Here is a 72,089-nt window from a genome sequence, read left to right as displayed (position 1 = left end):
AGTCAGGACAATGTCCCCAAACTGCCAACATTTTTGAGCTCATGGTGAGGAACCAGAGCCTGGAAATGAGGCTTCTGCAAGTGTCTGTCAAGGTGAGGGGAAATCCTAGAGGTTGTGGTGTCATGGGTGCCAAGAAAAAGAATTGGGTTCAAGCAAAACAGGGAAGTAGGCTGTTGACTGCTGCTGAAAAGACAATGGAGGTCAGGGTGAGCCCTCAGTGCAGCGGAGTGGGGGAGGCCTAGAGCAGAACAGGTCAGGGAGCGCTGATGGGGGAGGGGCTGAGGAGTGAGGAGATGTGGCAGCTACTGCAGGCAACACTGTCTGGAAGTTATGCTGAGAAGGGGCAGAGGAATGAAGGGGTTGCTTCAGCAGAAGAGTGGAGTCAAGTGACAGATTATTTTCTTTTTAAAGTTGGAGCCACAAGAGCAGAGTATATTACAAATGGGAAAGATCCAGAAGAGAGGGAGAAATGGATGATGCTGGAAAAGGAGGCAGCAATAGCAGGAGCAAAATCCCCACAAAGATCAGAGTTTTCTGGGCAGATTATTGACTTGTGCAATTAAGATGATCAAGAAGCAGCCACTATTAGGCAAAAGATTGAATACAGAAGCGTGGGAGAAAAAAAAAAACAGCTGTATTTTGTAAAGCCAGGTATTAAAGAACATTGCAAAATGTAAAACAATGCTGCCCCTCTCACTTTAATAAAATACACATTTTCCCCTGGCTGGATAGGTAGCTCAGCTGGTTAGAGCATCATCCTAATACACCAACGTTGTGGGTTCGAGCCCTGACGAGGGCACATGCAGGAATCAAGTAGCGAGTGGATAGATAAGTGGAACAACAAATCCATCTCTCTCTCTTTACTCCCTCCTTTTTTCTAAGATATAAATAAAAACTTTTTAATTTTAAAATTAAAAAATGCGTATTTAGAAAAATGTGTTATGTTAATGTGTAATGGATTTATTGTTACTTTAAATAAATTAAATTTTTAAAAATTTAAAAAAAAAGAAGTAGTCACTATTAAAAGACACTAAAGTAAAAGAGAAAGAGGGTGTAACCTCAAATTAAACTGGAAGCAAGGTTTTTCAAGCAAATGATGTTTAGAAGGCCTTGGTGATTGAGTCTGTGCATATCCAGCCTTGCCGAGGGGAAAGGTACTGAATCCAGTCCAGTCTAGAACATTCCAGGCACCAAACAGTTTTGCTCTTCAGTAAGCTGTGGTGTTTTTCCAGTCTCCCTTAAAACCTGGGTGAAATTTTCCTGAGGACTGTCCAACTCCATTTGCCTGAGAGACAAGCCCTAAGTACTGCTCTGGTTACTGACCTGGTCCCTGGGACAGTGATATCAGGTGAGAGGCAGCTCAGAACAGAGTTTCCGTTACACCAGAGAAAAGTGTGGGGCTGCCTGAGTCCTAGAATTACAGTGGCTCCTGCTGACAACATGAAGAGAGGTCCCTTCTAGAGTGTGGCCCACTTGCTGTCCTCTCCCTAGCCACCCCACCCTCTTATCTGTTCCCTAAGGAACTAGAGGGGATAGCTCTGGGTACGCATTTTACCCCTTACCTTTCCATCTCTGTTAATGCTACTCACGCTTCAAAGTCTAACTTGTTTCTCCTCAATTCAATACACATCAATCAATTGCTCTGTTTGGTCCTGTGCTTTTATGTATCCTTAATATAATTGAATCCACACAAAACACTTTAAGGTGGGTATTACTTATTGTTCCCATTAACAAATGAAGAAAGGGTGGCTCAGAGAGGCTAGGTTACTTCCTCTAAATCACACAGCTTGCAAGTGGTGGAAATGGGATTAAAAATCCAGGACTGTGGCCCTTCCAACAGGAAGCTCTGCCTGCCTGCAAATGTTTCTAGGATACAGGCTGTGAAGTCTAGCAGAAGTCTGAAAGCATTAGACAAAGAGGCAAATTACAATAACACAAGATATGCCACCACTACAGAAACAATGTCATTACAAGCAAATTGAGGTAAGAGAACGTACAAATTGCTATGGACTTCAAGAGGGGGCCAGAAAATGCTCCTTGGAGGAGGCGACATGTGCAATGGGCCCTGAGGGTCGGACAGGACTAGCAGGGCTGAGGCAGTGGGAATGCGTGCGAAGACAAAGGAGCAGCCTTTCCTGACTGACCCTAGCCCCCGCCATACCTCAGCCCCGCGTGGCCCCCTCCCCCTCCCCTGCACAGCCCTCCCCAGCTCTCACATTTCCTTTATCCCTACATCCCCAGAGCAGTTGTGAAACATTTACCAGCTCCTGGCACTCGCTGGCTCCACTCCAATCTCAAATCAGCCTGTGCACATCTTAGGGACGGGGCAGAGAGATGCGTGGGAGCGGGGCTCTCAGGGCAGCCAGTCCATGGAGTTCTTTTGAAATCATTCTGCTCTGGGATTCGGAGTCAACCAGGCTGGAGGCACAATCCTCTGTGCTTAGGTCCACACTGACCTTGCTTAGGGTGGGGGAGTCTAGTTCCAATGTATGGCAGTGACACAGTTTCCTTTTCAAACAAAATTTTCTAAAGTACAGAAAAGAGTCATTTAAAAAAAATAACACAAAGTAAATGATAATACAGGGTGGGGCAAAAGTAGGTTTATAGTTGTATGTAAAACAGAGTTTATTCTTGTATTATTAATTATTGTATTATTTTCCACGAGAACAACTGCAAACTCCTTTTGCCCCACCCTGTAAACAGAAGTGGCAGTCTGCAACAGTGGCCCGCAATGCCGACACTTTGGGGAACACTGCTCAGTGATGAAAAGCTAGGCTCTGAAGACGCTCGCCTGGACTCAAATTCAGACACCCCTGATGAACTCTGGACTTTCGAGCTGACGGCCCCAGTGTGCTCATCCAGGCCACAGGCACAGACTCCTCAGGGTTCCCGCCCGTGAGATCAAGGGAGGGGGTTGGGCACAAACCGGCCTGACCAAAGAGGGAACCTGGGGAGGAGCCTGGCCTGGGCCGGGCCTGTTCCTCCACCCTAACCGGCAACGCCTTCCACTTCCTCTGATGGGAGTAACGTAAATATTCACAACACACAGCACTTTCTTCGGTAATCACCCCACCACAGCAGCCGGCACCCTGCTGCCCATTACTCAGCATCCCCTTAGGCTCTCTCCACTGGAGGAGCTGGTGCCTTCCAAGGCCAGGCTGCCACCCTGACAGGGAGGAATAAACATCCCGCTGCCAGTTGATTATATAAGCTTTGGGTTTTGGGTTTTTTTTTTTTTACTTCCCTGGGTAGGTTGGGGAGGCGTGGGGAGAAGCTGAAAGGGCACTTTTAGAGTAGGTAACATAAACTAGTAGATACGTACCATGAACAATGGTTGAAGGGTCCTCATCTTTCTGTACTGGCTTTACAACGATCAAACAGCTTTCGGTTTAAATAAAAAGACCCCCCAAAATTTAAAATAAAATATGAAATATAATAAAATAAAATGCCAGTGTGGCGGAGAGGTAGAAGAGGGTATGGAGGGATAAATGGTGATTGATGGAAGAAGACTTGATTGGGGTGGTAAACCGGTGATGGGAGAAACTCCCAGAAACCTGGTTCTTCTCACCGATGCAACAAAGACTTAGAGATCAGTGAATCTAGCAGTGTGCAAGCAGGGTTTATAGGTGACCCGTTCTCAGGGAAGGGAACGGGCCTAGTTAAGGTGGGGTCGGGGCCTGAAAGGCATAGATAGGTTCAGGGTGAAGCAGGGTCTGGGCGGCCAAAGGCTGACATGGCAAACACAGGGGTGATGAGGGCTGGGGTAGCAGGCACATGCGGCCAGAGAGCCCAGAGCACAAAGCCCCCAGGTCCTTTGTCCTGAGGACTTACAGAATTGGCAGGATGGGAGAGGGTGAAGGGGTTACGTATTGATTGACAGGTAAAGGTGGTGCTGGCTTTCCTGGACTGGGGCCTGAATAACCAAAGCTACTAATGGGCTTCTTCCTTCAGGCACTATGGGCCCTTTTCAGCCTTTCAGGCCCTGGGATGAAAGCACAGTTTCCAAGGCTTTCTTTCCCAGATAATGGAAAAGATACACAGAGTTTCAAGGACTGCTGAGTCAGTGGGCGGGACACGTCTCCCTCCTCCTCCCTGCCTTGGTTTGCTATCTATCCTACCTAACACTCTGTGCCCTCTGATTGCCGTCCTCTGTGTGGGGCTGTTTTGCTGGCAGGAATGGAAATTAGTGACGTCCTCGGGTGACAGGCAGCAGCCATATTAATGGGCATCTGTGCTGGGAAGGCACTGGCTGCCTGACCTCCCCACCCTTCGACATCCACTCTGGGCCTGGCAGGCTGACTTCTGTGTTTTACATCCACCTAACTGCCTTGCCCTTTGGCCTCCAACTGGACTGGTCTCTGGGGGATATGGGCAGGAGGTCAGAGCTTGGGGGTATGTATGCCCTCCGCTCCTGCCCTGTAGGGTGTCAGATAATTGCCCCTCCCCACACCCTGTCAGGCCCAGGGACAGTAAAGAGTCAAGGCTCCCAGGGGTACTAGCTCTGGGGTGTTCCACTGTCCCCTGCCGGTGTCCCTGCAGCTTACCTACACCTCTGTACAAGGTCCCTCACATTCTCCTCAGTCATTACACTGAGCGTCTTGCCCAGGCCCAGGCCCAGGCCCAGCCTGCTACCTAGCGATAGCATGCTTAGTAGATCCCAGGCTCTTCTCTAAATTTATATCCATTAAGTCATTCGGTCACCACAACAACTCTCTGAGGTAGACAGCAGTATTGCCCAGTTTACAAATGAGGAAACTAGCACAGGGGTCAATTACTTGCCCAACTTCATACCATAGTAAGTGCAGCAGAACCAGTGTTCAAACCCAGGCAGCGGAACTCCTAACACTGTTCTGCCTTAGGCTAGGTAAGGGGACAGGGAAGTGTGTGTCTAGTTTTGCTCCTGGGAGTACAGGTCCAGCCATATACATAGGCTTCTGAAGTCTGGAATGCAGTTCAGAAACAGAAAGATCCCACAGGTCCCTCTGAGGATGTCTCACAGCTCGTGGTTCTGCCGCATCACTGCGACACAGCCACGTCCTCTCTGCCCATCCTGTCACCAGCACCCTGCTTCTATCTGGTCTTCTCCCATCCTTGCTGCTCCTGCCCAGTGCCTTTAACCTGTACCCTCCACCACGGCTACTGACCAACGGGCCCAAGAGAGGATCTGCTTGAGAGCCAACCACCAGTCAGTCTGCCCCACTCTAAAAGTCACTGACCTGTCCCTGGTTCAGGAGCTACATGGTTGCCACAAGGAGATGGGAGTCAGTGGAAAGACAGCAAGAGCCCCACGGCAGGATTGCTTCATGGTGAAGAAAACAAGAACACACAGGAGCAGAAGGCAGCACAGCTGCTCTGGGGCAGAGATGCAGGCATTCTTGTAGGAGGCAGGGTGAAGGATAGACATTCTCACTCCTCCCAACTGTCCCAGAGACCCTGGTTGCATCCTGGCTGTCCCTGAGAGCAAGAAACTGATGCAAAATAACTCTGATCCAGTTCTGAGAGGTTAGCTGAGGCCAGACACATGTCTCAGGAGCATCCACAGCACCCTCGGGCCTCAGGCCTGTACCAAGTCCATTTCTGCAGACGTCCACCCCTGCTCAGCAGCTTCAGCTGGTCGGGGGGAGGGGCACAGGGACAGGCTACCTAGAAGAGGACAGAACCAGGCCAGCAACAATGTGAAGCCCCTTCCCCAGCCCCTGGGAGAGTGGCAAGTACCCAGATTTTGACAGGTTCCTCTATGCACATTCCTTAGGCACCTTCCTCTCCATCACCCTGAACTTCCCAGTTTCCATGCTCGTGACCGTCTGTCTCTGCCCCAGCCCCTCCCATGGCCCAGAAAGTCTTTCTCCACTTTCTTCCAGCAAATTACCTTCCACTTGAGGAAACCTTCCCAGACACCCCAAACCGGCTGGTCACTTGTCCTGTCACCTGAGTCCCCCCTTCTTGGTTCATTGGAATGGCCTTTACCATGTCCCACTTCCAGTTCTCAGCTGTCTTTCTCCTCCACTGAACCATGAGCTCCTCAAGAGCAAGGGCTGGATCTGATTCCCTCTTATATTCTAGGGCCCTACCCTAGACCAGGAACATACTAGATAGTCCTCAAGTGAGTATTAAAGAAATGCCTAGATGAAGAGCACAGGACATAATCAGAATAGGACAGTGACTGTTGTTCCCCCCTGGCAAGCGGAGCCTGAGAAGAGGCTTAGACCGAATATATATGAGAAAGTGACACCAAGGAACAGGGGGGACATGCCAGGGAGAGGGGAAGAGGCAAGAAGGGAAATCTATCACAAGGGTGTGTCTTCAGCTGGTCACAGCTGTGGAGATCTGCAGCTCAAGGCTGCTGGGGCCTCTGAGGAACTGTGTAGAAGGACCTCACAACTGTCTACCTCTCAGACAAAAGACGGGGGGTCTTCATTCTATAGTTCCCACCCCTCCCCATTCATCAACTGTTGCCCACAGCATGCTAAGTCCCTTGCATGTCGAAAACACAACCAGGAGACAAGTGTGCCCTCTGTTCCACATCACAGGGTCAGGGAGATGTCAGGCAGAAAGTGAGCCATTCTCCACATAGCTGAAGCAACAGGTGACAGTCCCATGTGCATGAAGCTGGTTGCCACAGCAGTGGCTAGAGTGGTAGCTGGGCCAAGAGGAGGTAGAGCAGGCACACAGGTTTAAGGAGAAGGGGATACTAAGGCTGGAAAAGCAGGGAGAAGGTTATATCACAGGGGGCCTTGAATATCAGCCCCAAGCATTACGGCTTCTTGGTAGGCTACCAAGAGCCACTGCACGTTTCTGTGCAGTGCAGTGCTGTAAATGCCAGCACCAGGGGGTGGCTTGAGTTCCTTCTCGTCCCCTCCCTTCACAAACAATCAGCCCTTCCCCAAGACTTCTCCAAACAAACACATAATCCTGGCAGAAGCCAGTGCCAGTCCTGTGCTCCCACTGCCATCAATCAACAGCCATGCCGCAGCCCCTCTAGGTAGAAATAAGAAACCCCATTTGGGGGCTGCTGTCTCTATCCTCCTGAAGAACTCTCTATAAATATATTAAAATCTATTTACATTTTGAAATGTTTAGTTCTTCCTTGTGTATATCTTTAAGATCTAAAGAAAAAGGAACTTGGGAAACTTTAAAAAAGAAACCAGTCAAGAGGGACTTAACTTCTTGCAACCCATAAGGAGTCTTCAGATATTGGGGAGCAGTCAATTCCATTCTGATTTCCAAAAATGCTTAGAAACATGATGGGTGAAAGAAAGACACAGACACACAAAACAAAAAGCACCTTCAAGGGAGGCCCCTGGAGAGGACATGGGGCACAATGTCATGACTCCCCGGTCACACGCAGCGGGAGCTGCTTTGGGAGCACCGGCACCTGCTCTGCAGTGTCCCCGGCTCCAACCATGTGGGATGTCGTTGCCTTGCCTCCTCACGCTGGGGGCACACATATGTAAATATCCTCCACGGTTGTTTTCTTTGTCTTTTTGAGGTAACACAGATTTTCCTGAACTGTCCAAGGTTAAAGGCAAGATGAGAGATTAAGATTTATTTTCTTGTATGAGTCATAGCCCGGAACACCAAACACAGAGTTCGCCAAATGTTTTGAGTAGTGACGACACTATGAGACAAGGTTATGGAATTCTGGTGTGATGTTCAATTAAAACTGTTCATCGGATCAAGGGCACTGTCACTGTCGGTGACAATGTATAAGTTACCCATCACCCCAAAAGTCAGCTTCTGGGAATGCATCCTAAGGAGCGAATAAAGAATGTGGGGTGAGAGTCAGTTATGAGGATACTAACTGCTGCTCTTTAAAGAGCAAAAATTTTGAAACAGTATAAGTTCCCAAAAGAGGAAGATTAAAGATAATACCATTATACAGTGGAATACTATATTCCACACTGCCATTAATGTAAACACCACATATAATACATATTTTTATTATATATACACATATAAATGGGATTGTGAGTGTTTTAGATGTCCTTTTATTTACTCTCTTCATTATGAGTGGGAACTGCTTTTGCAATATAGAAAAAAAATAATGAAAGAATAGTCCCACTGAGAGGATTCCCATTTGCTGGTGCCCAAGGTAATCATAATTTACCCCTTTTTCTAGCTTCAGCTCAAGGAGCAGGTTAATTTTTCCAGCTTTACCAGGGCATGCCACATGCTGCAAACTTCTGGGGACACAGCTGTGAAGTGAGGTACAGTCCCTGGCCTTTAGGAAATCATGTCAAGTGGTACACACAGACCTTAACGGAAACTCATCAGCAATCTCAGGGAAGCCTAGCACGTGACACACAGCTGGGCCTCCAAGAACCAGATACTACGTTAAAGTGCTCGGAAAGGCAACGCTACACTAACGCAGGCTCTCAAACACCACGCTTCACAGGTACTAGCTCACAAGAAAAGCTGAGCTCAGTTGTCACAGAACTGGTATAGTGTGTACAGCAGGGGAGGGAGTGGTCATAGGTCCTCTCTGTAGCAAGCTCCCGCGTGTATGTAGAATCTGAGTAATGCAGCCATCCGTTCAAAAGCACCCAGTGATATAATAATACTTACTTCCTATAGAAGAATACTAAAAGACACGATTTTAAAGGAAGACATTTCACTTTCCTTGACATTTTATATCTTCTCAAATTTTCAAGTGTGTCGATTTTACGGTAATCACAATTGCATGTTGCCCCCTAGTGCTCATCTGTATTAGCGTACCCTGTTGTGACGGCAAGGGTGGAGTGGAGGAGGCAGGTCTGTTGGAGCCCCTCGATTACCCAGAAGGGGAAAAATAAATGCATTGAATATGTAATAGAACTTTCAAAACTATACAAATAGTCACCTAAATTACAAAGGATAAGCTATGGCTCTATTTTTCTATAACAATATAAAATTTGCTAATTTGTGTTCAGTGTAATAATAGGTAATATTTAATGTATATTTAACCATGTGCAAGGCACAATGCTAAGTGCATTGCATGTATTAACTCATTTAATTCTCAAAACAATCCTAAGAGGGGAGAACTATTAGTTGGTCTGAGCTTGTGCAGTGCCTCACCATTCAAAAGAGGGGATAGATATAAAATGTCACATGAAAACAAAGCAAAGGGGACCGTGATGTGCGGACAGGGGAGCAGTGAAATGAAGGACCACACTCAAGGCCAGTGCTCCATAGTATTGCCACACTAGTTGTTGTTGTATCTGGGTGAAGTGCTTTTAGGTTACCTGCAAAATTAAGCCATCTTCTTTTTTTAACTTCTTTATTGAGATATAACTTACATATCATACAATTCACCCACTTGAAGGCTATAATTCAATGGCTGTCAGTAGGTTCACAGAGATGTGTAACAACATCACAACCAATTTGAGATCATTTTCGTCATCCCTAAAGGAAACCGCGTGCCCATTAGCAGTTACTCCTCATCTCCAATGATCCTAGATGACCACTAACCTACTGTCTCCATAGATTTGCCTCCTTTGCCTACTCTGCAGTTCATAAAAATGGAATCACACAGTACATGGTCCTGCATGACTGGCTTCTTTAACTCAGCGCGTTTTCAAGGTTCATCCATGTGGTAGCATGCTTCATTTCTTTTTATTGCCAAATAATAGTTCATTGTATGCATATACCACATTTTAATTACTCATGTATCATCTTATAAATGTTTGGGTATTTCCACTTTTTGACTTATGAATAGTGTCAATATGGACATTTATATACAACTTTTTGTGTGAACATATATTTTCATTTCTCTTGGGTGTATTCCTAGGAGTGGAATTGCTGGGTCACGTGGTGATTAACATCAAGGACCTGCCAGGCTGTTTTCCAAAGTGGCTGCACCATTTTACATTCCCAATGGCAGTAAATGAGTGTTCCAATTTCTCCACATTCTTCCCAACACACGTCTTAATGAGTGTGATGTAGTATCTCCTGTGGTTTTGTTTTGTATGTATCCAGTGAGTAATGATGTTGAGGGTATAAAAGCACTTACTTTTGATACTGGTAATACAGGAGCCGCACAGCCCCAAGTAAAATAATCTAGTCTTACTTTTATTAACCATCTCTAGGCCACACTGGAAGAAGAAGAGTTGTCTTGGGCCACACATTAAATACATTGTGACACATAATGACAAAAAAAATCTCATAATGTTTTCAGTAAATTCACGATTTTGTGTTGGGCCGCATTCATAGCCATCCTGGGCTGCATGCAGCCATGGAGCCTAAACATATCAGATAAAACACGATAAACCACCAAACGAGATGGAATTGAAAGTTCTGAAGATGGCAAGTCATTATTCATTCATTTATTCGAGACCCTGTTAGATGCAAAAGACTGTTCTTGGTGCTGGGAGAAAGGTGGACAGACACACAGGGCCAGTTTCTGCCCTCACAGAGCTTAATATTCTGTTAGAGGACACTGGTTAAGCAACTACTCACACAATGAAATAATTTCTGTCATGAAAAACTCTGTGAAAGGGAAGTAGTGGAGGCTCTGAGACCTGTAACAGAGGGTCATGACTTGATGTGAGGGCCCATGGAAAGCCTTAGAAGGATGGTTCACTGTCAGAACAGGGGGAGGCGGCATGAAGTGGTGTGTGTTATGTGGGATGGGGTGCTGAACAGGTGTGAGGGACTGAAGGTTGGCGGGTATGGCTGCAGTGTAGGCACCAAGGAAAGGAGACTGGAGATACAAGCCAGGTCACACGAGGTATGACCATTTGTGACCAAAATGGAGGTATTACCATTTGTGTTCAGGGTTTTGACGTGTCCACAAGAACGATAAGAAGCTATTGTTGAAAGGGGTTTAAATATTTAAAGCTGGGTAATTTAGCTGTAGGCATCCTAATTAACCTAAAGATTAGGTAACCTACTTCTAGGGTGGAGAGAAATTTTGAAGAAACTTGGCGAAGGATTTAATTTGGGAGCTAGGAAATGAAAGATGTCAAGGATGACTCTGCAAATAGGTAATAGTGGCATAAGCTTACTAAGGGGAACCCCAGGGAAGGAACAAGTTGGGGACTGGGGACATCATGACTTCATTCCTGAGAAAGTAAATTTCAGTGCCCAGAAAATACCATGTGGAGCGTGGAGTGGGCAGTTTGCTACACAAGTTGGGAACTCAGAGGAACATTCCAAGCTGGAGGCACACGTGTGGGATGCCCAGGGTGTGGATGACAAATATGACCCTGTGTGGACAAGAGCCCCTCTGTGTGGGGAAGGTGTGGAACCAGAAGAGAAGGAAGCCCAGGGGCAAGGCATGAGTCACTACAATATTGGAAGGCCACAGAGAAGAGAACTGGCCAGCCGAGGAAGCTGACGAGAGAGTAAAGGGGTAAGATGAGAACTGGGAAGGCATTCAAGTCAAGAGATAAAAGAGTTTAGAGGAGAGAGTGATCAGCGTGATTGGAAACTGCCAAGAGGCGTACAACATGATGACCACTGGATTTAACAACAGAGGGGTGACATTGGTGACCTTAGGGAAGGGGCTCCGAATGGGCCTCCCAAAGATGCAACTCTGGCATGTGAGTTATTTTGAGCCGGAGGCACTTGAGACCCTGCAGGCTCACAGGAAACATTTACCTCTTCCTTAAAGAATTTAAGTTTGGGGCATTGCCCATGATAAGAGCCCTTACCAGAGATAACATTTTCTGACTTTTCTGTAGGGCAGGGACATTACTGAACATCTGCTCTTCTTACCATCCTTTTGAGGAGCCTTACCTCTTTACCCTGAGCTCAGAAAGCCACATCTACCTCATTTCAACTTTTTGTCTCGGATCCTCTCATGCCTTGGGCTCTCTGACTCTTTCATGTACATGGGGTTCCCATACATGTACATGCAATTAAATTGGGTCATTTTTCCTTGCTAATCTGTGTCATGTTGATTTGATTATTAGACCAGCCAGGAGAACCCAGGCAGGAAGAGAAAAGTTTCTTCCTCCCCCACATGTGGTTGAGGGGTAGGGGCTGAGGTCTGGCTGGAGTGAGGGGAAGTGAGGAAACTGACGATGTGAGCAGGCAACTCCTTCAAGAAGTGTGAAGGTAAAGGGCAAGGAAGGGGGCAGGGAGTAGCTGCAAGATGTGTGGCCAAGGGGTGGTTGAGTGTAAGCTGGCAAGATGAGGTGGGTTTAAAGGCAGATGAGAAGGACCCACCGTACTGGCAGAGACAAGAGGATGAAGACACAAGGAGTGACCACAGAACGCTGCAGATGACTCGTTGACACACGAGAAAAACACACACAGGGACAACCAGGTCCTGTGGGGAAGTAGGGACAGAACGGCCACTCTCTCTAGTGGGGAGTGCCATGGCCACCCTCCCCATGGGAGAGCACCCTTAAGGGAGAGCGCCCCATTCTCCCACCCAAGCAGGCTTTTATTGGGTTTGTTTATACTGGAATTCAGGTAAAGCTCATTACTCATTGCCAGGAAGTAAGGATAAAATAACAAGGAACTCTGAGGGCCTATTTTGAGTCAGGGTCAGATAGCTAAAGAGCTGTAAAACACCTTAAGGAACAAACTTACTTCTTGTTTGGACCCTTATCAGTTAATTGAGAGCATTCTAAACAAAGCAGGTTTCACAGGATTTTACATATTCTTTCTTAGGCCTGATCACCTGGGGAACCCAACCTTTTCAGCACAGAGCTGCACCACCCTCTGTCATGGCTTCAGGCTTAGGTGGAGCAAGGGAAGTAAGGCAGCCAAGAGATTAGATTTTCTCACAGACAATGAGGACTCAGGCTATGTCAAAGCCGAGGAGCGAGGGTCCATCACTCCCTTTTGCTGTAGCCCCTAAAGTCCTTCCTTGGGGGCCTCCCACGTGATCGTGCTTGTCTGTGGTTGTTCCCCCCTTGGGGAATCTTGCCCATCATTGGTTAACCGACCAAGCATTGGGGGCCAGGCAGGGTGAAGTAAAAGGAGCAGAAGTGGCACTCCTGTCAGGGAGATAAGCTTTGTCTCCTTGCTGGCTTATGGTCCAAGGTCATTCCCTCAGCCTTAGCCTTGGTGGGGGTTACAGCTTCTGATACCAGGCAGGGTGGTTCCCAACAGAGTGACAGAAAGCTTGGTTTTTGGGGTCAGACCACTTGAGTTCAATTCTGGCTCCTCTGCCTGCTACCCACCTGGCTTTGGGTGGGGTAATTGGCCTCTCTATGTCCCAGTTTCTTCCACTGTAAAATGGAGAAAAATGAAACTACTGTGAAAAGGGATAAAGAAGATAATGTATGGAAGAGGCTGAGGCTTGGATAGAGTTATTTTAACAATTCAGGATTCCTAACGCACACTGATCACCATCACCATCACTCCCACCTGGGCTCTGCCCTTAGAGATTGCTCCCTTTTAAATCCTCACAGCAACTCCCAGACAATTCCTGACTCAAAGGGAATGTTGGTGATGGTACACTATTTACACTATTTCTACTATCAAAACTAAAGTACCAACAGAATGTAAATATATGCTCACCAAAAGTCATAAGCTAAAAAGTTCATAGCAGCATGACTCACAATAGCCCCACATTGGAAGCTACTCAAATACTCATCAAGAGAAAAGAATCAATAAAAAACTGGAAAACGCAGAAACAAGAATGCATAATCCACCACGACACATGACAGTAAGCCCAAAACAGCCAGACACCAAAGAGCACACACTGTATGACTGCATTTCTATGAAAGACAAAAGCAGACAAAACTAATTGATACCGTTAGAGATGAGGACAGGGATTCTTTCCCCTTGAAGGAGGGCAGTGGATGGAAGGCAAGGAGGGCTGGACAAAGGGGCAGTTTCCCAGGAGGCTGCTTGTGTGTGCAGCTGACCCACGAACAACATGGGTTCCTTCCTTCCTTCTTTCTTTCCTTCCTTCCTTCCTTCCTTCCTTCCTTCCTTCCCTCCTTCCTTTCTTCCTTCTTTCTTTCCTGCCTTCCTTCTCCCTCTCCTCCACAGACCTCAGACCTGCAATACAACTTCAAGAGCACAGCTACAGGTGTTGCCCCCATCTTGGCATTTACTTTTTGGAGAACCCAAGCTAACAAAGATCTCAAAGGATAGAGAGTCTGCTGCTCAGTCATTGAAAACGTTCTTATAAACATCAATAACTCAGTCACCAAGGTTCAGTAGTCTTTTCTTGGGCCTTGGCACGATTCCTGTTTCAATGGCTCACTTGAAACCTTGGCCCCTTTGCTTTCCTCAAAGTGGGTGTTGTGGATGGTATCCCCCAAAATCCAAATGTAGAAGCCCTAACCCCAAGGGTGGTTGTATTCAGAGATGGGGCCTCTAAGTAAGTAAGGTGAAATGAGGTTATGAGGGAGGGGCCCTAATCAGAAAGGACTAGTGTATTTATAAAAGAGACCCTAGAGAGTAAGTACTCCCATTTTCTCTCCCTTCCTACCTCTTTCCCTCTCTTCCCTTCTTTCCTCCCTCTCCTTCTCCCTCCTCTCCCCACCCCCCTACTGTGCTCACACAGAAAAAAAAGCCAGTTGAGGACACAATGAGAAGGTAGCCATCTGCAAGACAGGAAAAGGGGCTCACCAGAAACTAAATACACTGGCATCTTGATCATGGACTTCCAACCTCCACAACAGTGAGAAAATAAACTTGTTATTTAAGCCACCTGGTCTGTGATATTTTGTTAAAACAGCTGTAGCTGACTAATACAGTGGGTTAGCTGGGTCCTTCGCCTGTCCCCTACTCCTTTGTCAGTTCTCCTTTCTCCTTCCTTCCATGGTCAGAAGTCTGAAATGAGTCTGTGGGGCTAAAGTTGACATGTTGTCAGGGTTGGTTGCTTCTGGATGCTCTGTGGGAGAATTTGAAAAGAATAAAAGAGTGATGTAGTGTCATAGAGGCTGGGGGAGGGAGTGTTCCCTACAGGGAGGTGACATGTGATTTAAGAACTGAACGAGGGAACCAGTCATGCAAAGAGCTAACAAAAAAGCCAGAGCAAGAACCCCCAAGTACAAATGATCTTAGTGTGTTGGTTTTCTGTTGCTACTGTAATAAGTTGCCACAAAGTTAGTTCCTTAAAATACCAAAAATTTATTATCTTACAGATAGAATAATTTATTTGTTTATTTCCTTCTTTAATACCTTAGTTTAATTACTTCTAGAATCTGAAGTGATGGGACTTGTCTTATTCCCTTATTCTCAGCTGCATCCTCAGAATATAAAGCCATGAGATCAAAATGTTTTTCACATCAGCCTCGTTGGTATAGCTTAGTGGATTGAGTGCAGGCTGCGAACCAGAGGGTCGCAGCTTCGATCCGCAGTCAGGGCACATGCCTGGGTTATAGGTCAGGTCCTTAGTGGAGGCCACTTGAGAGGCAACCACACATTGATGTTTGTCTACCTCTCTTTCTCCCTCCCTGCCCCTCTCTCTAAAAAAATAAATAAAATCTAAAAAAAAATGTTCACATCAAAAAATTGTAACAATTTTTTAATATATGAAACTTCCAAAAAATCATCTAGAAGTAAGATTGCATTTAAGTTTGGTTAGATAAATTACATTATCTAAGGGTTTCCCATAAAGTATAACCCATTCAGTACAATTAATTCTACAACTGAAGTCTTTCAGAAGATCACATTTCTTTTTCTTTTTAATTTTATTTTTTTAATTTTCCATTACAGTTCACAATATATTAGTTTCAGGTATATAGCACAGTGGTTAGACATAACTTACAAAGTGATTCCCCTGATAAGTCTAATATTCACCCGGTACTGTACATAGTTGTTACACTATTATTGAATACATTCACTACGCTGTACTTTATATCCCCATGACTATTTTGTAGCCAATTTGTACTTCTTAATTCCTTTTTCACCAAGCCCCATAACAACCCTCCCATCTTGCAACCATGAGTTTTTTCTCAATATCTATGAATTTGTTTCTGCTTTGTCTATTTATTTTGTTTTTTAGATTCCACATATAAGTGAAATCATATGGCATTTATCTTTTTCTGCCTGACTTATTTCACTTTCTATAATGCCTGCAAGGTCCGTCCATGTTGTAGCAAAATATTTTATTCTTTTTTATGTCTGTGTATAGTTGTACATAGTTGTATATATATTATATATATAATGAAATTATATATATATATACCACTTCTTTTGTATCCAATTATCTATCAATGGACACTTAGATTGCTGCCATATCTTGGCTATTGTATATGAAATGTCTTTTGTCTCTTTCTATAGCCTTTATTTTAAAGTCTATTTTGCCTGATATAAGTATTGCTACCCCAGCTTTTTTCTTTTCATTTCTTTTGGCATGAAATACCTTTATCCATCCTGTTATTTTCAGTCTGTGTGTCTTTCAATCTGAAGTGAGTATCTTGTGTGTAGCATATGTATGGGTCTTGTTTTCTTCTTCTTTCAGCCACCCTACGACTTTTGATTGAACATTTAATTTATTTACATTTAAAGTCATTATTGATAGGTAGGTAGTTATTGCCCTTTTGTTACATATTTCATTTATTTTCTTCTTCTTCTTAAAGATTTCCCTTTAACATTTCTTGTAGTACTGGTTTGGTGATGATGAACTTCTTTAGCTTTTTCTTGTCTGGGAAGCTCTCTATCTGTACTTTGATTCTAAATGATAGCCTTGCTGAGTAGAGCAATCTTGGTTTTAGGTCCTTGATTTTCATCACTTTGAATATTTCTTGCCAATCCCTTCTGTCCTGCAAAGTTTCTGTTGAGAAGTCAACTTTCTCAACTTTGAGAAGTCAAAGTTTCTGTTGAGACATTCTAATGGGAGCTCCCTTTTACATAACTGATTTTTTCTTGTTACTTTGAAGATTTTCTCTTTGTCTTTAACCTTTGGCATTTCACTTATGATGTGTCTTGGTGTGGGCTTCTTTGGATTCCTCTTATTTCAGAGTCTATATACTTCCTAGATTTGCATGTCTGTTTCTTTTGTCATAGTTTAAGTCATTATTTCTTCAAATAGGTTTTTAATCCCTTGCTCTCTTTCTCTGCCCCTTCTGATACCCCTATGATAAGAGTGTCATCCTGCTTGCTGTTGTTGCAGAGGTCCCCTAAACTACTCTTATTTTTTTTTCTTTTTCTTTTTAGCTGTTTTCATTGGGTGTTTTTTGCTACCTTGTCTACCAAATCACCGATTCAATGCTCTGCTTCATCTTAACTGCTGTTGATTCCATCTAGGATTGTCTTCATTTCAGCTATTGTATTCTTCATTTCTGACTGGTTCTTTTTATGTTTCTATATCTTTGTATAAGTTCTCACTGACTTCATCTATTCTTCCCTTAAGTTCATTGAACATCCTTATAAACAGTGTTTTGAACTCTGTATCTAGTAGATTGTTTGCCTCCATTTTGTTTAGGTTTGTTTTTTTTCAGGAGTTTTGTCCTGTAATTTTATTTGGGACACATTTCTTTGTTTTTTTAAAAAATATTTTCTGCCCCTCTTTTGTTTGTTTCTAAGAATTAGATAGATCTACTATGTTTCCATGTCTTGGCAGAGTAGCCTTATGTATTGGGTTGGCCAAATTTCCTGTTTAGTTTTTTCCATTAAATAAAATATACATTTTCCATTTTCACCAATAACGTTATTGATTTGGGTATTTTGAGTATGTTGGCTATCTCATGCTATTGGCTTCTAGTGGGTAGAGGTCAGAGGTGCTGTTAAACATCTTCCAATGCATAAGACAGCCCCACAGCAAAAGATTTATTTGGCCAAAATATCAATAGTACCAAGAAACTTCACAAACCACATTTAACACATTTGATTGGTCACAGCATCCTTCTCCATACACTGCACACATCTTTTTTTGTGTTTCAGTTGTGTTTTTACCTTTGTTAAAATAATAAAGCATAATATGCCAAAAATGAAGCATATCTTCTTTCATCTTCAATATTAAAATGGCTGTACAAAAATTCACCAATTTTGGTAAGTTTTTTTAATGTACACTGATATGACAGTTGTCACAATATAATCTAACAAAATTGTTTTGAATGAAGTTAAACACCACTAAGTACTATTACAGCCATTTTACAGAAAAAAAACTAAACAAACTTTTTAGCCAGCCCAATAGTAGGTGTTCTGTGGGGCCCAGTGGTACAGACTCCTTAGTCATCTAAGCTAGGTGCTCCAAGGGTATCTCTTGTGTGGACTATGTGTGTCCTTCTGTTGTAGTCGAGCCTTGATTGCTATTGGCACATTAGTGGTTAGAACTGACCCTCATGCTGATTCACTGTGAGGATGGGCCATGACTACAGTGGAGGAGCTGACCCCATGGAGCAGGATCCCCTTTTAGTGGGGCTCTTCTGCCTGCCCAGTCCATCCTTTGGGTATGTTGTGTGTGGAGCTAACTGGATGGTACTTTGGTGTGGTCTGAAGCCAGCCTCTGGGTATTGGTTCTGGGGTCTCTTGGGAAGGGCTTCAGTGCAGATACAAGTCTGCCATTGTGTGTGTCCAGCCTAGGGCCACTGTTAGGAGATACAAAGTGATGTGTGGTTGGTAGCAGTCTATGCTGGACTTGGAGGCAGCTGGGAGAAGCTATGCTGTGAACCAAGGTTGATTGATACTACTGTTGTACTGGGGGCTGTTTTAGCAAGTGATACAGGGTACATCAAGGCCAGAAGCTGTTTGTTTGGGCTTTGTAGAATTTTGAGAGCTACTAAGAAAGTCCAAATCATGGGCTTAGGCTGGCAGCTTGTGGGGAACAGCTGCTGAAAAAAGATCACGCTGGTGCTCGTGTTGGGTGAGGCAGGGTCTCAGGGAATCACCAGGGTGAGTGGTATGAAGCAAGTTGATGGAGACTCAGATATGGTACTCCCAGTATGGGAGGAAGGGCTCAGCAAAGGACCAATATCATCTGCTAGCAGTTTTGTCTGGGAGAGAGCTGCCTTCCAGTCCTCATCCTGAAGCCAGACAATTCAATCCTCCTCATATGTTCCTGGCATTTTTTTTCCAAATTATAAGAGCAAGTTTATTGAGAAAGTTACAGAGGTAATAGAAGTGAGCCAGCTGGGCTGTGTGAGCTTCAGGAAACAAGCTGCAGAAGTAGAAGGGCCCTTGGAGCTCAAGAAAAAGAAAAGCAAAGGTAACACACCTGGGGTGCAGAAGAAGAGGGTGAAGGGAAAGGTATGGGTGTGCTCCCAAGAGGGAGAGTATGCTATCCCTTCAGTGGAGTTTATAAGGCAATTGTTAGTGAGTACATCTGTGTTTGGGCCCTTTGAGAGAATGTCTGAATCTGCAGGAGCACTCCATCTCACCCAAACTGAGTTTCTGATGATTTTCACGGCCAGCTGTTGTGAGGACTCCTCTTACTAGCACTGGTGCTTTGGGCTGGGGAGCCTGGTGGGGCTGGGACCCACGATTCCTTGGTGGAGACCTCTGCAGCTGAGATATCCCAGTTCTTAACTGTCACAGGTAGGTCTGGGGCCAGCCCCACCTCCAGAGATTTGCATCTCCACCTCTCCTACCAAGTTTCACCTGGCTTCTTCTTTATGTCCTTAGTTATGGGAGATCTGTTCAGCTAGACTTCAGGTGGTTCTCAAAGATGGTTGTTCTATTTAGTTGTGATTCTGATGTGATCATGGGAGAAAGTGAGTACAGCATTTACTTACTCTGCCACCTTGACTGAAAGCGATACTGAATATCCTTTTGATAATTCTCTAATTAAATGCAAAAACAAGTGAATTAACTGAGGTATAGCTACTTGATGTGATACAAAAATTAATGAGAATGTTTATAATGTCATGCTAAATTTTAAAAAGCATGATACAAAATTGTACATATGAGACATAAAATAAATATCCAGGCATACCTTGTTTTTTTGTGCCTTGCTTTATTGCATTTCACACTGTCAGTTGTAGGCAGTCATTTAACATTCATTGATATCCACAAAAATCTGAGGGATAAGTCCTATTATTCCCCTTTATAATGTCAACCAAAGAAGAGATTCTGGCCTTAATAAAGAACAAAAAGCATTTATTGGAGCAAAGGATTGCAATCCAACAAATGCAGACTCAGGTAGCAACCCAAACTGTGCTCTGGAGAGAACAAAGAAAGGCACGGTGTATAAAGATAAAAACCACAAAATGTAATTCTTTTATGCAAATGGAGAATTGCTGGCTAGGTTAACAGGGATTGGTTAATTCCAATATGCAAACAAGGTGGGGTGGAAACTACAAGGAGGAGGTCAAGTCCACAGGTGTTCATGTAACAGTTGTTTCAGGACGTTTATAGCAAGTTTGATGGAGGAACTCAAGAGTTGCAAACTTTTAGTTTTTGGTAATAGTTAATAAATCTAGTAGTTAAAACATGTAGAAAGCTATTGTTTCAAAAACTGAAAGTATGGCCTACTCTGACTCCAGGAGACCACAAGCAATTCGACCTTTGTGCTCCAGAAGAGACCATAAGCAGTCAAGGTGGTATCTGAGCCATTGTGTTCCAGGGAGAGACATTCCTCTGCCCAGGACACAGATAAAGAAAATCACCCAGAACATAGGACACAGGACCCAGGTAAAGAATCACAGGTCAACGGGTGAAAGGATGTTAAGGAAATTGCTGGACTTCAGCTTTTATTTGATTAACCTCTTCCTGAATTCCAAATCCCTTACCTTCATCTTTTTTCCTCCTTATAAAAAAGGCTAGCTTGAAAGGAAATATAAGATGGTCTCTTAGAGTCCATAACTTGCCATCTTCTCAAATCACTGGCCATCTAAATAAAGTGCTCCTAAAGATTCAATCCTGTCTCTATTTATTGGGTTTGGTGATGACAGGCAGCTCAAATGCTGGCTTTCCCAGGTTCCAGTTTAGCAACAGGTGTAGTAACTTAATAGCATATCAGAACTGAAGCACAAGATCTGCAGAGGCCCCACTTCCCTAATAGCCACTTGGCTCTTATTTTAAGTATTCTCTTACGAATGCTTATTCCAGTTTTTTCCCATTATCAATACCCAGGGAAACTGAGGCTGAAAGAGGCTAGGTGATTCAATAGAGATCATGCAAAGGTACTTAAGTGCCTAATGCTAGTCACTTAATGTAAGGGTCAACACCCAGATGTCCTTTGTCATGTAGAATCTTTTGTTTGCTTCCTTTTTCTTTGCAATGACGTCAAGCCTCAGAAACAAAATCCCTCCCACCAGATACATTTCTGTCTTGAAAAGTTTTTAAAAGAAAGCTGAATTCTACAATGAAAGTGTATGCTCCAACCTGGGTAGTAGGTGAACAGGTGTACATTATATCTGCATACCTATTTGTATGTACAAAAGTATCTTGCAAAATTTTAGTATTATGAACTCAAAACAAAGCCCCAGAAAGACATAGGGGTGCTTAGGTGGCCAGATGCCTCAAGCTTTTTCCACCTCCTGGATGAATGGATGGAACCAGCAATAAAGAAGACCCCAGTCCCACTAAGCAAGATAATATTTAAGGCAATGTTTTAAAAACTCAAAATCAGTCCTGGCTGGTGTAGCTCAGTGGATTGAGCACAGGCTGCAAACCAAAGAGGTGCCAGTTTGATTCCCAGTCAGGGCACATGCCTGGGTTGCAGGCCAGGTCCCCAGCAGGGGCCATGGTGACACACAACCATACATTGATGTCTTTCTCTTTCCCTTCCCCTCTAAGAAAAATAAAATATTTTTAAAATAAAAATAAAAATTCAAATCAGCAAAGTAGGACCTAAGGGCTGGTGGTTTTTCTTACAAAGTTTTGTCTAAGTTTCAGCAAGCACCGGTCTACCTACACACACACACACACACACACACTCCAGCATACACAATAACAAGCGGCCTTATGGGTGTCCATCGCTGGTAGCCACTACCCCCTCAAAAAATAATAATAAAAAGACTTGTTCCAAAGGAGCTGACAGAGGAAAGGGAAATCATCTCGCAGAAGCCTGCTGGGGGGTCGAGGGGCGCTCTGAGACCATGGAGAGCAGGTGCAAAAGATGTCTGCAGCGGCCCCAGCTCCCCTTAGCAGCTCCTGGCCTGACCACCACTCTCTAGGCACTGCCATGCCAACTGGCTAAGGGTGTTCTGTGGCTTTAAATCCCCGAAGTTCTGCCCTGCCTCAGGCAGTTGCCCAGGGAGACGGACACACAACAGGGCACGTGACCCAGGCCTGGACCGGTCCCTGCGGCCACTGTCCCTGTGCAAGGCTAGCTGTGATCCTGCTTCCCATCAGCAATGGCCAGTTGGCACTCGCATCGTAGATTCAGGAAGCTGGAGGAGGACCAGGAGGAGGAAGAAGAAGAGGTGGAGATAGGAGTGGAGAAGGAAGTGGAGAAGGCAGATGCAGAGGAGGAGAAGGCGGCAAAGGAGGAGGAGAAGGGGGTGGAGGACTATGAGACTTTGGGCAATGAGTACTTCTGGAAAATTATGGACATCGATGACGGCAATTATGACGACCTCCAGGGCTTTCGCCCCCGCTTAACCAGCATCTCAAGCCCCAGCCTGAGCCCCACGCCGACGTCCAGCGAGCCTGAGGCGATGTACAGCGAGCCTGAGACTTCGCTCAGGCAGATTTCATCGAGCACACGCAGAACACCCAGCAGGAGCTCGAGCTCCTACAGCAGCGTCTCCTCTCAGAAAAGTACCGCCCCTGCGCCCCGTTTTGTGGAAGGCTTCCCTGGCCCTAGGGGGCAGCAGACCCAAAGATTCCAGGGCCTTCTTCCACCTGGGTATCCTTAGGAGATACAGGCACCACTACACACACACTCCAGTCTACCTCAGTCCCTTCTGTCAAAGGCACTGAAATCTTGGCTGAGTGGAACTTACACAATATAGGATATAGGTGAACGCCTTGTAAAACTGGCAATTTAGGCAGAGCCATAGGTAGTGCTACTTCTGCGTGCATACACAATGATAGTATTATCTCTCACTCTTGATTTCTCCCTCTCTCTCACACACAAGCACGTGCCACTCCTGGAGGAGTAGTGCCTTAAGGGTGCTGTATTACTAAAAACAGTCCTGCAAAAAACAAGTTACCTTTGTGTTTAACTTCATGTACTGAAACCACTCCAGTCACTTCCTTTAAAACATTTTGGTCTGGATGATTCTTCATTGGGGCAGGATTAGGGGACAGGGCTGTCCTCTGCAATTTAGGATGTTTAGCAGCGCCGCTGGCCTCTAGCCCTGGCTATGCCATTAGCACTAACCCCATTGTGTGACAATCAAAAATGTCTTCAGATGTTACCAAGCACTTCCTGGAGGGCAAAATTATCTTTCTGAGAACTGCTGATATAGAGGGAAGGGCTAAAATTTTTAATGTTTCATTCAACAGATTTTCCTAAGATATTCCAGACGTTTAGGAGAGACACATCTGAAACAAGTTTAGATAGGTAAGAGAATGTTTTCAGTTTTCACATTATTTTTGAAGTTGATTATATTTAATTTTTGAGTAAACATGTCAGAAAGTAGAGTAAAATCATTCAAGGTATTTACAACTAATTTATTAAATTTTTTTTTTTTAAAATTTAGACTGTTAGACACTTTAGAGGAGGTAGAGACAAGGTCCCTGCCCACCTCCAACTTATCGCCTACCTGTAGAGATGGCATATGCACATCTTAATATCTTGAAATAATAAGTGAATGCCACGTGCAAATACTATGAGCGTTCAAGACATAAGTCTCTATTGGCTAAATTTGAGAGTGATCAGGGACACCTGTGGAAGGGAGTGAAAATTATGATTTTTCTTTTTCTTGTTGTTGCTATTAGCCTTCAAGTACCTTATAATAAGAAGACACCAGAGAAACACCTTTTAGAATATCTTTATAATCTTCCCCTGAAATCTCACACCAAATCTGAGTCTACAGTCTTGAATTACTGTTCACCTAAATTTTGCTTTTTACAAGCAACTTTTAAATTTTTAAGCATAAAAAGAATTGTTCTGTTCCACTTAAATGTTTCTATTTATCAGACATCCAGCCAAGATAGAGGTGTAGGTAGACACACTGTGCCTCCTCGCACAACCAAAATAAGGACAATGAAAATTTAGAAACAAAATAGCAACCAGTACTGACAGAAAATTGAACTGTATGGAAGTCTGGCAACCAAGGAGTTAAAATAGACATATTCATCCAGACCTGTAAGAGGGGCGGAGTCAGGCGGTGGGGTGGAAATGGGTCGTGGCAAAAAAGCAGTGGCTGGCAGACCCTGGGTGCACAGAGTAGCAGCTGGTGGACCCCAGGCATGCAAGGTGGCAGTGGGCAGACCCAGCAAGGCTGCAGATTGTGGAGGGGCTTGGCGTGCAAGGTGGCTGCGGAGCTGGGTGATCCCACATTCACACACAGATAAACCAGGTGAAACTGGGGAGTGAGACAGACCGCACAACCCAGGGTCACAGCGCGGGGAAATAAAGGCCCAAATCACTGATTGTAAACACCTGTGGGGGTTGAGGTGCTGGAAGAAACTCCCAGCCTCACAGGAGAGTTCATTGGACAGACCCACAGGGTCCTAGAACATACACAAACCCACCGACCTGGGAATCAGCACCAGAAGGGCCCAGTTCACTTGGGGGAAGTGGCAGAAATGACTGGAATCCAGTAGAGAGTGGAGCAAGTGCCATTGTTCCTTCTCGGACCCCTCTCCCGCATACAGCGTCACAAAGGGACATGAGTTGCCCCACCTGGATGAACACCTAACACTCTGCCCCTCGCTATATAACAGGCACATCAAGACAAAAAAGAAGGGGGGGGGATCCAAATGAAAGAACAGATCAAAGCCTCAGAAAAAATACAATTAAGTGATGAAGAGATAGCCAACCTATCAGATGCACAGTTCAAAGCTCTGGTGATCAGGATGGTCACAGACTGGTTAAATTTGGTCACAAATTAGATGAAAAAATGAAGGCTACACTAAGTGAAATAAAGGAAAATGTACAGGGAACCAATAGTGATGAGAAGGAAACTGGGATTCAAATCAATGGAGTGGGCCAGAAGGAAGAAACATCCAATCAGAAAAAAAATGAAGAAACAAGAATTCAAAAAAATGAGGAGAGGCTTAGGAACCTCCAGGACATCTTTAAATGTTCCAACATCTGAATTATAGGGGTACCAGAAAAAGAAGAGGAAGAGCAACAAGTGGAAATGTTATTTGAACAAATAATAAAGGAGAACTTTCCCATTCTGGCAAAAGAAATAGACTTCCAGAAAGTCCAGGAAGCTCAGAGAGCCGCCAAAGAAGCTGGAAACAAGGAGGAACACACCAAGGCACATCATAATTACACTAGCCAAGATTAAAATGAAGGAGAGAATCCTAGAAGCAGCAAGAGAGAAGGAGAGAGTTACCTACAAAAGAGTTCCATCAGACTGTCAGCTGATTTCTCAAAAGAAACTTTACAGGCAGGAAGGAACTGGAAAGAAATATTCCAAGTCATGAAAGGCAAGGACCTCCATCCAAGATTGCTCTATCCAGCAAAGCTTTAATTTAGAATGGAAGGGCAGATAAAGTGCTTCTCAGATAAGGTCAAATTAAAGGAGTTCATCATCACCAAGCCCTTATTTTATGAAATGTTAAAGGGACTTATCTAAGAAAAAGATGATCAAAAATATGAACAGTAAAATGACAGCAAACTCACAGTAACAACCACACCTAAAACAAAAGCCAACTAAGCAAACAACTAGAACAGGACAGAACCACAGAACTGGAGATCACACAGAGGGTTATCAACAGGGGAGTGGGAGGGGGAGAGACGGGGGAAAGGTACTCAGAATAAGTAGCATAGATGGTAGGTAGAAAATAGACAGGAGGAGGGTAAGAATAGTATGAGAAATGTAGAAGCTAAAGAACTTATGACACATGGGCATGAACTAAAGGTGGGGAATGTGGGTGGGAGGGGGTGTGCAGGGTGGAGGGGAGTGTAGGGGGAATGGGACAACTGTAATAGCATAACCAATAAAATATATTTTTAAAAAATGTTTCTATTTATCATCTGACTTCCACATTTTAATAAAAGATAATATATGTACAATGTTAAGATATAAAAGTATACAGTGGTACAAAACATAAAATCTTCATACCTATTCTCAACCCCCCCACTCTTCCTCATCAGCACCAACAAATTGTTAACAGTTTATTTCCAGTATAATTTTAAATAGCATATTTTTATTTCTTGATTTGTCTCATAACTACTGACTTCCCACCATGGAAGATGACAAATGTAACTTATAGTACTTCCCTCCTCTCTGTTTTTTGGTAGTTATATTATTTTTAGTTTTTCTATCTTTGAGACTTTAAAGTATTTAAACCTTTACTTCTTGATTTGTCCATTTTAGTGACATTAACTTATGAAAAATAACACATTAACTTATGAAAAATTAACACATTAATGCACATCTACTTCCTTCCATCTCTTCTCTCACCTTTTCCTCCCCAAGTTAACAAGTTATATAGCAAATTATATTAAAACTTATATATTTATATAGTCATATTGCTTTGCCAACCTTTATTATGTTTGCATTATATTTTGTAATTATAATTAACTCAGTGCACTGGGTACAGGTTGATTTAAAAAATTGGAAATCAAAAAATAATACTCATAATTTCATGCTAAGATCTAATAATGTGACTGGATTTATGTATCAGAAAATGAAACCCTCGGTTCATAAAATCTGGCTCCTAAAAGATGAACTTTCCAACTCTTAGCTATTTTTAGTTGTCTTCAGTTTTTCTTAGTAGAGCTCAGTGGCTTCACTCGTGATTCTGATACTGCCTTCTTTGTCATTCCTTTTTCTTTTCTTTTTTTTTGCAGGAGAAACTCCTCAGGTAATTTTTTCATGCAGATCTCATGGGAAGTCAAATTTCTGAGTCCTTGCCTGTTCTGAAATTTCTTTTTTTTTTAAAGATTTTATTTATTTATTTATTTATCAGAAAGGGAAGGGACAGAGAAAGAGAGCGAGAGAGAAACATCAATGTGCGGTTGCTGGGGGTCATGGCCTGCAACCCAGGCATGTGCCCTGTCTGGGAATCGAATCTGCGACACTTTGGTTCGCAGCCCATGCTCAATCCACTGAGCTACACCATCCAGGGCCTGAAATTTCTTCATTGTGCCTCATACTTTATTAGTCAGATAACCTGGCAAAAACCAACAGTTTAAAACCAATTTCCCTCAGCACTCTAAAAACATTGATTGCTTCATTGCATTCTAGTATCCAGTATTGCTGATCAGGGATATTCAAATCCTTCTGGTACTTGCTTATTTCCTTCCCTTCACTGCCTCTGTTCTTTCTTTCACAACTCCTAAAGAATGGCTTTTGGGCTTCTTGAATATCTTCAAGATTTTAGGTGTTTACATGCTACTACTATGCACCCCTTGTACAGAATTTATTTCAGGATACATATTTGTCATTTCCAAAAACAAATTCTCATTCTCTGTTGGTGTTCAAATAGTTGTGTGGGTTTTTAAAAATGTCTTTAAGGGTACTTTACAATGTACTAAAATTCTTTAGGGGTTTTTTATATTCTTTTTTTCTGTCAGGATCAGTTATTCTGTTTGTTTATCTTGGTCCTTCCTCTTCCATGCCTCTGATTGTCCTTAAGTGACTGGTAATCCTTGGTTATTCATTTATATTTATCAATTAATAACTGTTAGGTAGCTAAAATGAAGTTCTGCTGCTGAGTAGTTATGTTTTAACAGGGCATGCGGAAGGAAGTTTGACTGTGAGTCCTATGTAGGTGGGTGACTTTTGTCAGAGCCAGCTTCCTGTGGAGTGTCGGCAGGAAGCAACAAGATGGGCAACTTCACTATTACTAGAGTTACAATAAGGACAATTTACTGTGTGGTTAGAGTTCTTCATGTGTAGAATGTGCCTGTCCTTTCACCCAAGCCTGTTGAGCAGGTTCTAAGTAACCTCATACTGTACTCTGCTTCTCTTTCAGGCCTAAACCCCACTCAGGCAGGCTGCTCATTAATTTTTAGAAAGCAGTTCTTTGGGCTTCATCTGGAAATTTAAGTAACTTCTGCCAAATGATCTGTATAAGGGAAGAGAAGGAGTCTGCCTGGCCAGCTCTTCCAAGGTCACTCCTTGAACTTTAATGACAGGTCCTATTCCCTCGCTGCATTTGGCCAAGTCTGAGCTAGGAGCTTCTTGGGAATTCCTTCAGAAGAACTTACCTCTTTTGTCTTGAGCTGTGGTGTTCTCTGCTCTGGTTTTCCATCTACCTCAGGCTAACTCAGGCTATTTGCTTTCTTACAAGGACTTCTTCAATATTATTACTTGTCTACTGAGGACATCTTTCTTGTTTCCCAAGGCCATTTTTTTTTTGTTTGCTTTTAAGTATTTGTCATCTCAGAAAGGAGGGGCAAAATTGTGCACACAGGAGCTGTCTTGACCTGGACTTCCTACATGGGAAGCTCTTTCCCAGATCAAATCTTAATTCCCTCTCATAAATCTTCCTAAGAAAATGCTTCTTCAATATTTCAAAGTATTCTCTGGTGAATTTGGTGAGATTGTATTTTTAAGGCAATCTGTGCTAAAAAGCCATAAAAATGTCACTAATATTGGCTCAACTTCTATCTTTAATGGCCCTATTACTATTCAGGTTGAAAATGGGAAAAGCTTTAGGAGCAGATAAATGTGGAATACTACAAGTTTGGGAGCCAAACAGGTCTGGACCCCTATCTGCCCCCTGCTGCACATCATTTCTGAGAGGTTCCCTGGAGCCTCAGTTTCCTGACCTGTAGAAAGGGATACTAATACCTGCTTTGATTGTTTTTTTGCAAAGATAGATGAAATAATGTGAGAAAGTAACTACTATGTATGTAATCACTGTAAGTTCTCAGAAAATGTTAATTTCATTATTACCTTTGGTGGTCTTCCATCTTGACACAGGATTTCAGAAACATTCTTTGGAGTTGGTTTAAGGCAGGGAATGAGACCTAGATGAAGAATGTATTGATTTTGTTAACTGTGGCATTGGAAAAAATCCAAGTATTAAATATTGTCAAGGGCTTGCTCTTCAGTGTGCCTGTACTCTTAGTCCCCATAACTTGTTTTCACAGGAGGTTAGATAAACGGAGCTTCTGCAGACACTTGCACAGCCAGCTTCTGCAAAGGAGTCCTTCACCATGACAGGACACAGTCATTTCAGAATTAAAACAAAACCCCCCACTGATGGACTGTGCCAAGGGACAGCCATCAAAAAAGGAAGGTGGAGACCTAAGAGAACAGAGAAATATGAAAGAGGGACAATCCTAACATTGACTAAACTTTTTAGAAATTTTTTGTTTGATAATTTTGGAAGATGCCCCAAATTATTACAAGAAATGAAATTCAGGGAGGCAAAGGAACTTGAAAAACAATAATTATTGTTTATTTGTCACCAGTAACAGTCATTTTAACAGTAAGAGTCAATAAATTCCTGCTTACTTGTCCTGTCAATGATAACTCAAGTAACTGGTTAAACTACTCATAGAAAGCAGATTATTCAATTACAATGCATTTAACTTCAGCCTTTAAAAAGAGTATGGATTATTTTTAGGCTATTCAAAATGAATAGTATGTTCTCATTTAAATTCATTTAAATTTAAATTCAAGGGAATGTTTAAACATACACACCACTAGCAGCATGCACACACAGAGAGAGTGGTAGTAATTTAGTCCTTGAGGGAAATAAGGTATTGACAGCCCCCAGGACTTAGAAAGGAGTACTTTCTAAAGAACAGATGTGATGCAAACACAGTGCGCCTGACTTTACTAACGAGATAAAAATGGAAGAAAATATTTCAAAGAAAATAGAATTCAGGATCTTCTATGTACATTTTTAATTTGATTATTAAGTGTATTATATTCAGAAGAACTGCTAACAACTATAGAGGTATACTCAACAAAAATGTTTTGTCTAAATTTCAGGACAATCTCTGGCGGTTTGTATCCAGGAGCCCCAATATCAGTTCAAACAGACGAGAGTTGGCTTCAAGATTTGTCCAACAAAAAGAAGTCTGGTGAGTAGTTTGATGTCTTAGCTTTTGCTGGGTGATGGGATGGCACATTGGAAAGAACACTGTGTAGGCAATCGGTAGATGCAGGTTTGAATCCCAGTCCCAACACTAACATTGTGATGACTGAGGAAAATACTTAACCTCATTCAGTCTCAGTTTCTTCACGTGTTGGCAATAATAATACTGCTGTCCCAGGACTGGCACTTATTCTTTAATCAATGATAGCATTTATGTTCACACCAAGAAATAATCTGCCATTATATCTTGGTATATATCTTTACTTTTTATTATAGAAGCAACATATGCATGCTGTTTTTTAAATGTTCAAACCATTAAGAAATACATAATGTAAAAATTTAAATTTTAACTTATCACAATATACTCCTCAGAAATAATCTTTGTGAATAGCCTTTTCTTTCAAGTTTTTTGTTTTGTTATATCCTTATTAACCAGGTGCTTGTTGAGCACCTACCATACGTCAAAACACCTCTTATAGACCAAACCCTGTTCCAGCAACACAGCAGTGAACAAAACAAGTAAAACCACTGCCTCAATGATCTTCTATTGAAATGTGGAAATTGGAAGTAATGGTGAGATAAATAACACACCAAATAAATAAATATATACTCTGTCAGGTGATGTAAGTGCAAAAAAGAGGAAAATCAAGCAAGTAAAGGGATGAAAAATGTTGGATGTGGGGGGTGCACGCTTGCACAGGGCACTCAGGGAAATCTTACTGAGAAGCTAAAATATCTGAGCAGACCTCAAGCAGGTGAGAGAGTGAGCCACGAGGATCTCTGGGGGAAGAGTGCTGCAAGCATAGGAAACAGTAAGTGCCTCCTTCTAGAACAAGGAAGCGTCCTGTGTGGCAGCAGTGGAGCAAGTAAGGAGAAGAATCTTAGGGGACAAGGTCAAAGACACAGTGAGGACCATATCTTTTCCCATGGGAATGAGTAGGAAGTCGCTGGAGGGTTGCACAAAGGAGTGACACAATCTCATGTAAAAATGGACCAAATATTTAAAAGAAAGATGTTAATCATCGCCAAATTAATTTCTATGTAAATTAAGAAAATGTAATTTCTGATCAGATTTTCAGCCCATGTAATTCTGATCGGATTTTTCATTGGATTTTGACAAGTTGATTCTTTGATCTTGTTTGGCAGTGTTAAAAGGCAAATTGAGGTATTTTCAAATGTTTAAGAGTTTCTTTGAGCAAACATTCATTCGAATTGTGCAGCATCAGACCACAAGTGTTTAGGAGCATACCACCCACAAAAGCTTTGGGAGAGGTTTTTATAGAGAAGACAAGGGAGTAAAGCAAGGAAATTGTTTGACTGGCTACAGCTTCAGAGGTTACATTATTTGGAGAAGACTAGTTGACTATTTGTGATTGGCTGTAACCCTGAAGCATTTACAGGAGCTGACTCTGGCTTACATGGCAGTTTGCTTACACAGGAGACACCTAGGCACTGGAGCTGCCTCTAATGACCTCCTTGTTTGATTGTTTTAACAGCAGCAATCTAGTATGCCTGTCCATTTAAAAAAAATAAATATTCTTTTGTAGTTTTTTATTCATAGGGGATTCATATGCATCTCTTATTAATTTATTCCTAGGTGCTTTTCAGTCTTTTTTTATTGATGTAACAATTGCAATCTTTTTTTTTCCATTGTATTTTCTAATTGGTAATGTAACTCTATGGGAAAACTGTTGATTTCTATGTATTATTCTTGCATTTCTGACCCTCTTATTAATTCTAAAAATTTGTCAGTTGAAAGTCGATTAGATAATTATATTTTCTGTGAATAACAGCAGTTTTATTTCTTATTTAATATTTTTACTTAGCAGCCAGGAAAAATTGATAAGTATTACCATATATGCAGTTATTGTGACTTACGTAATAAATCTGATTGCAAGATATTTTAGTGCCTGTTTGGTTTGGTTTGGTTTGGTTCTTTGAGCTCTTCCCAATAGCAAATAATGCCTTAATGGAAATCTTTGTGCATTAATTTTTTTATACATCAGGTCCTTAAATAATGTCATTTTATTATAATGTTGAGGAGATATCATAAACACTTACTTCTTATGTACCAATTAGCCAGTGGTAAAATTAATTTCATTAGAGGTCATTCCACTTAAAGTTGCAGAACCTGTTGATGACATTTAAGATCTTACTGTACCAGTGCTTGCATTTCTGTTGGACAAAATGCCTAAAACATATTTAAAATTTTTCCAGATACTCCACATAGAAAGTATGTCTAAACGTATCTCTTTCTCCTATAGCAGTCTTTACTGCCCCACGCTCTGCTACAAAGTGGGTCAGCCTCCTCCCTTTACCTCTGAGTGACTCAGATCGTTCTGATTGATTTTTCATCATTCTAATCCTATATGCTTAAACTTCTAGATTTGCTTAAACCTCTAGATTTACTCAAAGTTGCTGGTGTGTTGATAGCTGCCTTCCCCATTTCCAGTACTGCCCTGGAATCTGTGGAGGAAATAATCCTGGTGCTTTAGTTCACTGTGTTGAACTTGAACCCCACTCCCCACCCAGCACCTACCTACCTGAAAAATCTTTTATAGAATAGCAGACATGAAGTAGATAGAATAGTACTTAAAAGAAGCAGAAAATAACAGGGACTGCAAAACATGATTATAATCAAGTAAAAGATACATCTGTGTAGTATTCCAGTACTAGAGAGGAACAGGAACATTTTTAAGTGTGAGACATTGGAGTCGTGGCTTTTCTCTATTTGCTTCTCATTGCTGATAAAATTACATTTAGAAAAAGGCAAAAAAAAATTAACATAAACACCATAAGGGTACTTATTTTTCTAAGAGACATATTTTTTTTATGTTACACTTCTTTCCTACTTTGTCATGATTAATGGTAAATGTATACTCTTTCTATAGGAACAAAAACACCCTCTGCACTGAAGGAAACTAAACGTAAAAAGAAAGCTAAGTTAATAAGAGGTAAGTGGATGTTTGGAGTTATCCCCTTTGCTGGCAAAGGCAAACTGCTACTAGGGAACCAGCCTTAACTTGGATGGTGCCCATGCCCTTTAGAAAATTCCTCCCTTGCCCTCACCACTGTGGCTCAGTTGGTCATGACCTGAGAAGCCAAAGGTTGCTGGTTTGATTCGTGGTCAGGGCACAGGCCTGGGTTTCAAGTTCCATCCCCAGTCGTGGTGCATGTGAGAGGCAATCAATTCATGTTTCTTTTTCATATCAATGTTTCTCTCTCTCTCTCTTTCTCCCTCCCTTCCCCTCTCTCTAAAAGTAAATAATAAAATCTTTTTTTTTAAAGAAAGAAAAGCCTTCCCCTAAGAATATATGCAAGAAGCTGGTAAAAACTAGGGGTTCAGGGCATTTAAACAGTGTGCATGCATGTACACGTGTGTGTCTGTGTGTGTGTGATGGGCCGGGATCTCCAAACTAGAGAAAATGGGATACACTGCACAAGCCTTTCAACTTTCCTCCTAAATCTATCCTTTTCTCTTCAGAAAAATGGGTAATTAATCCAGAAGAGCCAGAACTAACTATTTTATGTGAGCTGGAGGTAAGAAATGTTTATCAGTCCAACTAGTAAACTGTGCTCGTGGTAAAGATCACATAGTCAATCTTTAATTTTCGCTTTCTGTCTCCCTCTCTACAATTTAGTTTAAGGAAGACTTCATAACACTATTTGAGCCTTCTCTAAGAACGTTACCCAGCATTGGGCCGCCACCCTTTCTGGCATTCAAACGAGAGAGTTTTGACTTCGGCACTGACTTTGAGGTGATTTTCTTTTCTTTTTTCTTTACTGCAATAAATGATGATAAAAGTCACTTGATGATTTGCACAAAAGACAGTGAACATACATAAAAAATAGGCAAAACCCATTTACTTGAAATAGCACTCAGGATGGCTTGAAATAGCTCTTAGGATGGCTGTATTAGTTTCCTAGGGTTGCTGTAACAAAGTACCACAAACTAGGTGGCTTAAAATGACAAAAACGTATTGTCTTACAGTTCTGAAGGTCAAAATGAAGGAGTCAGCAAGTCCATCCTGTAGGAAAGAATCCTTTCTTGCCTCCTCGTAGCTTCTGGTTGTAGTTGTCAGTCCTTATTCCTTGGCTTGTAGCCGCATCACCCCAGTCTGTCAAAGTTGTCCTGGTGTTCTGTGTGTGTCTGTGTCCAAATGTCTCTCTTCTCCAAGGATACCAGTCATGTTGGATTAGAGCACACCCTAATGACCTCATCTAAACTTGATTACATCTGCAAAGACCCCATTTCTAAATAAAGCCACATTCATAGGTATCAGCAGTTAGGACTTTAATATACCTTTTGGTAGGACACAATTCAACCTATAACTGTGGTCATAAAACCTGGAAACATAGGTAAAATATAGGTTTGCCATATTTGATCATGTTAAGTGACCAATTAATGCCTGTGCTTGATGGGCAAGGAAAAGTTCACCTTAGTAATTCCAACAGGATGGCACACAATTCTGCATCACCAGGGCAGTGAGGTGCTGACTGGTGGAATGATTACTTCCAAACTTGGGTATTATGGCCATGTGGAGAGAACAGTGCAGCCCCCAGTCCCCTTTGGTTACTTTTCCCATGTGCATTAAAGGTGCAGGGTTTTTCACTGAAAACAAGAGACAGTCATGCGAGACAGCACATTGCGGAGGCATGTGCAGGAGTTCAGGGCAATGCTACGCTGATGCCCTAGTGTGGTACTCACCGTTTTGTGCAGCACATCGAACTGTGCAGTTCAATGAGGGGCAACACATTAAATATATCATGTCATTTCCTATCAGTCAACACGGACTGTGTTTATTTAGCCCAGGTCTCTCAATGGCTTAGTCACCCTGTTGACTCTTTGAGTTCAAATTTCTTGTTCAGACATAGCACCTTCCTTCTTCCGAACCACAAAGGCTTGTATCCAGGGGAGTTTCTTCCCTGACACACAGAGATGGGCCTGAACATGAGGAAGGCCATGTGCCCTTTCTTCCAGGGACCAGTCCCTGCACTAGCATCTGGGAACACTGGCTCCTCCTGCTCTTTGGACAGACCTTCCAGGTCCTCTGTGATGGGGCTTTAACACTAGTTAGTTGAGGGGCAGTAACAGCTGGCTTGCCTGCCTTTCTCTACAGCCATACCCTCTTCAAGTGCAGATTACAACCCAACTCATGGTCTTTTGAAGCATCTCCACCTTGCTTGACTCCAGGTAAAGGGGTAAAGGGACCTTGAGCTGAGGAGCCCACTACCCAGACTATTGTGAAGAACAGGTTATAGATGGCCTAGCTTTGTCAGCTGTCCTTTGCCTTGTCCCATCATCTGGTGGCCATCCGAGGTTTTACACCACCATCTTTCTATTACAAGGCTTTACCTTGCCACTCCCTAAGTCTTCTGCTTTCGGATATATTATTTTGTAGTTTCAGTGGGCTAAAGGGATTGGACAGAACTCTCAGGTGGTAAATCCCTGATGGCACGGGTACCTGAGTTACACTTTGGACCCACGATGGCCACCTTGCCAGTCCCAGAGAATGGTTTCTATGGTAACCGCAGATGCCCTGGTGGCGTTCATGACCTATAAGCCAGGATCTCAGTCTTTTCCTGCAGGCCTCTGCTTAGGCTTGCCTCCTTGCCATCATGCCCTCAAATTGCCAACATGGCCATGGCCCCTCAAACCCTCACTGAGTCACCTGAACTTCTCACTCCAGGTCTCCCTTTTGCTTCCCCTGGTCTGGCTGTCCTCCTCCTCAATTACCTTCATAGCCCAGACAGAATTTAGGGCCTCAACCTGGGCTTCCTCTTGAGAAAAACTCTAATTTAGAAAGTTGATCATTTTAATGGTGGCCTACATAGTAATGGGAAGATTTTTTTTTAACCTGACACTTCTTTTAAAATATATTTTATTGGTTATGCTATTACAGTTGTCCCATAACCCCCTCTTTATTCCCCTCCATACTGCACACCTTCTCCCACCCACATTCCCCCACTTTAGTTCGTGTCCATGGGTCATACTTATAAGTTCTTTGGCTTCTATATTTCCTGTACTATTCTTAACCTCCCCCTGTCTATTTTCTACCTACCATTTATGCTACTTATTCTCTGTACCCTTTCTCCCTCTCTCCCCCTTCCACTCCTCCGCTCATAACCCTCCATGCATCTCCATTTCTGTGGTTCTGTTCCTGTTCTAGTTGTTTGCTTCGTTTGTTTTTGCTTTTGTTTTAGGTGTGGTTGTTAATAACTGTAAGTTTGCTGTCATTTTACTGTTCATAGTTTTGATCTTCTTTTTCTTAGATAAATCCCTTTAACATTTCATATAATACGGGCTTGGTGATGATGAACTCCTTGAACTTGACCTTATCAGAGAAGCACTTTATCTGCCCTTCCATTCTATATGATAGCTTTGCTGGATAGAGTAATCTTGGATGGAGGTCCTTGCCTTTCATGACTTGGAATACTTCTTTCTAGCCCCTTCTTGCCTGCAAGATTTCTTTTGAGAAATCAGCTGAGAGTCTTATGGCCACTCCTTTATAGATAACTGTCTCCTTTGCTCTTGCTGCTTTTAAGATTCTCTCCTTATCTTTAATCTTGGCTAATGTAATTATGATGTACCTTGCTGTGTTCCTCCTTGGGTCCAGCTTCTTTGGGACTCTCTGAGCTTCCTGGACTGCCTGGAAGTCTATTTCCTTTGCCAGATTGGGGAAGTTCTCCTTTATTATTTGTTCCAATAAGTTTTCCACTTGTTGCTCTTCCTCTTCTTTTTCTGGTACCCCTATAATTTGGATGTTGGAACGTTTAAAGATGTCCTGGAAGTTCCTAAGCCTCTCCTCATTTTTTTGAATTCTTGTTTCTTCATTCTGATTTGGTTGAATGTTTCTTTCTTCCTTCTGGTCCACACCATTGATTTGAGTCCCAGTCTCCTTCCTGTCACTGTTGGTTCCCTGTACATTTTCCTTTATTTCATTTAGCATAGCCTTTATTTTTTCTTCTAATTTGTGACCATATTCAACCAATTCTGTGAGCACTCTGATTTCGAGTGTTTTGAACTATGCATTTGATATATTGGCTAACCTGACACTTCTTGAAAGATGGTATTCAAACTCCTTAGAACATTTTCCTAAAATCTGGTATGTGTTATCTTCTGTCTCTTGCAACTAGTTACACACTGTATATCCCTCCTCCACAACAAGGGATTCTGATGTCAACAATCATTTCTGCAATCGTTTCTTCTCATACTAAGAAGGCATCCGAAGGACCCACATAGCTCCCGATGGGCTCAGCTGTGCTCTGGTGAGCTCCACCAGACAGAGGCCCTGAAAACACCACCCAAGTGTCCTCAGTCCTCACCACTCTTAAACAGAAGTGATGTTCCATTCTGGAATATGCAGATCTTGCTGGCTGGGTACCTTCTAGTATAGGACCTCAGCTTCCTGAAAGTTTCCCACCAACTACTCCTGGAAGTCTTCAGGGTTTCTGACAGAAGTTCTCAAGGAGGTTTGCACATCCCCACCACTCCTGCTGTCCTACTGGATGCTCTCTGGCCCTGTCCAGAGCCCTGACTCTAACTGCTCTCAGAGGCTCTTATGGGCAGGTCTTCATTTTTTTCTCTCTCTCTGAAGGAAGAAGAGGAGGAAATATTACCCAAGTGTGAATTTTGTGGGAGTGATCTAAGAACATTTCTTTCCATTGTGGATATTTATGCTGACTGCAGTAGCTCTGAACCAATAGAATATGTAAGTTCTAAAGCAGAATTCCTGAGGAAATAGTGTTATTTTTAAGTACCACTTTTAAATATATGTAGTATTTTCTTCTGCATCTTTTCCCTGTATTGCCATTCTTAAGTTTTGTGTTAGCTGTCTGGGAAACACAAATTATAACCATAATGAGATACCATTCCACACCCACTAAGATGGCTATAATAAAAAAAAAAGACAGATAATAGCAAGTTTTGACAAGGATATGGAGAAACTGGAACCTTCATATACTGCTAAAGGGGAATATAAAATGGTGCAGCCATGTTGGCAAAAATGTCTGGTTGTTCCTCAAAAAGTTCAACATATAATTACCATGCAACCCAGCAATTCCATTCCCAGAAAATTCCATTCCCCAAAAAATTGACAACATACATCTACATGAACACTTGTATACAAATATTCCCAACAGCATGATTTAGAACAGCTAAAGGGTGAGAACAACCCAATGCCTGTCAACTGATGAATATGGTATATTCATAAAATCAAACATTATTCAGTCATGAGAAGAATTGAAGTACTAATACATGCTACAACCTAGATGAAACTTGAAAACATTATGCTAAGTAAAAGAAGCCAATCACAAAGTATCCTATATTGTATGATTCCATTTATATAAAGCATACAGAACAGACCATCTATAGAGACAGAAAATAGATTAGTGGTTGCCAGGGGCTGAGAGGAAAGGAGGGTAGGGAGTGACTGTTAATGGGCAGTTTTCATGTTCTAAAACCAATTGTGGGGATGATTACACAACTCTGTATATACTAAATCAATTGAATTACATACTTTAAGTGTGTGAATTGTATGTTATATGAATTATTTTTTTAGTTTGTTATCAAGAAAGTTACCATAGATGGTAATTCAAACCTCATAAGCCATTTTTGGTTTTTATCCCCTCTAATTATCTTCATTCTAGGACTAATGAGGTAAAAATGACCTCTTTGTTTTTCAGGCCCCCTGTTGTAGTTATTTCCAAAATCTGATTGACTACATGTATGAGGAAAAACTAAAAATCCAAAGCTGTAAAGATGAATTAATCTGTATCAAACCTCACGCAGCCCACGGCACTGACATTGATAGACTCAAAGCAAAGGAAAAAGCCCTGAGGAGGTAACATTGAGCCTTTGATATTGAAACTCAGATAGGTCCACTTAGAGAGCTTTTTGTAAAATGAACCTTGTTTTTCAAAATATATAATTTCAAAGATATAGTCTCAGTGAAGAAATCAAATTGGCCAAAGCAAACCTATTACCATTCCTGGTGAATGTTATGCAATTCAGAAGCTCTCTAAAACTCAGTGAACCCACTGATTTAAAGTAGAAATTTACCAACCCAGTTCTGAGGATTCATTTCAGAATTCCTATACGGGAGAAATTTCTCCACTAAACAGAGTAGAGACCCAAGTGCTGTGATTAAATAACAGGAGCCACAAGTAATAACAAATAAAAATCACAAGGGATGACACTTAAACAGTTAAAATTTGTAGTATGTGTTTTAAGCTTAAAACACATTTCATATTTATGCATCTTTTTTTATTTTGTAGAAAACAGGAGCAAAAAATGGCCAAACATTTCACAGTAAAAACAAATGAACACACTGGCTTCTTTGAAGAAGGTGAGTTCACCAACATTCATGTTATAGATCAGTTGTACATCAGAAAACTCATATGTTTGGCCAAGATCTAAAACTGGCATATTAAAAAAAAAAGCACTTAAAAGTGTTTCCATTTAAAGTTCTCATTATAGTCAGTGTATTAGTCAAAATGGCTCAGAAAATCTGGTGTTCCATTGGCTTTTGAAATTTTCAGTCTTCATCTCCTTATTGATTAAAATAAATCAGCAACATCTATAGAGCACTTTACAGATAACTGCAAAGAGCTTTTGAGTTCATTGTTTCTTGTTTTATTCAACATACATCCCATTTTATTTTTAGGTTGGGGCATGGAAAATCTGTCCAAGTTAATTAGATTACTTTCTTCATATACAGGTGCTGGCCAGTGCAGTTATAGTACTGGTGCAATTGAAGGAGTGCTGACTTTAGAATCAGAAGTTCTTCCTCCCTCTATCCCCCGCCCCACACCCACGGCACTGCTTTTTAAAAAATTTCACTTCCTTTTTTTAATTCTTGCTTATTCTTTTACAGTTGTCCCAGTTTCTCTCCCTTTGCCCTCCTCGATCGAGCCCCCTCCACCCGCACTTCCAGTCAATCCTCACACAGTTGTCCATGTCCATGGGTCATTCATACATGTCCTTTGACTAATCCCTTCCCCTTCTTTCCACCATTCCCTGCCCCCACCACCCTTTCCTCTAGCTTCTGCTAGCCTCTTCCATGTTTACATGTCACTGGTTCTGTTTTGCACGTTAGTTAATTTTGTTCATTAGGCTCTTCTTATAAGTGAGATCATATGGTATTTGTCTTCACCGAATGGTTTATTTCATTTAGCATCATAGTCTCCAGTTCCAGAAGTTCTGATTTTTTTGTGTGGATTTTTCTGAAAATTTTAATTTGTCAAATAAACCAGGAGACTCTTGTGGCCTCTTTGATTATATGAGGTCAGATACACAGAGAAATTTTTTAAAATATTTTTTATTTTAATTGTTGTTGGCAGTACAATTTTCTATCTTTTACTCCCATCCAGAAGTTCTAAATTTATAGCCTTGCTTTTCTACTTATAGGCTATCTGCTTTGGGTAAATTACTAAATCTTTTTGAGCATCAGTTTCTCCTCTACAACTCAGTGTTATTGAAAAGATACTTAGAGGAGGGGGGACAAGAAGGAATAACTTGGGACAACTATAATAGAATAAACAATGAAAAATAAAGAAAGAAAAAAGATACTTAGAGAAGATACATTTTTTGGTTTTCTTTTTTAAACTAAATTTCTAATATAAATTTCCTTGATATTCAACTGTTTCCTACTAAATCTAATGCCAGAAAATTGCACTTAATTAAAATTATCACTTTTTCCTTCTTTTTTAAAAGATTTTATTTATTTATTTTTAGAGAGGGAAGGCAGGGAGAAAGAGAGAGAGAGAGAAACATCAACATGCAGTTGCTGGGGGCTGTGACCTGCAACCCAGGTGCGTGCCCTGACTGGGAATCGAAACTGCGATGCTTTGGTTCGCAGCCCACGCTCAATCCACTGAGCTATGCCAGCCAGGATCACTTTTTCCTTCTTTTAACGAAGGAATGGTCTCATTAATTTTTTAACAAAAGAAGGTCTTCACTCTAATTTAATAAAGGTCCTCATTTTTATTCCATTAAAACAAGTCTGATAAAACAATGTGTTTGTAATAGAGTTTAAAATTTCATTTTAGAATAGTGGTTTTGAAAAATTTAAAACATATATGTACTTTCATGTGATTCTTTTCCCATTAGATTCAAAACATCTCAAAACAATTTCTTATCAGCTTTCTGTGGATATTCCAAAACAAGAGGTAGTTGAAGACAGACTATTTGATTTTGAACTAGACAAAAGAAACATGTCCATTGCATGTTGTGATTCTAGGAAAGCATGTGGAAAGGTAACTAGCTTGTAATATGTTTACTTGCTACTCTTAAAAAATTATTTTACCTAAAATCATAAAAGCTGTCGTGATGAATATGGCAGCCTGTGTACATGGCACATTGACCTATTTGTCAAGAAGAATTGGTATAGACTTGGTCTTTTAACTTCTACCAGACTTTACAACAATATTTTACATATGTGTTATGGGGGACTAGGTCCATTAAAACCTTTTTACTTTAAAATGTGATAGTAATACATTAAGGAACATTTGGAATCCTTTGAAAACTAAAAAGAAAGGGAAAAAAATCACCAAAAATCATTAACATTTCAATATTTTCTAGACCTGCACTAGCCAATATAGTATCAACTATTATGTTTGGCTAAATTTAAAATAAAATTTAAAATGTAATTTTTAGTCACACTAACCACCTGTCACATGTTTAATAGCTATGTGTAACTAATGCCACCATGTTGCAAGGCAGATCTAGAACATTTTTGTGGTCACTAAAAGTTCTGTTGGACAACATCATTCTAGACTTTCTTATTCATAGGTTTTTGTTAACATACTTGTAATTATTATTACAGATATAATTTTTATCTTTGTAAAGTTATAAAAATACTTCCATGATATTGTATTGATTATATTAACATTAATATCTATGTGCTTTTTCATATAGTTTATCTAACCATTCCCTTATTATTGGACATACATGTTGTTAACATATTTTTTTTTGCTATACTAAATAACATTGCTTTGAGTATCTTTGTGTACAGATTTATTTTTTATATAAGTATAGATCCTCAGAATAGATTCCTTGAAATTAAATTATTGAGACCTGGTTTGTTTCTCTTGGGTGACAAGAATGTAAGGGATGGCAGTGTACTGAGGTGCCTGACAAAATCAAATCCAAACACTGTCTGGAGGAAGATTACTCATCCAGCCTGCAATTACTCCTCTAAATTATCCTTCAAATTTAATTACCAGCACACATGTAAAGAATCAAGGACAAAAGGAAACTCACTGCCACAATAAAAAAAATCCAGAGAAATAATATCCAAAAGGAAAAGACCTCCAAAAACTTTGGAAATTGAAGTAATCTGTTTGTTTATTTATTTTCATTTATAGTTGACATACATTATTATATTAGTTTTAGGTATATACTCTAGTGAGTAGATATTGTATAATTTACTAGGTGATCATCCCAATAAATCTTACACTCATCTGACACCATACATAGTTATTTGAATATTATTGACTATATTCCCTATGCTGTATTTTATATGCCCATGACTATTCTGTAACAACCAATTTGTACTTCCTAATCCCTTCACCTTTTTCATCCATCACCCAACCCCCTTCCCAACTGGCATCTGTCAAAATGTTTTCTGAGTCTATGAGCCTGTTTCTATTCTGTGTGTTCATTTATTTAGTTATTTAGATAATTGTTGATAGATATGTATGCATTGCCATTTCATTCTTCATATTTTTTATTTTTTTATTCTTCTTCTTAAATAAGACCCTTTGTTACTTCATATACTACTGGTTTGATGGTGATGAACTCCTTTAGATTTTTCTTGCCTGGAAAGCTCTTTATCTTTCCTTTGATTCTAAATAATAGCTTTGCTAGGCAGAGTAATCTTGGTTGTAGGTCCTTGCTATTCATCACTTTGAATATTTCTTGTCAATCCCTCTGGCCTGCAAAGCTTCTGTTGAGAAATCAGCCAGCAGTCTTATGGGAGCTCCCTTGTAAGCAGTTAAACTGCTTCTCTCTTGCCGCTTTTAAGATTCACTTTTCGTCATTAACCTTTGGCATTTTAGTTATGATGTGTCTTGGTGTGGGCCTCTTTGTGTTCCTCTAGTTTGGGACTCTGCATTTCCTGGATCTGTGTGTTCATTTCCTTCACCAAGTTAGGGAAGTTTTCTGTCATTTTTTCAGATAGGTTTTCAATTTCCTGCTCTCTCTCTTCTCCATCTGGCATCCCATGATGCAAATGTTGGTACACTTGAAGTTGTCCTAGAGACTCCTTACCCTATCCTCACTTTTTTGGATTCTTTTTTCTTCTTGCTGCTCTGATTGAGTATTTTTTTGCTTCCTTATATTCCAAAATTCTGGTTTGGTTCTTGGCTTCATCTACTCCACTGTTGATTTCGTGTAAATTATTCTTCATTTCAGTTAATATATCCTTCATTTCTGACTGGTCCATTTTATGCTGTTGAAGGTCTAATTTTTATAAAGTTTTTTGAACTCTGCATCTGGTAGGTTGCTTGTCTCCATTCTGTTCAGTTCTTTTTCTGGAGTTTTGCTCTGTTCTTTCATTAGGGCCATGTTTCTTTGTCTTCTCATTTTGGCATCCTTCCTATGTTTGTTTCTATATGTTAGGTAGAGCTGCCTGCTACATCTCCCAGGCTTGGTAGCATGGCTTAATATAGAAGGTGTTCTGTAGGGCCCAGTAGCACAGCCTCCCTGATCACCCAAGCTGGGCATTTAAGGCATACCCACCATGTTGGCTGTGTATACCTTTCTCCTGTAGTTGAGCCTTCATTGCTGCTGGCACACCAATGGAAGGGATCTACCTCCAGGCTAATCAACCACAAAATGGGCTGAGAGCACTCACCACCAACCTCTGACCACGGCAGAGGATCAGCTGTGCAGGGGCCCACCTCACAGAGCTGGTCTTACTTCAGGAGGGTTCTGGTGCCCACTGATTCTGCCCCTTGAATGTGTTGCTTGTAGAAGTGGTTGGGTGGCAATGCTTCAACGTTGTCTGAAGCTGCTGACTGAGCGTGCTGGCTCTGGGGCCTCCCAGGAGGTATAGGCCAAGGTCAGCCACCACCTGTACTCTGCCAGGGGTCTCTTGGCATGAGCTACAAAGTGATCTTCAGATGGCTGCTACTTGTGCCAAGTTAGATGTGCCCAGGTGAGGCAAAGTTGTGAACCAAGGCCAGGTGCTGCTAGTGCCAGGCCCAGGGCCACTTACTGGGAGGTACAGGGCATGCTGAGGCCAGATGCAGCTTATTTGGGAGATGTTAGGAAAGTATGAAGCATGAACCAAGTCAGGTCATTCATATGAAATAGCCACTGGAAACGGCTTGGGTAGGCTGGAAAGTTGAGTGGCACAGGGTTAACTATTTTTATAAAAAGAAATAATTGGCTTCAAGATATTTGGAGGGAACAGAAAACTATAAAATGACATACAGGTTTGAAAAGAAAATATAAACTTATAGAAATGAAAACAACAACTGAAGTAAAAAACCTTAAAAGATAAGAGTTAAAGACAGGTTAGAGCCAACTAAGATAGAACTAATGACTTGGGAAAAGGGTTAAAAAATTATTAAAATTCACCAGGGGGACAAAAAAAGGTAAGGAAAACTGAAGAGAGTATATGATTTGAAAATAAAATGAGGGATCTGAAATGTATTTATTCAAAATCCTAGGGGAGAAGAAAGATAATCAGGCAGAGGTAATATTTGAAGAGATAATGGATAATTTTCCAGAACTGACAAAAGAGACCAATCCATGGATTTAAGAAGTCCAATGAATGCCAAGCAGGGTGGTTATTTTTGTAACTTCTAGACACTTTGCAGTGTCAAAGAAAGAAAAACTTGAAAGCAGAAGAAAAAAAGCTCCCATTTACATATAAAGGAGGACAGTAAGATCATAAAATAATTTTATAATCATAACATCTCCTAACAGCAACAACAGAAGCCAGAAGGCAATGAAATGTCTTCAGTGTGCTGAGAGAAAGTAACAGTCAATCTAGAAGTCTGCATCAAGTCAAGAAAATGTGCTCCCAAATGACATTGTTTGGCAAGAACAAAGAGTTTGTCACTAGTAGTCCCTCATAAAGGAAATTCTAAAGAATGTTCTTTGTGTAACTGGATGGTCTGATATTCAAGAAAGATGAAGAGCGAAGAAAATATATATGATAAATATGGATAAAACTAAAAGTTGACTGATAAAACAGTAATAATAATAATGGACCATGGAATTTCATAAAACAGGACAGAATAAAAATGAATGACAAAATAGTACCTGATTTTGCAAGAAGGCTAAATCCAGTTACAGTGTTCTAAAGTCCTTTATTGGGAGCATGGCTAGTCCAAAGCTTAACTTCAGACTTTGATAAATTAACTTTGCTTGCTGAGATTTCTAGAGTAGCCAGAAAAATAACAGAAGCAGAGAGCATAACCCCCCTGTTAGTAGAAGTAGGGCAAAAAATAGAATAATTTATTTTAAATGCCCCCAAAAGATAAGAAAGCATAAGAGAAAAGAAAAACAGATAATAAGAGGTAAATAGAAAACATCAAGGAATGTCAGTAATTGTATATAAATACCATAGACTAAATACTTCAGTTAACAAAGACTGTCAATTTAAAAAAAAATCAACCATTTACTGTTTATAAAAGATACATCTAAAATATAAGGATACAAAAAGATTAAATATAAATTAATAAAAATAATATATCATGAAAATGCTAAAGAACATTATAAGAGATAAAAAGGATCACTTCATAATGATAAAGGTTTTAATCCACCAGGAAGATATAACATTACAAAATATATTCCCATATTAACATAGCCTCAAAGTATGTAAAAAAATTTATAGAAATAAAAAAAAAATTTTAAATCCATGATCATAATGAGATACTTTTACCAACCTCTGTCACAATTGAGAAGACTATTAGATCAAAAAGGAGCAATAATAAAATAGAATATTTGAACAACCCATTTAACAAATTTGTTCATGTATTGGAAGATTAGCTATTTTAAAGATAACATTTTCCAAATTTCAAATTCTAACAGGATTGGATATTCATGTATGCTGAGAAAAGAGGGATACTGACCTCATCTGATTCTAAAATTTACATAAAAATAGAAACAGTCCTGAGCAGGAGAAGGCCGGGAGGGAGGAACATGCTCTACCAGATATTAAGATCTATTACAAAATACAGTAATTGAGACAGTGTAGTGTTCGGGTAGAATAAAGAAACAATAAGGAGTCCAGAAGCAGACTCATGCATACATAAACGTCTGATTTATGACAGCAGTGGCACTGCAAAATAACGGAGGAAGAAAAATCTTCTCCATACTTGGTGCCAGGAGAGTCAATTATCCTTATTTTTTAGTGAAATTGGAACCACTATTCACATCAGGTGTAAAAATCAATTCCAAGTGGGTTAAACACTGAAATGTGAAATACAAAACTACAAAGATTTCTTTTACATAGGAGAATAGCTCTATTATCTCAGGGTAGGGAAAGATTTACTAACTGATGAAAAGAGCAGTATCCATAAAAGATCTGATGAATTAAAGTTGTGAAAGACAATCAAGAAAGTAAAAATTTTAGCACATGTGACATACAAAGAGCTTATATTCTAAATGTAAAAAGACAAGGAAAAAATTTCCCCTAATAGAAAATGGGCTCAAAAACCTTTCATACTTCTCAAAGGAGAAAATTCAAATGATCTATAAACATATGTAAAGGAGCTCAACCTCACTGGTAACCTGGGAAAGGAATATTAAAATCACAATTAGAGATCAGTACATACCTACCATATTGGCAAAAAAAAAAAAAAAAGTTAACTGTGTTGGAAAGGATATAGAGCAACAATCACTATTATTTGCCTCTAGTGGGAGTGTAAATTGGTATGACTTGGAAATCATTTTGGCATCATCTTGGGATTCAGAAATTCCACCTCTGTGTTTAATATCTGTGGGAACTGAGTATCAGCATACATTCATAAGAATGTTCATAGTGTCATTGTTTCTAACATATACATGAAAGTTATTGGACCACAGCTATATACTTGGACATTTATGAAACAATGTTGACAGAAAAGTAAAATATTAAAAATATATAATGTATGATTCCATTTGTGTAAAGTTCGAACTGGGAAAAATTAAACTATATTGCTTAGAAATTATGACAGCAGCCCTGGCTGGTGTGGCTCAGTGGATTGAGCGCCAGCCTGTGAATCAAAGGGTCACTGGTTCGATTCCCAGCCAGGGCACATGCTTGGGTTGCTGGCCCAGTCCCCAGTAGCGGGTACAAAAAGCAACCACACATTGATGTTTCTCTCCCTTTCTTTCTCCTGCCCTTCCCTCTCTAAAAATAAATAAATACAATCTAAAAAAAAAAAAGAAATTATGAAAGCAAAGAAATTACTTTGAAATCAGAGTAGTGCTTATGTCTACGAAGGATACTGACTTTGGGATAAACATACTGGGGGCTTCTAGAGTATCAGCATTGTTTTCTTTCTTGACTTGGGTGGTGATAATGCAGGAGTTTATAATTACTGATTAACAAAATAGCATGTTTTAGCACTTAACCTGAATGTATTTCATAATTGTTTTGAAACATCTTTAAAATATTTTTTATTTTTAAGATTATTTTTATTTTTTATTTTTTGGAGAGAGGGGAAGGGAGGGAAAGAGAGAGAAACATTAATGTGTGGTTGCCTCTCAGGCACCCCCTACTGAGAACCTGGCCTGCAACCCAGGCATGTGCCCTGACTGGGAATCAAACTGGCGACCCTTTGGTTCACAGGCCAGCACTCAGTCCACTGAGTCACACCAGCCAGGGCCATATTTAATAATTTTTAAAAGTGAAAAATATATTATCTTCTAAAATAAATGGCAACATTTATATTAAAATTTAGGTTGTTTCACTGGCTAGCCCTGGGAATTCTTATATCCATTGTATCACAATTCAGGGTTAAAAATAAATACAATCAAGTTGAATCTTTATTTTATTATTAAATATTGTTGGGGGACATTTCATCTCCCTATGAAGTATTACCTATAAGAGAGTTAAACTTGGAGATAAAATAAGGAATAGCTCCCTGTATTTCTTTCTTCATCTTTTCATACTCCACTAGCATTGTAGTCAGATGAACTTCAAGATCAACCTTGAGGAGGCACCAGATGCTGCAGCTGCTACTGGGGTATAAAGTCAGTTTACTGAAGTATAATTTACCTAGAGAAAAAAATGTATCTTCCTTGGATGTGCAGCTGTATGAATTTCGACAGTTATGTAACCACCACTACAATCAAGATATAGAATATTTTCATTATAGCAGGGCTGATTTTTATCTTTTGTTTTTTACAGTGATGTGTGTAAAGTAAAATAAAACCTCTTCAAACAGATATGTAAGATTTTTGCTAGAAGGTTTTATCAGTTTATCTATAGGGTTTAGGGCCAATTTTTAATAATTCCTAAGCACTGTCCCTATTGCTGAAGTAGGACAAAACATTTAAACTAAGAAGTGGTTTGTATAACTGTCTAGCAAGCAAAGGATGTCTGTTGTCATACTTACTGCATTCTATCTTTAAAAATTAACTGGTAAGTGTCCATTTATTTTGTGTAATTTATAGATTGTGAGAAATGAGCTCTTGGAGAAGAACTACAAACATGGGAGCAAGTTTCTGACTTCATTTCCAGATGGAACAACGCAAATATTGTATCCTTCCTAGCAACAAGTTACTTTCATTAGCTTTATTTCTTCCCAAAAAGACAGATAAAGAAAAAATACATAGAAAATTTTTTTAAAATAGATATTATCCCCAAATTTTACCACCCAATGAAAAACTGTTAAATAACTGCTGCAACTTTTATTATTATTGATAGTTATCACTTCATGTCCTGACTTTAAATCTTAACTCTTGAAGACTCTGTGGCTCATTTTCAAAATGATTCATTATCAATCTTGTGTTTACTTCATCACTGGACTTATGGTGAGCTTAGATAGGACTAAGTATTAACAGTCAGTAAATCATCCTCAGTATATTTGATTCCTTTTGATGGTATGTAAATGAAATTGCTTTCTTAATTTTTCTTTCAGAATGTTCACTGGTAAAGTGTACCATTTATTTTTATATGTTGCTCTTGTAGCCAACAACACTACTAAACTCATTTGTTCTAATATATTGTTTTGTGGATTCCTTAGGACTTTCTGTGTATAAGAGAATGCATTCTGAAAATAGGGATCGTTTTACTTCTTCCATTTTCAGTCTGGATGCCTTTCATTTCTTCTCTTTGATAAAATTGCTGTGACTAGACCCTCCAGTGCAATGTTGAATAGAAATGGGGTGAGTGGACATTTTTGTTTAGTTCCTGATCTTAAAGGGAAAACACTGAGTCTTTATTATGTTTTCTTTAGTTTTTTAGAGATTGATTTTATTTATTTATTTATTTATTTATTTATTTTTTAGAGAGAGGGGAATTTATGACAGAGAGGGAAAGAAATGTCAATCTGTTGCCTATCCCACATGCCCCAAATTGGGACCAGGCCTGCAACCGAGGCATGTGCCCTGACCAGGAATCAAAACAGTGACCTTTCATTTTGTGGGATAACACCCAACCATCTGAGCCACAATGGTTAGGGCTTTACTATGTTTTCTTATTTGCTCTTTATTCTGTCAATACAGTATATCTCATTAATTGATTTTCAAATGTTAAACCAACCTTGCATTCCTGGGATAAATTCCATTTTGTTATGGTACATAATCCTTTTTATATGATGCTACATTTGCTAGTATTATGTTGAGGGTTATTTGTGTCTTATAAATATATTTTGATCCACATAAAAAGCATAATATTTTTAGAATAAAAAATAGTACTTCCCATTTTTCAGAATGCTTTACATTTTCAAAGGACTCTCTCATAAATTGAATTTATTCCCAGAATAATCAAAGACCATTAGAACAATGACCTTATCTGATCCCAGCTACCCATCTGGAAACCTAGCCATCATCCGAGTGCCCAACAAGACAGATGGCTTCACTTGTATAGTCCAAGACGACATGCCCGCTAACCCTGCCATCCTGGCAGTGCTGAATTCTTTTGGCAGAAGTTCCTGCTATCATCCCAATGGAAATGTCTGGTAGGCTTCAAGTTTTCTCCTGCTGCCATTGTGTTTCTTGAGTTTGAGAAATTTTATTTTTCCTTTCATTTTTTCCAACTTTACTGAGATATAATTGACATACAATGTTGTCTAATTTAAAGGTGTACAACCATGTTGATTCAATACACTTAAAAACTGCAAAATGATTACCACAACAGCTAATACCTGCACCATGCCACCTAATTACCATTTTTTTGTATTGAGAACAATTAATGTATATTCTGTTAGAAACTTATGAATATAACATAGTATTATTAAGTATAATTACTATGCTCTACATTAGATCCCCAGAACTTATTCATCTTATAATGACGTTTTGTTTTTCCTTTTAAATGATAAAATGGCTTTAAGAAAATTTCTGTAAGTTAGTGGTCCTTAGATAGTAATTTGTAATTCAGAGAAATATTTGATTTATACCTTTCCATGTGCTTCTCAGTGGAAAAATCCTAGGCAAATTTATAAAACAAAGTTCATCATATTCTTTATATAAACAGAAAGAAAATATGAAGTATACAATTTCAATATTATAAAAACTTTATATAAATTATATGGTCACCCTAGGGATTTGGAATATGAATTCATATGGTCTCTCTAGAATTTGGGTCCTAATAATATTACACTGCCTCATCTGAGGAAATAATTTACAGTGGACAGGTGCTACACTAAGTTGTCATTGTTTGAGATATATTTCTAACTAGTAAGTTCCTGTAGCCACAACCAACAGCAATAACATACAAACAAAATCTCTAGAGAAATTAAGATTTTGATCCCATTTTTATCTACTAACTTATCTACTCTGATTTCACATTACTTCATTTATGAGCAAGTAAAATTTAGATTCTAACTTCAAATACAATTTAGCTCTTCAGAAAGTTATTCTCTCTTTACATTATTTAGAGGTATAACAGTCTCATCTTGAGAAATTCTTCCAATTGCATGAAAGTTTGACATGGTCAGAACTTGAGAGAGTTAGGACACAGAAAGCTATTTTTGTTTGTAGTCCAATGCAGTAATCAATCCACTATCTCCTTGTATATTGGACAATTTTTACTTATCCTTCAGAGTTGCTCACTAGCAACTCTGTTTTACGTTTGTTGGGGCACTACATTAATTGTCACTAGATATTCATTAGTTTCTAGGACTTTTCCTTGACAGTAAAGCCCTCTGAACCACCATCTCAACTCTTGGGCCCTCTGACATAATTCCTTGATATGGTCCTAACTTCTTCTAGCTGCCTCTTGTGAAACAAGCCCACCTGAACTGCTGGACTGAAGATCTCTGAATGCATACCCCAGGTCTTTGCTGCTACATAGCATGTATCTGTATATGATATAGACTCAAAGAATGTTTATCAAATAAATAATTTATCCAGATAATTTTGTATCCTACTTCCCAGCTATATAAAATAATCACCTCAATTTCTCATTTGTACTTTTGCTATTAGAGTACTACTGCTTATAAGTAGGAAAATAAGATGTTAATGATTTTACTTAAGAGTCACTCATCACCAGCTCATCTAGTTGTTGTTGTTTTTTTAATTTTGAAGCCAGTTGTATATTAAGAGATAGTCTTTTTAAAAGATTTTATTTATTTATTTTTAGAGAAAGGGAGAAAAAAAGAGAGGGAGAGAAACATCAATGTGTGGTTGCCTCTTGCATGCCCACATCTGGAGACCTGGCCCGCAACCTAGGCATGTGTCCTGATTGGGAATTGAACCAGTGACCCTTTGGTACACAGGCTGGGACTCAATCCACTAAGCCACACTAGCCAGGGTCAATCTAGTTTTTAAAAAATAATTCATTATCAAATTAAGTCAACTTTCTGTGTACCAGAACTCTACATATTCTGTCTCCTGAAGAAAGGGATGGTGATTCAAGCTGGAAGATGAGAGAGTATGAGGATACAACTAAGTGGAATGGGAGTCATTAGTGCTACTAGCTTGCAGACTGTGCAGAGCTAAATTTGTATGTTTGCAGTAAAGTGTGGCATTAGTGATGCCAAAAGACTGGGGAACCCAGCTCACCTAAGTTCCACTTTCTGCTCTGTTATAGAGCCCTTATCCACCATAGTGATTTCAGAGATGTCTCCTGAGCCTCTTCTGCCCACACCTGACCCTGATGAGAGGCTTCCTAGGCTTCCTGGCTCCCAGGTGCCAGTGCTGTTAGAAAACACTTGTACTGAGGCCAGATTGGCTTTCCCCAGAGTAAACACTCCCTGGTCTTCTTTTTGGCCTGGTGAAAATCTAAGCACTGGTCTTTTCCCGTCTTTCACGTATAGCCTACTCTCCTGTATTTCTTCTTGTCCAGACTAAAACCCTGCTTCATCCTTCTTCCCAGCACATCATTTTCCAGATGCCTTTACCATCCTGGTTCCATCCATGAGACCCATTTTTGTTTATCAGAAGGTCTTGAATTAAACTTAGTACTTCAAATTAGTATAGAATTCTGTCACAGTCTTATCACCTGAGGTTTTCTATCATTTATAGGCTATTGGCTAGCATAGACTACTACTCCCCTTGGTTAGCAAATGTCAGGGTGAATTTCAGAGTTGAATTACAATGTTTCTGTTTGTGATTGTTAATATCCTTTCTTCCCAGGATGTACATCAACATCTTGGGAGGCCAATGTTCAGATCAAGCCGGCAACAGAATAAGGGCTTGGAATTGGTCAAGTTCTGTTGCCTCCTCACCCTTTGTTTCATTTAAACCTGTCTTCCTGGCTTTGAACCATTATGTTGGAATTCGCATGTTAGAACAAGACAAGATTTCAATCACTTTCCTAGCAATGGGCCAACAGGCAAGAATCAATATCGGAACCAAAGTGAAGGTAGGACATTTTTAAAAACAGTTAAAGCATTTAGAATAATAAGAGTAAAATAACTTTTGTTAGTGTTGTTACTGATAAATTATACTTGTATGTCATCTACCATCCACTAAGAATTTTGGAATTCAATTTAAAAACACATACGTGAAAGTTTCATATGGAGTTGAAGGAGTCTTATAAATTATTTCTTCATCCTCACAAATTCCTTCTAATTCAGACTTGAATCCAAGTAACATTTACCTAGTGTTTGCTCTGTGACTGTATAGTGCTGCTTTGAGGGTTTGGTTTTAGGATTTTGTATTGTGTTTGCTTTTCTTTGTACTATAGTAGAAAGCCCTGAGCTAAGTCAGGAGACCTGGGTTCTAACCATGTTCAAGGCCAAGCATAAACCCTATTTCCTTGGAGACACTTCCAGACTGCCTAGCCCTTAGCCCAATGAGGGTCAGTCATGTCCTTCTCTGGGCTCACCTCTATCCCTGTTCTTTCTGAACCATGATTCTATGGCGTATTCTAAAAGTGCCCTCACAGCCACTTTTCCTACTAGATGGTAAACTCCTGAATTACAGGATCTCTATCTTATTGATTCCTCTATCCTGCCCAAGGCATGGCCCAGAGTACACTCTCAGTAACTGACAATACTGTGCATTGGTTAAGAACATGGACTTCAACTTCTGGCCAAGATGGAGGCGTAGATAGACACACTGTGCCTTTTCGTACAACCAAAATAAGGACAACAACAATTAAAAAAAAAAACACAATAAAACCAGAACTGACAGAAAATCGAACTGTATGGAAGTCCGACAACCAAGGAGTTAAAGAAGACACATTCATCCAGACCTGTATGAGAGGCGGAGAGGAACTTGCAGCAAAGCAGTGGCTGGTGGACCCAGCAAGGTGGCAGATTGTGGAATGGGGTGTGGTGCGCAGGGTGGCTGGCAGACAGGGCAGTCCCATACTGGTGTGCAGATAAACCAGGTGAAACTGGGGAGTGAGACAGATTGCACAACCCAGTGTCCCAGTGTAAGGAAATAAAGCCTCAAATCACTGATTATAAACACCTGTGAGGGTTGAGGTGCTGGAAGAAACTCCCAGCCTCACAGGAGAGTTCGTGGGAGAGACCCACAGGGTCCTAGAACATACACAAACCCACCAACCTGGGAATCAGCACCAGAAGGGCCCAGGTTGCTTGGGGGAAGTTGCAGAAATGATTGAAATCTGCCACTATCCAGGTTGCTTTGCTGGATAGAGAAATGACTGAAATCCGGCAGAAAGTAGAGCAAGCGCCATTGTTCCCTCTTGGACCCCTCCCCAACATACTGTGTTACAAAGCAGTGAAAGGGGTTGCCCTGCCCTGGTGAACATCTAAGGCTCCGCCCCTCATACTTAACAGGCACATCAAGACAAAAAAAAAAAAAATGGCCCAAACAAAAGAACAGATCAAAGCTCCAGAAAAAATACAACTAAACAACAAAGAGGTAGCCAACCTATCAGATGCACAGTTCAAAACACTGGTAATGAGGGTGCTCACAGAATTGGCTGAATTTGGTAGAAAATTAGATGAAAAAAGGAAGGCTACACTAAGTGAAATAAAGGAAAATGTACAGGAAACCAACAGTGACGAGAAGGAAACTGGGACTCAAATCAATGGTGTGGACCAGAAGGAAGAAAGAAAGATCCAATCAGAAAAGAATGAACATACAAGAATTCAAAAAATTGAGGAGAAGCTTAGGAACCTCCAGGACATCTTTAAATGTTCCAACATCCGAATTATAAGGGTACCAGAAGGAGAAGAGGAAGAGCAACAAGCAGAAAAGTTATTTGAACAAATAACAAAAGAGAACTTCCCCAAGCTGGCAAAAGAAATAGACTTCCAGGAAGTCCAAGAAGCTCAGAGAGTCCCAAAGAAGTTGGACTCAAGGAGGAACATACCAAGATACATCATAATTACATTAGCCAAGATTAAAGATAAGGAGAGAATCTTAAAAGCAGCAAGACAAAAGGAGAATTACCTACAAAGGAGTTCCCATAAGACTCTCAGCTGATTTCTTTTTTTTTTCCTCCAGAGGTAGTTTTATTTTTATGTTTTAGTTTTCTTTTTTTTTAAAATATATTTTATTGGCCCTGGCTGGTGTAGCTCAGTGGATTGAGCGCGGGCTGCGAACCAAAGTGTCGCAGGTTCGATTCTCAGTCAGGCCACATACCTGGGTTGCAGGCCACGGCCCCCAGCAACCACACATTGATGTTTCTCTCTCTCTCTCTCTCCCTCCCTTCCCTCTCTAAAAATAAATAAATAAAATCTTAAAAAATATATATATTTTTATTGATTATGCTATTACAGTTGTCCCATTATCCCCCTTTCATTCCCCTCCACCCTACACACCCTCTCCCACCCACACTCCCCTCCTTTTGTTCATGTCCATGTGTCATAAGTTCTTTAGCTTCTACATTTCCCATACTACACCTGCCCTCCCCCTGTCTATTTTCTACCTCCTATATATTCTACTTATTCTTGGTACCTTTTCCCCCTCTCTCCTCCTCCCACTCTCCTGTTGCTGACCCTCCATGTGATTTCCAGTTCTGTGGTTCTGTTCCTGTTCTAGTTGTTTGCTTAGCTGGCTTTTGCTTTTTTGCTTTTATTTTAGGTGTGGTTGTTAATAATTGTGAGTTTGCTGTCATTTTATTATACGTGTTTTTTATCTTCTTTCTCTTAGATAAGTCCCTATAACATTTCATAAAATAAGGGCTTGGTGATGATGAACTCTTTTAACTTGACCTTATCTGAGAAGCACTTTATCTACCCTTCCATTCTAAATGAAAGCTTTGCTGGATAGAGCAATCTTGGATGTAGGTCCTTGCCTTTCATGACTTGGAATAGTTCTTTCTAGCCCCTTTTTGCCCACAAGATCTCCTTTGAGAAATCAGCTGACAGTCTGATGGGAACTCCTTTGTAGGTTACTGTCTCCTTATCTCTTCCTTACAGGCAAGTTGGAGTGATACTTTGAAAACATAAGTCTGATCAAAACTATCCAGTGGCTTCTTATCTTAGTCAAAGTAAGCCAAGGTCCTATAAAAGACCTGCGATTCTGTACCTGACCTGGACTTCCTTATTTTAATATGCCCTCTTATCATTCACCCTGCTCCTTCTTGCTTTTCCTAGACAATGCCAGGTGTGTCCCTGCTACAGGACTTCTGCACTTACTATTTCTTCAACCTAAAAACTGTTCCTCCTACATTTAGCATGTGGCTGCTGCCTACCTTTGTTCAGATTTCTGCTCAGAGTCCTGACCACCCATTCTAAACTAGCAGTACCCCCCACCCCTTCCTCCACCCTGGCACTCTGAACGCACTCATATGGCTTCTTGGGCCATATGCCACAAGTTTTAATATGTAGCGCTCTAATTTTCTTTCACTTCTAACTAGTTTATGATTTCTATTTGGATTACTTCAACCCCATAGTTATTGAGTTTTCATATACATAAAAAAATTACTACCCCTTTCTTGTTAATGGCCAAAGAACATGGCTTGCATTTTTTCCTGCTGTTTAAAATGTATTAACATTTTCTGTGGTTCACTGCATAATTTTCATGCAATGCATATTAGACACCCCCTCCCCATGGAGTATTTTTGGCACAAAATTGCACATGTCTAATTGTTCTATTCACACTTCTCTCTATTCCTTTCTTTTTATAGTATTGGTTTATTTCTAAGAAATATATGAAAGTCTCCCAACGTTGGTGTGAATTTGTCTATTTTTCATACTATTTCTACCAGATTTTTCTTTATATATCTTGAAACTCCATGATTAGGAAATTTAAGATGTTGTCTATCTTCTCGGTGAGTTGTACCCCTCCCCCCGTGCCAGCTTCCACCTCACTTATTTGCCCTTCAGCACTGCCCATTATGTGACTCAGGGTATCAATGAGGGGATTTGGTGTGGGGTTTGAAATAATTTTTCATTTTATCATTCTTGTCTGCCTTTACTATTTAACAATAAAGTTAAAATTCTTCCCAATTTCCCTTTTTAATGGCCTTTGGCTTAAATGCTATTCTACCTGATGTTAAATTTCTATACCTGCTTTCTTTTAGTTAGCATTTGCTTGCTGCACTGTTTTCCCCCTTAGATTTCCAACCTTTTAATCCAGTTAAATCCAGTTTCAAGTTGGATGTATCTCTTGTAAACACATATAGATGGATTTTGCTGCTTTCCTCAACCTAATAAAATCAGTCTTATAATGTGTTCTATTTTAACAGTTACTCTAAAATTTTTAGCTATATATTTTATATGTATAGAATTAACTTCCAAGTCCTCCAGTTACTTCTTTTCCTTGATAACAATAATCCTCTCAAATCCTTCAGAAAATGTTAACTATATATATTCTAAAGTCTTCCTCTGGCTACTAATTCTGTTTCCTTGAATATAAGCATCTTTGATGGGTAAATCTGGTGCCTCTCTGTCATGGAGTCAAAATTCCTCAAATGTTTGGTGATTCTTGGTTGTGTGTTCATTTCTGTGGTGGAGAATCCCTATCTTCCTGCATATTCTGCTAATTGAAGTTTGCTTCTGATGACTGTGGGGAGGATATATGTGCGGTGGAGGGGTCGAAGGCTAGCCCCACTATGAGGCTCAACGCAGGGGGAGGACAAGGGCTACCTCCCTGCCCACTATTCTAGTATTTGCCTCAGGGCCCCTCCTGCTTCTCATTTCTGTTGACTTTCAGCTCCAAATGTGTGTGTTTTAGGTTAATGGTTTCATTCGGTCATTTATCACTCTGGATATGGCTCCCATCTGCTTTTTGGTTTTTCAGAATTCCTGAAGATTATTTCTGCTGATGAAAATTTTTCATATTTTCTAAAACCATTATTGATCTCCAAAAAAGTTTTCTGTCATATTATGAGATTTGGAATTGAAATGAAGTTAAAAAATGCTGATCCATTCTTATCATCCATCTCATACTCCTTCCTCCTGCCCTTCCTTCCTCCCCTCCATCCTTTCTGTCTGTGGAGGAGGGATGAAAATGCAGAAGGATATTGTGAGTTCTTGTGTCTTTTGCAGGTAAGTGGTCACTCAGCTTGCAGAGGGCAGTAATTCAGCTTTATATTTAGTCTGCCCCACTAAACGGCCCTCTAGGCTGGTCCTGAAGCTACAGACTAGAAACTTTGCAGGCAAGGCTGTGCTAGCAGGTCCATTCACCTTCCTGCAGCTGCAAACAGATGTCAGCCTGAATCACAGGCTATGAGGAAGTAAGGAGAGCAGGGGCTGAGGAAGGGTCATGGAGAGGTTAATGTGGACCGGCCTCCTGGAGGTAGGAGTACCTTTTAGAAGGAAGAGTTTTAGTCCTTCTAGTCCTCTTTGAAAACCCAGCTAAGGTACTACCTCATTTGAGGAAGGTTGCCCCCTCAGTGCCCCATCAGCCTCCAAGCCAGTGCTCACAACATGGGCCCCTACTTGGCACTTCCCAGGAAGAAACTGTGTTTGCAGCATCTCTGTGCTCCCCAAGTATATGCTGGTTAAATTACTTGACTAAATTGTAAGTATTTGAAAGTATCCAAATAATTTACTCTGGCCTACTCTGGTCTCTCAAGTCTCCACAGCATTTCAGCTCGCTCCCTTGTTCAGGTTAGAGTAACACCACTGCCCCTGTTTATAATCAGACTCAAGAGGGAATCCAAACCCAAATTAGTGTAACCACTGGCCTCGGCCCACAGAAGGGCATTCCCACTACCAGATCCTCAGCTTCCCTTCTCTTTCTCTTTGCTGAAAAGCTAATGAACCCTGAGGAGATTCCAGTTCACCACTACATCAACGAGAATGACCTTCTTCTGCTGGCCACTTTAATAAAGATTCGACGCCTGTTTCATAAACTTGAAGGATGTGTAAATTTCCCATCTGGCCAGGTTTGGGAAAAATTTAAGCAACCATCTTACCTTTCTTCACTTTCTGTAAAACTAATGGCCCTCTGTCACAGTTCTGGTATAAAGCAAGATAAAATAACAGCAATAGCAGCTATAATAAATGAAAAAACTTAACTAAAAATGCAGATGCTTTCACTTATTTCATTGATTTTTTTTAGGAGGGGGTATGGGAGATTTCAAGGAACATGTATAAAATGACTAGAAAAGACCAAGAAATACGCTTTATTATAAATTTAGAACACATCCTGCATCGTCACTGGTTTACATTCTTGGTTGGGGAAGAAACAACTTGCTTCAGGACACCACAGAATGATAAAATCAGCAAACCTGTCTGTAGCAGTTAGAGTATTATCAAGAAAACAGAAAGCAGGGAGAAATTAGACGCTTCCAAAACCATCTGAAAGACTGGGGAAGTGGAGGTCAAGGAAAACCCCACTGGCTTTCAGGAAATCTAGAAGTGAGAGGATCTCAGGAAGCCAGGAAGCCAACAGCACTGATGTGAAAGAGTGGCAGGGGCTCCTCTGGAAGCCGCCACCTGGCCGTAGGGCGCAGGCATAACTGCTGTCCACGTGGACGGCCGCCCCTCTTGCCAGGGATAAATGGCAGCTGCTGCTTCTCTCCCACCTGGCAGACCTCAGGCAGGCACCTCTTGCCGGGAATCCTACCAGGAGCTACTGGCAAAGGATTCTGGAACATTATGTATCTCCCCTTCCAAGGGGACAGAGGAGGGCTGTGCAGAATTTGCAGGGACAGCCCAGCACTGATTGTTTCTTCTGCTCAGTGATAAAGTTGCTTTATCACTATCAGAGCAGATGGAAGAATTGAGAGCTGGACATGGCCTTGGACAAGCACCTGGACCCTGCCTCTCTCAACTTCTGGACTTAGGTCCCCGTTCTTTTTTTTTTTTTTTTTAATTTTATAATATTAGTTTTATTGGAATGGAATGGCCACATATAGCCTAAAGCTATCATTCACCTTTTACTTTTAAAATTTCCTTGTAATTATAGTTGACATACAATGTTATATTAGTTTCAGATGTACAGTATAGTGATTCGACATTAACATACCTTATAAAGTGATCACCACAATAAGTCTAGTAACCATCTGTCACTATACACAGTTATTATGATTATTATTGACTTTGTTCCCTATGCTGTAGAGTACATCTCCATGACATGTTATAACTGGAAGTTTGTACGTCCTAATCCCCTACTCCTTTTCGGTCCAATGCCCTGTTCTCTGTTCTCTGGGAGAGGGAGAAATGTACGGCAGTTTGAGGGGCCATTCCTATAGAGAATTCCAAATTTGGTGCTAATGCACCAGAGGGATTAAGCCTCTCAACCATTCACCACTTAGGGTGAAGTACTAAATCACATTGTTTTCCTGTAAAGAGTCAGCTGACAAAGGCCAAGACGGGAATGGAAGGGGATGGGAGGGGATGGTAGGGACAGGAGTGTTAGAATGGGATATTCAGGGGAAGGCTGAGTACTGAAGGAAGTAGGAACTAAGGGGAAGCAGCTGAGCCCCTGGGAGACAGGGCCTAATCCTTGGTATTAACCCATTCATCACCTTTTATGTTGTTGTTGCCTTTAGTTAGATTGCTTAATAGAAACTCTGTTAACATTGAAGGTTCAAGTCTATAATTTTTTCATTTCCACTCTTGCTAACCTCCACTGCTCTTTCTAAAAAAAAGATTCTTAGACTCACATTTTGCTCAATACTAAATCTCTTTTTGATTTTTGCCTCTTCCTTTTCATCGATAAGCAAACTTTTAGTTTCTATCAAGTGAGATAGAATTAATAAATAATTGAGATAATATGTGTAGGCATATCTCTGAAAACTAGCACATGACAGTAAAACAAGTAATAATCACAACAAAGTCTTGACTGAACCTGTTTTTGTACATCAGGAAAAACTATGTCAGGGGTGCTAAACCCATAGTAGAGACTGCATAAGGCCTTGATTAACAGGAGATAGGCAGGATAATGGGATAATATCTTTTAAATTTCTTTTTACAGTAGTTTCAGGTGTAAAGCATAGTGGTTAGACAATCACATACTTTACAAAGTAATCCTCTGATATCTCAAGTACCCACCTGGCACCACACATAGTGATTACAATATTATTGACTATATTATCTATGTTGTACTTTACATCCCTGTAATTATTTTGTGACTATCAATTTGTAGTTCTTAATCCCTTTGACTTTTTCACCTAGACCCCAGCCTCCCTTCCTCCCCTCTGTCAATCATTGCTCTGTTCTCTGTATCAATGAGTCTGTTTCCATTTTGTTTGTTCATTTTGTTTCTTAGATTCCACATGTAAGTGAAATCATATGGTGTTTGTCTTAGTCTAACTGGCTTATTTCACTTAGCATAATGCTCTCCAAATACATCCAAGTTTACCCAAAGAAACCTGAAACATTTATCTGAAAGAATTTAAGTACCTGTATATTCATTGCAGTGCTATTTGCACAAGATTTGGAAAGGGCCCAAGTGTCCATTAGTAGATGAGTGGATAAAAATACCATGGTACCTTTACACAATGGAATACTACTTGGCCATGAAAAAGAAGGAAATCTTACTGCTTGCAACAGCATGGATGGACATGAAGAGCATTATGCTAAGTGAAATAAGACAGTCAGAGAAAGACCATATGATTTAACTCACTTGTGGAATTTAATAAACTACCAAGCAGAATAGACACAGGCGCATAGATAGGGAGCTGGCTAACAGCTGGTGGGGTGTCTGGGAGGGTGGTGAAAGGATTGAACAAAAAAGGAAAAAGAAAAAGAAAAGCCTCATGGGCATAGACAACAGTGTGGTGATCACCAGGGAAGAGGGGTGAGTGGGGAGGTAGAAGATGGTAAAGGGGACATAAATGGTGATGGAAGGAGACTTGATTTGGGGTGGTGAATGGACAACATGTTGTGGAATTGTACACCTGAAACCTGTATTATTTTGTTAACCAGTGTCACCCCAATAAATTCAATAAAAAAGAAAAAAGAGAATACCTCTGTATGAAACAAATTGGCAAGTGAAAAATAGGTGATATAAGACTACATGTGTCCACAGCCAGGAAGAGAAACACTGAAGTTTCTCTATCCCACCTTGTGGAGATCCAGCACTAGCCAAAGCACAGATGAGTCTGGGGGAAAAACAGCTCTGTTGTTCGCATCCACTTTATTCTCTACAGGACTGGCAATGGGAAATGAACATGAGAGTGTAACATCGCCCAGACTTCAGAGATCATGTCATTTCCCAAATAACACAAAGGCACTTTCTGTGTTAAACTATTAAGTAAAGTGACAACATACTGAAAAAAAAATCAACTGCTCCCTTTCTTGTTCATGTGAAAACATATTACCCAACAAATGCTAAATGAATAAATGTAGTGAAATCTCTACCCAGGATGTGTATGGCCATGCAAAAAAGTTCTGGATGTCTCTTCATTGCTTTATTTGTGCTCCATGGTGTGGGTTGTGAATACACTCAAAGTGATTCATCTCAAAGCTGAGTCCCCACCTATCCATCTGGGGGAAACTTGATTTTTTTGGAATTGACCTGGCACAGATTACAAATTTCTATTAAAAAATAAACATGGCTGACACTGTACATATAAATTGAATGTATTAATAAACCATGTTTTTATTTCAGGTTTCACCCCATTCATTTGTTCATCTGTTTGATAACTATTTATTCAATGCCTGCTTTGTGCCAAGCACTAGTGATACAAAACTAGGAATCATACTTCCTTCTTTTCAAGGAAAAAGAGATGCAAAAAGAGATAATGACAAAATAATGAGGTAAGTGCAGTGACAGAAGCACAGGGAGCACAAAAAGAGAGCACCTGTGCCAACCTGGGCACCAGGTTGAGAAACTCATTTTCACCAGAGGCCACATCAGCCTCATGGTTGCCTTCAAAGGGTCGCATGTAATTTTAGGACTGTATAAATGTAACTACTCCTTAACAGTTAGGTGAGAGCTCAGCGCTGCCTCTGGGTAGAAACAAGGTGCCAGGCCAGATAAAACAAGGTGGAGGGCTGGATTCGGCCCTCAGGCCTTGTTTTTGCCACCTGTGCTTTAGTGGATGGACTGGATGCAGGAATCACAAGTGATTCAAATGATGCCCACAAAGCCACAAATGCCTAGATGATGAGTAAATGAGCATATGCTCAGCCCCTTGCAGTTTCCCACACCATCAGGTGAGCAAGACAAGGCCAGAGATGTCTTAGGCACATTTCACCCTTGACTAAGCATGTAAACTGAAAGGCCTCCAGAAAGATAGAGAAAGAAAAGCAGAGGATCGCAGGTGTCATTCCAGGCATGGAGGGTAGAGGGGTATGACTTGGCTTTGGTCCAAAGAGGAAAGTTCAACTGTGGATAGAGTCAGTTCATGAGACCTTGGGACAGCTCAGAAGGAAATACATAGCACTGGACAGAGTGTCAATTTAGGATACTATGAAGATTCTCTACACTCACTCTAATCTATATACCAGTGGTCAGCAAAAGGCTGAGACTGTGAAATGTGGAAGTGATAGAAAAGGGTAACGAGCTTGCCAAGTAGGGAAGGCATCCATGTGCACATTTGTTCATTCAATAAAAAGTTAACACACGCAAGCCACTGTACATGGCCCTCATGGAGTTTATATCTTCCAGGCAGAGAAACAATGAAATAAATAATTTCAGAATGGGATAAATGCAATAATAAAACCAAAGAAAGTAATGTAAATGAGCACCATGGGGTAAGTAGGGAAACTATATTATGTGGTTGTGGCCTCTTGAAGGGGCCAATATGTAACCTCTGAAAAAAAATCTGTCATATGATGAGCTAGGGAAACAGTGGGAATGAGTTTGTGGGCATGTTCCAGTAACAGAAGGCCACTGTGAGTGACGGTGAGTGTGGTGCCAGGTGAGGCTGGCCAGGTAGGAGAAAGCCTGCTGAACCAGGGCTCTGTGTGCCAGGGTAAGGAGTTTGGATTTTATTCCACAGACACTTGTGGAATAAGACCCTTTCTTTAAGGGCCGCCAATTACAAAAGCCTGTAGAGTTGATCTAATGACTCATCACCCTATACTTTTACTCTGGTTGTCAGTGAAAGCTGGGATCAAGGATAGAAAGCAATGAGAATGCTCAAATAACATCTGGAGAACATATAAATTGGCACCATCACTTTGGAGAGCAATTCATATTATCTACTAAGCTGGGTATGTGCATGCCCCAGCATATGGAAGTTCCGTTCCTACAATAGATAAATCCTAGAAAAACCCACATGTACACAAAGAGACAAAAACATTGCTCACTGCAGGTAAATTTTGGTGTCCCTCCCAAATTCATAGACATCTCATCCCCATGTGGTAGTATTTGGAGGGGAGGCCTTCGGGAGATAATTGGGTCATGAAGCTGGAGCCTTTAACAATGCCCTTATAAGAAGAGGCTCACTCTTTCCTCCATGTGAGGCTACTAGGAAAAGTCAGCTGCGTGCAACCTAGAAGAGGGTTCTCACCAGAACCCAGCTGTGCTGGCGCCCTGATCTCAGACTTCTAGCCTCCAGAGCAGTGAAAAATACATTTCTGTTGTTCATAAGCTTCCCAGCCTGTGGTGCTTTGTTAGAAAAGCCTGAACTAAGACATGGTACATTACACACAGGGGAATTCCATACAGCAATGAAAAGAAATGAACTTGAACTACCTGAATCACTAGGAGCGACCCTCAAAAATATTTTCACTTTGAATATAAAATCAAGAGGGCAGAGAAACACGTTCAGTTTTTCTATCAATATAGTTTTAAAACATGCAAAAGAACCCTGTGTATCACTTAGTTAGGTATACCTATAAAGAAAGCATGAGAATGATAGATATCAAGTATGGGCTGGTGCTTCCCACCGGGGGTATAGGTGATGGGGAGAGGTACACAAGGGGCCTTGACTATTTCTTAAGCAAGGTGGTAAGTTCATGAGCCCTCATTAGTTGTTCTTTGCATATTTTGGACATTGGAAATTATTCTTTTTTTTTTTTAAAGTCTGGCCAGAAGCAGGCAAGCAAATATCCAAGATATTTGAAGCATTTATTGGGGAGAAGCAACAAGTTTGTGAGTCAGTAGAGGCTTTAATTGAATCCTTACAGGTAGAATAGGGAATCAGGCCATGAAGGTTGGAACTCACAAATTTATTTTCTCCTAATCTAAAACGTTCCTTTAGGCAATGACTAAAGAAAGGAGAACACTGGACAGAGAAATGCAGGTTCTGGCAAACTGAAATGTCAGGGGCACTGATCTCTTTTCCCTTAGATTTTCAAATTAAAAAATGACGACAGCCAACACAACAAGAGCCATCTGGTGTGAGTCAATCAAAATTATACCTTTTTAGAGTTCCAGCCACAAGGGAGGTGTAGGCAGAAACCCTTTACTTCCCTGCACAGTGAAAAGGAGGGTAACAACCAATCTAAAATCAATAAACAACCAGTAGTGCCAGAAAATCAAATTGTGTGGAACTCCAACAACCAAGGAATTAAAGAAATAGTCAACCAGACCGGTAAGACTGGTGGGCAGAGAGAACCCGTGGCAAGCCAGTGGACTGTGCGGGCAGGGCTGACTGAATGGGAAACTGAGACTCAGAGCTGAATGTGGCAGGGTTGCCTCTGTGAGAGAAACTCCTGGTCTCTCAGGAGGGTTTGTTGGAAGGGGGGGTTAGAGACAACCAGGTGAGCTGTATAGTTCCCTCTCTGGCCCTTCCCCCACAGACAGCATCCACAGCGCAGGAAGGAGGGTTGCCCTGCCCTGGTGAATACCTAAGGCCCCACCCCCTTAGAACTTATCAGCTGCGTGGAAACAAAGAAATATGGCCCAAATGAAAGAACACAGCAAAACTCCAGAAAGAGAGCTAAGTGATGAGGACACAGCCAGCCTATGCGATGGAGAGTTTAAAGCCCTGGTAATCAAAATGCTCACAGAACTGACTGAGCTTGGTCACAAAATGCAAGAACAAATGCAGAATACCCAAAGTAAAATAAAGCAAAATATTCAGGGAACTGACAGTGACAGGAAGGAAACCAGGACTCAACAATTTCGAACGAAAGGAAGAAATAAATATCCAGCCGGAACAGAATGAAGAATCAAGAATTCAAAAAACTGAAGAGACTTTTGAACCTCTAGGACAACTTGAAATGTTCCAATATCCGAATCATAGGGGTGCCAGAAGGAGAAGAACAAGAGCAAGAAACTGAAAACTTATTTGAAAAAATAATGAAGGAAAACTTCCCCAATCTGGTGAAGGAAATAGACTTCCAGGAAGTCCAGGAAGCTCAGAGAGTCCCAAAGAAGCTAGACCCAAAGAGGAACACACCAAGGCACATCATCATTAAGTTACCCAAGATTAAAGATAGAGAATATTAAAACCAGCAAGAGAAAAGGAGACAGTTACCTACAAAAGAGTGCCCATAAGACTGTCAGCTGATTTCTCAAAAGAGATCTTACAGATAAGAAGGGGCTGGAGAGAAGTATTCCAAGTCATGAAAGGCAAGGACCTACATCCAAGATTACTTTATCCAGCAAAGCTTTCATTTAGATTGGAAGGGCAGATAAAGTGCTTCCCAGATAAGGTCAAGTTAAAGCAGTTCATCATCACCAAGCCCTTATTATAAGAAATGTTAAAGGGAGTTATCTAAGAAATTGAAGATTAAAAACTATGAAGAGTAAAATGACAACAAACTCATAACTACCAACAAATGAACCTAAAAAAAAAAAAAAGAAAAACAATTAACACAAAAACTAATCAAACAACTAGCACAGGAACAGAATCAGAGAAATGGACATCACATGGAGAGTTTTCAGTGGGGAGGAGGAGGGGAGGAATAGCAGGTGAGAAGGTACAGGGAATAAGAAACATAATAGGTAGGCATAAAATAGATGGGGAGAGGTCAAAAGTGGTATAGGAAGTAGAGAATTCAAAGAACTTAGATGTACAACCCATGGACATGAACTAAGGGGAGGAATACTGGAGGGTTGGGGGGTGCAGGGTGGAGGGGGGACAAAGGAGGAAAAATTGGGAAAACTGTAATAGTATAATCAATAAAATACACTAAAAAACACCATTCCTTTTATACAAACTGTATTCTTATTTTTTAACTCCACCCTTACACAATGCTCCAGAGATCAAGCCCAGACTCAGAGTTAAACATGAACAACTTTGACGTTTTAAGCCAAGTTCTTTCAATTCTGGATGACCTGGACTGCACATAGGTGATATTTCTCTATCAAAAAAGCTGTGCTACATTTCCTGTGCCCATACTGCCTGACTTCTTTCCCCAGTGCTGAAATCAGGCAGGGACAATACACACTTCCACACCCTCCAAGTTTTGACACAATCCATTCACTGTAGCATTCACCAGGTGGAAAAATACAACAGAATTCCCAATTCCACAAAATCAAATGATTCTTTATGAACTCTTCTGGGACCTAAAGATGTTATGACAGCTTTTTATCAATCCTCCTTCATAGTGATATATTCTTATAGTTTAAGTCGTACATGGTCCTACAAATTCCCAACAACACTAAACGTGAAAGATGGTTGTTGGGAACCGCCCTGACTGGTATCAGAGGCTGAAACCCCCGCCTAGCTAAAGCTAAGGGAACGCCCTTGGAACCGTGAGCCAGCAAGGAGACAAAAGCTTGTCTCCCTGGCGGGAATGCTGCTTCTGCTGCTTTATTCATGACTGAACCCCCAAAAGCTTGGTCGGTTAGCCAAAGACGGGTAAGATTCCCCACGGGGAGAACGACCTAAGCCAGGCACGATCACTTTGGGATGCCCCCCAAAAGAAGGACTTGGGGGGCTGCAGCAAAAGGGGGTGATGGACCCTCGCTCCTTGGCTCTGACATAGCCTGAGTTTTCAGCGTCTGGGAGAAAATCTCCTTATCTCTTGGTTGCCTTAGTTCCCTTGCTCCACCTAAGCCTAAAACAATGACAGGGTGGTGCAGCTCGGTACTGAGAGGTGCGGATTCCCCAGGGTGATCAGGCCTAAGAAAGAATATGTAAATTACTGTGAAACCTTCTTTGTTTAGAATGCTCTCAGTTGAATAAGAAGGGTCTTAGGAGGAAGTTAGTTTGTTCCTCAGTCTTACAGCTCTTTGACCCCAACTCAATAGACCGGCAGAGTTCTTTGTTTTCTATAGTTCCTTACTTCCCCTAATGAGTACTGTACTTTACCTGAATTATTATGCAGCATGAGCCTAATAAAAGCAGGTATGGACGGTAAATCAGCGCGCTCCCCACTAGAGGGGGTGGCCATTTCGTCCCTACTTCCCCACAGAAACTAGTTTGTCTCAGTGCATGTGTCGTTTTTTCTCGTGTGTGTTTCGGCGAGCCATCCACAGTGTTCCATGGTCACTGCTGGCCAGTGACCCACGCGCAACAGATGGTGAGTTCTTAGGTCTCACAGTTAACCAGAGTGGAACAAAAAAGTGAGTTCAGGTCTCCAAACTCCACCTGCAGTGTTCTTCCTTCATTCCTCATCTGTGCACTCTTTCCCAGGGCCAGCATGCTAAAGCAGAAGCTATCAGACAGTCCTGGGGCAATGCCCAACTCTCCACCGACTAGCATGTACCCTTGGAACAGCTACTTAACCTCCGAGTGGCTCAGTTCTCTCTCTGTAATCTGAAAAAGAGAACATCAACTTCCTGTGGCTGTAGTGACTATTAGACGGAAAACATGCTCTGCCGGGCGGGCCAGCTGTAAGCCATGCCCGTGATGCAACCCCTGTGATCACTGCAGAGTCTGCCAAAGCTCATGCAGACAGCCAGCCTCTCGCTCACACGGTCCTGAGCAAACCAGGGGATGGAAGCACCTTTCCTCTGAGGATAGAAATAAATTATAAAGTGAGGTTGCTAGATAATTAGATTAATCAATAGCAACTGAAAGCTGGTATATAAATGAAATGGTTTAATTATTAATATAAAATAAACTACAGTAGGAAGTATTAAAAATAGCAAATGTGACTTTATTCCATACCAACATTTTGTTTTTCCTTTACCAACAGAGAAGAGACTTTAAAGAGTGCTAAACAAAACACACCCACACATGTAAGTTTTTGTAGTCTTCATTGGTTATCAGTCCTAAAACACACAATGTAGTGCATAAGGATCAATTTCTGTTTCATTAAACTACAAAGATAAGATTTAAAATAAGTTACATTCTAATAAATAGCCCTTGGTCCTTCAGAAGGAAACAAAGCAATCTATCTAGACCAATGATCTTCAAACTTGTGCTTTCTCATGCTCTTAAAATTTAAAAGAAAAAATTGCAATATATGTTCTCCCTTGCCTATTTTTCCATTGACACTTAGAATGATTCATCATAAGTAAAAGCAGTTGTGAAGAATGTAATTTCCAATGTATTGTAAATCTTGACATTTTGGAATAAAACACTATATTATAAAATGAATCTAATGGAATCTAAATAGCCACCATTATCGACTGAAAAAATATATGAACCAGCTCTTCTTTAATGACATTCTACTTTATTTTCTTTTTGAACTTACACTCTCATCCTGCCTCCTCCACAGAAGTTTATTGGACTGTGATATATTTTCATGCTTGAAGATCTAGTACTGATTATGTGCTTGTACTTCTTGACCACTAATGCATGTATTTATTTGTAAAATTCTAAACTTTACTTCCTATAACCTTAAGGCTCTAAGTGTTCAAAATTTGTTTTATATTAACATCACAATTATTAGCAGCACATAATTGATCAAAACAATATGACAAATTTTGATACATTGAAAGTAAAATGTCAAAAATTTATGACTCACCATTTTAAGATTTGGTTAAAAGCAAAGAACTGCAAACCACTTGACAGGCATCTTCAAACTGACAGCTGTCAATCAGCCTGCAGGCCCCCAACCACTAGCACCTAAGGGGTAAGGGAAAAGTGTGCCTCACTGCAGTGCCGTGTGTGTGTGTGCAACGGAATCTGGGCATTCTCGGCCGAGAACTACCTCCATTTTGTGCCTCACATGGGTGGGGTGGGGAAATTGGGTAGAGCAAGTTTGGGGTGTCAACTGTACCCTGGATATTCAGCTAAAGTTGATCCCCTGAAGAAGCCTTCACCCCTGGGGGTCCTCATACCCCCTGTTTGAAGATCACTATTTTCTCCACTTTGCTGCATATTTTTAAATTTCCACATAAGTTAAAAAAATCCACACACAACATACATACATATACACACATGTGTTTATTATACACATGTGTTTATTATACACATGTGTACTTGGATGGTCGGGTTCCATCCCTGGATTCTAAATTTAAATTGACTTGGGACGTAGATGGGTTTCGGTAGCTTTTCAAAGCTCCAGGCAGTTGATTCTAAAGTGCAGAAAAGGTGGATAATGACTGGATTAGGGCTAAAGTAAGGGAGGAAAAATATTTCCCTAAAAGCATCATAACTGGCATAGCTTCCTGCCTACACTAGGATCATTACTGTGTGTTGTGTCAGCAGGGCTTGTTTTATTTTTTTTCTTTGCACTTGAAGGGAAAACCATCACCTCTACCATGAAAGTCTCTGGGAACTGGTGGTTGTCTGGGAATCTAAGGACAGGGAGAGGGTTGGTTCCTCCTAAAAGAGCAAACTCCCCAGTGCAAAGATCAATCTGACAGCCTTAGAATGCAAGAAAAGGTGCTTTTTAAAAATCAACTTTTTTTTTTTTTAAAGAATCAATGCACTCATTTTAAGTGCAGCATCATCCCTTTATCTTTTGCACTGCAGGACTTTTATTCCTCTATAAGCAATGTGTCTTATTTGCCTCTGGCTGTTGTAAAGATTTTTCTCTTCACTTTTGGATTTCACAAGATAGAAAAACAAGAGGAAAAAATCAACAAAACCAAAAGTTGATTCCTTAAAAAGATCAACAAAATTGACAAAGCCTTTAACTAGAATGGCAAAGGGAAAAGAGAGGGAAGACTCAAATTACGTAAAACAGAAATAAAAGAGCAGACATCATTACCAAATTTACAGAGATAAAAAGGATTACAAGAAAATACTGTGAACAACTGTATGTTAACAAAGTAGATAACAAGTGAAATGGACAAATTCTCAGGAATACACAAGACACTGAGACTGATAAAAGAAATAAAAAATGGGGAAAAGGCAGAAAACTGTACTTGAACAACAATAAAAAAAGGAAAAAAATGTGTTCAGCCTATAAGAGCTCAAATTAGTAATTTTAAAACTTCCACAAAGAAAAGCCTAGTCCTAGATGACAATACTGGTGAATTTTACCAAACATTTAAGAGAAAAATTAATACTAATTCTTCATAATTCTTCACAAATTCCTGCAAAAATACAAGAGACGTGAACACAAGTCAACCCTTTCTAATGAGGCCGGTATTACCCTGATACCAAATCAAACAGCACAAGAAAAGAAACTAAAGATCTATATTGCTGATGCATATACTCATATAGATCAAAGGAGAACTGAGTATCCAAATATAAACCCTTACATTAGTCATCAGTTGATATATAACAAGGTGGCAACACAAACCAATGAGGAAATAATAATCTTTTCAATAAGTGGTGTTCAGAAAGCTGGATATACACAAGCAAAAAATGAAGTTGGCCTCCTCCTCATACCATGCAAAGAATTAATACAAAATGGATCAAAGGCTTAACTCTAAGAACCAAAACTATGAAACTCTTAGAAGAAAACATAATAAAGCTTGATGACACTAAATTAGGCAATGGTTTCTCAGATATAATACCAAAAGCATATTAATAAATTGGTCTTCATCAATACTAACAAGTTTTGTACTTCAAAGGGCACCATTAAAAAAGTAAAAGGACAACCCACAGAATAGGAGAAAATATTTACATATCTGTTAAGTCTAGTGTACAGAACAATTCAATAAATAGCAAGGCAGATAACCCAAATAAAAATGAGCAAAAGATCTGAATAGACATTCTCTTAGACATAAAGATTGCCAATAAGCATGTGAAAAGATACTCAACATCATTAGCTATCAAAAAATGCAAATACAAACCACAGTGAAATACAACTTCCCAACAACTATGATGGCTATAATCAACAAGTGAGATAAACCAAAAAGTGTTGGTGAATATGTAGAGAAACTGGAACATGTATACAGTGCTGGTGGGAATGTAAAGTGGTATAGCCACTTTAGAAAACAGTGTCAGTTCCTTAAAATATTAAAGGTACCATATGACCCAGTAATTTCACTTCTAGGTGAAGCTTACCCAAGAGAATTAAAATTCACTCGAGAATTAAAGACATATTCTCATACAAAGAAATTATACACAAAT

General features: G+C 40.5%; 1 protein-coding gene across 1 annotated transcript; it reads left to right on the top strand.

Moving 5' to 3' along the window:
• Window positions 1–22,130: 22,130 nt before the first annotated feature.
• On the top strand, window positions 22,131–58,895 carry ERICH6 (glutamate rich 6). The gene is made up of 14 exons (XM_045851888.1): window positions 22,131–22,536; window positions 23,227–23,284; window positions 29,796–29,887; window positions 32,793–32,855; window positions 33,386–33,441; window positions 33,543–33,659; window positions 37,500–37,613; window positions 38,587–38,744; window positions 39,178–39,248; window positions 41,012–41,157; window positions 48,518–48,603; window positions 49,870–50,025; window positions 52,643–52,871; window positions 58,632–58,895. The coding sequence occupies exons 1-14, from the start codon at window positions 22,131–22,133 to the stop codon at window positions 58,893–58,895; spliced, it is 2,016 nt and encodes a 671-aa protein (XP_045707844.1).
• Window positions 58,896–72,089: the final 13,194 nt, after the last annotated feature.

Source organism: Phyllostomus hastatus, unplaced genomic scaffold, assembly GCF_019186645.2.
Source record: "Phyllostomus hastatus isolate PE091 unplaced genomic scaffold, TTU_PhHast_1.1 phas_contig_86, whole genome shotgun sequence".
NCBI classification, from domain to species: Eukaryota; Metazoa; Chordata; class Mammalia; order Chiroptera; family Phyllostomidae; genus Phyllostomus; species Phyllostomus hastatus.
This window is presented reverse-complemented; position numbering and strand designations above follow the sequence as displayed.

What these genes read in the sequence shown, in the direction of transcription:
- ERICH6 (XM_045851888.1), top strand. Translation starts at nt 22,131, where the DNA reads ATGGCCAGTTGGCACTCGCATCGTAGATTCAGGAAGCTGGAGGAGGAC. An exon ending in TCTGAAACAAGTTTAGATAG is followed by an intron (nt 23,285 to 29,795) that starts GTAAGAGAATGT and finishes TCTAAATTTCAG; the next exon opens with GACAATCTCTGGCGGTTTGT. An exon ending in AAGGAAAAAGCCCTGAGGAG is followed by an intron (nt 38,745 to 39,177) that starts GTAACATTGAGC and finishes TTTATTTTGTAG; the next exon opens with AAAACAGGAGCAAAAAATGG.